General features: G+C 61.5%; 4 protein-coding genes across 4 annotated transcripts in view; 2 read left to right on the top strand and 2 right to left on the bottom strand.

The window, feature by feature from the left end:
* The window catches only part of RXRG (retinoid X receptor gamma), a 16,945-nt gene extending 8,674 nt beyond the window's left edge, over nt 1-8,271 (bottom strand). Inside the window, exons 1-2 of the mRNA XM_056109497.1 lie at nt 8,217-8,271; nt 304-551 (exon numbers count right to left, since the gene is read on the bottom strand). Coding sequence (XP_055965472.1) covers nt 304-551; nt 8,217-8,262 — 294 coding nt within the window. The 5' untranslated portion in view covers nt 8,263-8,271. The remainder of the gene's footprint in view (nt 1-303; nt 552-8,216) is intronic.
* Nucleotides 8,272-30,197: 21,926 nt separating this feature from the next.
* On the top strand, nt 30,198-33,864 carry LRRC52 (leucine rich repeat containing 52). Its single transcript, XM_056109502.1, has 2 exons — nt 30,198-30,810; nt 33,551-33,864. Exons 1-2 carry the CDS (start codon nt 30,198-30,200, stop codon nt 33,862-33,864), a joined length of 927 nt encoding a protein of 308 aa, XP_055965477.1.
* A 14,186-nt stretch (nt 33,865-48,050) lies between these two features.
* MGST3 (microsomal glutathione S-transferase 3) lies at nt 48,051-57,425 on the top strand. The gene is made up of 6 exons (XM_056109501.1): nt 48,051-48,156; nt 55,318-55,435; nt 55,769-55,842; nt 56,278-56,335; nt 56,883-56,955; nt 57,188-57,425. The coding sequence occupies exons 2-6, from the start codon at nt 55,319-55,321 to the stop codon at nt 57,319-57,321; spliced, it is 456 nt and encodes a 151-aa protein (XP_055965476.1). The 5' UTR covers nt 48,051-48,156; nt 55,318; the 3' UTR covers nt 57,322-57,425.
* Nucleotides 57,426-59,764: 2,339 nt separating this feature from the next.
* The window catches only part of ALDH9A1 (aldehyde dehydrogenase 9 family member A1), an 11,326-nt gene continuing 2,347 nt past the window's right edge, over nt 59,765-68,743 (bottom strand). The window contains exons 2-11 of the mRNA XM_056109495.1: nt 67,690-67,835; nt 64,847-64,976; nt 64,518-64,652; nt 63,997-64,193; nt 63,186-63,326; nt 62,914-63,102; nt 62,731-62,818; nt 61,615-61,756; nt 60,908-61,020; nt 59,765-60,017 (exon numbers count right to left, since the gene is read on the bottom strand). Of these exons, the coding sequence (XP_055965470.1) occupies nt 59,923-60,017; nt 60,908-61,020; nt 61,615-61,756; nt 62,731-62,818; nt 62,914-63,102; nt 63,186-63,326; nt 63,997-64,193; nt 64,518-64,652; nt 64,847-64,976; nt 67,690-67,835 (1,376 nt within the window). The 3' untranslated portion in view covers nt 59,765-59,922. The remainder of the gene's footprint in view (nt 60,018-60,907; nt 61,021-61,614; nt 61,757-62,730; nt 62,819-62,913; nt 63,103-63,185; nt 63,327-63,996; nt 64,194-64,517; nt 64,653-64,846; nt 64,977-67,689; nt 67,836-68,743) is intronic.

Genomic DNA, 68,743 nt, shown 5'->3' on the forward strand with positions numbered 1-68,743 from the left:
GGGATGTTCTGGAATCATCCCTCACCTCCCTGCCTGGCTGGGAGCACACGGTGTTGCTGGGTCCTCAGGAGGAGGAGCGAGAGCAGCTCATGAGGTCAGGAAACACCACGGAACATGGGGTTCGGGAGAAGGAGATCCAAGGGGTCCTGTTGGTGCCAGAGGGCCCACAAAGGGGGATGCCGGGCATGGGGTCCCGGTCAAGCCACCAGCGCCCGGTCACTCTCTCTGCCCCCTCCAGCTGAGGGACCCAGACGCAGACGGGAGCCCCGGCCACCTTGCCCCCCACTGCCCACCAGGCCCTACCTGTGAGCCAGGAGGTGCCACCAGGTTCACTCCAGGGGGTGCGGGCAGGGCCCCCGAGGGCGGGCCCATGGCGGAGGTGATGACCCGGTACGGAGAGCCCAGGGCATTGAGCGGGGTGCCCCCTGCACTCAGGGCCCGCGGGGCGCTCACGGGGGCGTCCGTGTAACTGGGGGGCTTCCCCGCTGGCTTCCCGGGGGGCAGAGCGGCCGACGGGCTCATGGACGTGGCGCCGGCGTGGCTGGGGGGGCCTGCGGGGGGGAGGAGCAGAGAGATGAAGATGGGGAGCACGGGGACCCCTCCCCGAACAAGCATCTAGAAAGTGGGGAGCCCCCCGGGGTCACTGACTCGGGGTAAACGTGACACAGTCTGGATCCCTGTCCCCCTGACGGACCCCAAACCCCTCAGAGCCGGGGATGGGGGAGGGTCTCTCCTTCTCACACCCACCCCTGACACAGCCCACCCCACAGACCCCTGATGGACACGAGGCCTAGAAGTGGCTCCTGGTCTCAGGCGTGACCGGTCGGGGGTCCTCGCTGGGTCCTTCCCCTCCTCCTCCCCCAGGCCTGGAAAGGGAGTTAGGAGCCCCTCAAGGGGGGGCTCAGCAGTGAATCCCAGAAGGCAGCAGCCCGCCTGAGATCTCTCGGACCCCGTACCGAGCCAATTCCAAGATGGAATGGGTGTCCCCTCTCTGCTGCCTCCGGATGAGGATGAAACCCCGGTGGCCACGACCTTCCAGAAGCAAAGCCCGGGTACGCGGGATCTGGGACTGAGACTCCAGGTCACGTGGCAGCAAGCAGGACTGGTCGTCCCTTCTGGGGTCCCCGCCCGCCTGGGGTCCTGGCTGTCACGCCCACGAACTGCCCCCAGGACTCATTTAAGCGCCAACAACGGCCTTGACCCAGAGGCTCCCAAATAAATCTCAAAACGGATCAGCTCCCTACAGAGACGTCCCTGGACCCCAGTCATTTAGAATTTTAGAAGTCCAGAAGTGCGCGGCCGCAAAAGACCTCTCAGGATAGTCGTAAAACGCAGCAGGAAATAAATGATCTAGCATCTGCCCCTGGGCTGGAGCGATAGCACAGCGGGTAGGGCGTTTGCCTTGCAAGCGGCCTACCCGGGTTCGATTCCTCTGCCCCTCTCGGAGAGCCCGGCCAGCTACCGAGAGGATCTCGCCTGCACGGCAGAGCCTGGCAAGCTCCCCGTGGCGTATTCGAGATGCCAAACACAGTTACAACAGGTCTCACAATGGAGACGTCACTGGGCCCGCTCGAGCAAATCGATGAACAACGGGAGGACCGTGACTGTGAGTTGTTAGGTTAAAAAAAAAAAAAAAAAGAATCCCTTAAGGGGAGCTGGAGTCCTAGCCTAGCAGGGAGGGTGGGGGCCTTGCACACCAGCACCCCACAGGGTCCCCGGACCCCGCCAGGAGGCAGCCCTGAGCATCTCTGGGTATGGCCCCAAAATCACACGAAACAAAACAAAACATAGAAACTGCACACCAACTCTTAAACTCAATGATACATTGAGTTAATGCCCTCGATGGGACCTTCAGGAGCCAGACCCGGGACACACAGGCCCGAGGGACCCTGGCTTGCAGCTGGGGCTCCAATGGGCCTGCGGGAACTTTTGGCTACAGGTTCGTGGACTGAGGTTGGTGGTTACCAGTACTTGCCTTGCAAAATAAATAACTATATATCTATATTTTTTTTGCTTTTTGGGTCACACCCGGCGATGCACAGGGCTTACTCCTGGCTCTGCACTCAGGAGTCACTCCTGGCAGTGCTCAGGGGACCATATGGGATGCTGGGAATCGAACCCGGGTCGGCCGCGTGCAAGGCAAACGCCCTCCCCGCTGTGCTATCTCTCCAGCCCCTAAATAACTATATATTATATATATATAAATAAATATATATAAAACATCTATTCAATTTGGGTTTTTTTTTTTTTGCTTCCTTCTGTTTATATCAGGTATGTGAATTTCACTTATTATCAAATCCTCTCCCTAAAAAGAAGCTAAGGGGGCTGGAGCGATAGCACAGCGGGTAGGGCGTTTGCCTTGCACGCGGCCAACCCAGGTTCGATTCCCAGCATCCCATAGGGTCCCCCTGAGCACCGCCAGGAGTAACTCCTGAGTGCAGAGCCAGGAGTAACCCCTGTGCATTGCCGGTTGTGACCCAAAAAGCAAAAAAAAAAAAAAAGTAGCTAAGAACTGGAGCCAGAGAGAGAGTAGGGTTTAAGGTGACGGTCATGCTCGTGGTCAATCCCAGTTCCATTCCCAGCGCCCCAGAGGGTCCCCGAAGCACCACTAAGAGTGATTCCTGAGCACTGCACACTGCCTAATTGACTGAGTATCATTGGGAAATGCACCTCCCCCAGATGTCTTGAGCTCTGCTTGGGAGCCCCTCGCGCGCTCACACACACACACACACACACACACACACACACACACTGACTGGAACTCTACACTGAATCCATCCACAGAAAGGACCAGTGACATTCATCCACGTGTCCAAAGTTGGCTTAAGTAGCATCTTCCACGGCTCTGAAGGAAGCGTTTCCTGTGCACGTGTGTGCGTTTGGGGTGGGATGGGGTGTGTGTGGGGGGGGGGTGTAGGACCGGGGTTCGGTTCTCAGCGTCTGAGATGCAGGCACCGCTCTCGGGATGGAGAGAAGCCTTACCTGGAGGGGGCGTTGCTTAGCAACATCCCCCTCGGCCAATAAGAGGGCCGCATCCAGGAGGAGCCTTTCTGATTGGTCGGCTGTGAGCAAATAGCCGGGCACTTCCTCCCGGAGCTCCTTCAGGCTGGAGGGTTCGTGGTCCCTCAGTACCGCTTGAGATGGGGCGATGATGTGTGTGTGTGTGTGTGCGTGTGTGTGTGCGTGTGTGTGTGTGTGTTCATGTGCCCGTGCTGAAGACATATCAGGAGGTCGAGCTGGGACTGGAGCAATAGCACAGCGGGTAGGGCATTTGCCTTGCATGCAGCTGACCCGGGTTCGATTCCCAGCATCCCATATGGTCCCCCGAGCACCACCAGGAGTAATTCCTGAGTGCATGAACCAGGAGTAACCCCTGAACATCGCCGGGTGGGACCCAAAATGCAAAAAAAAAAAAAAAGGTCGAGCTGAAGTCAGGGGCTATCATGGGACTTTGGGCCCCTCGAGGTTTTCCCCAGGGGGCTGCACCCCACATTCCTCCTGCAGCCCTCCAGTGACGTTTATTTAGGGGGCCTCTGTCTGAGGCCGGCCGTGCAGCTAAGCCCAGAGGGACCAGCCCTGGGAAGGCGGTGGGGGGTGGGGGTGGGGGTCTCCACTCTAGTCTCTCTCTAGCTCCTGCCCACAGACAAAACTGGGGTGGGGCAGGGAGGGGCACCGAGCGATGGATGGATTCCGGAGGTCTGGGGACACTCATCCCGCACCCCGCCTCTCGACCCTTCTGGTCCCGCCTCCCATCCCCGACCCACCCTCTGTGGGCTCTCTCTGCACCCAATCCTGGGTGGGCACCCCGGGCCCCTCACTCACCCACCGCCACACCCCCTGCCCTGCCCCCAGCTCCATAGGCTCTTCCCACCTTCCACAGACGGGGCACCGGGCCCCCAGGGGCTGCTCAGATGTGCTTCCGTCTGGGCTTGGGCGATACTTTCTTTTGTCGTCACAACAATGGTGTGTGTGTGCATATGTGTGTGTGCACATGTATGCTTGTGTGCATACATGTGCGTGTATGCATATATGTGCACGTGTACACACGTGCATGTGTGTGCATGTGTGCGTGCATATGTGCACACACGTGAACGTGTGTACACATGCGCGTGTGTATGCATGTGCGTGTGTGCACATGTATGCTTGTGTGCATACATGTGCGTGTATGCATGTATGTGCACGTGTACACACCTGCATGCGTGTATGCATGTATGCGTGCTTATGTGCGCACGCGTGTACATGTGTGCGTGTGTGTACACGTGCACGTGTGTGCGCGTGTGTATGCACGCATGTGTGTGCATGTGAGTGTGCGCATGTGAGTGTGCACATGTACACCCATGTGGGCATGTGCACGTGTGCGCACACATGTACATGTGTGTGCATGTGCGTGTGTGTACACGTGTGCATGTGTGTGTGCACCCTTTAGAGGTAGTGCTTGCAGGCACTGGGTCGGAATCATTAGACTTTTGTGGCATCCATGATGCCACTGGGCAGTGCCTCGGGGATAGACCTCAGCACGGGGTGGGGGGTGGGGGTGATGGGGATTGAACACGTGACCTTGCCCAGCGAGGAGCGGTCACTGGCCACCCGGGGCAGGCAGAGGGCAGTTTACTGGCCCTGGGCATTCTCTTCTGACAGGCAGGTAAGGTTCTGGGTCAGGCACCCCTAGCAGCGGGAGAATAGAGGCTGATGGGAATGAAGACCAGGGAGGGGTGGGGGTTGGGGGCACAGGGGACACCCCTCCTTCAGCAGCCCCCCACAAACCTCTGGGAAGGAACGGCAAGATGAAGGGCACACCAGCCGGTCAGCATCCCCCGAGCATCGCTGGGGGCCAAAGAACCCCAAAGGAGGCATGTGACTGAAATGGGGGTCCCGGGGAACACTGAACGGACCCTAGGGACAGGCAGGGGGTGTCCTGTGCAGTTTGGGGTTTTTTTCTCACTCAGGGAGATTTCAGAGCACTGGGAGAGAGTGTGGAAGTCAGGGTCCTGCCCCCATGTGGTCCCCGAGCATCGCCAAGTGCAGCCCTGAAGACCCCAGTATTGAGCTGGGACCCAGACACCAGGACCTCCTTAGAACTCTGGAAGCCCCCCAAAGGAAAAATTCAATTAAGAGCTGATACAGGGGCTGGAGCGATAGCACAGCGGGGAGGGCGTTGGCTTGCATGCTGGATCGACCCAGGTTCGATCCCCGGCATCCCATAGGGTCCCCCGAGCACTGTCAGGAGTAATTCCTGAATGCAGAGCCAGGAGGAACCCCTGAGCATCGCCGGGTGGGACCCAAAAAGCAAAAAGAAAAATAAATCAATCAAAAACAAAAAATTAAAAGTTGGTACATTTCAGGGGGTGGATCGCCGAGTTGATTTTCTTCCCCCCTGAAAACAAGGTGGGGTCCCGCACCCTCGAGCTGGGCTGGGGGGAGGCAGAGCAGGTAACACGCCCCTCCCCCTCCCCGCACCCCCTCCCCTCCCCTCCAGCCCGCCCCGCGGAGGGGAAGAGAGGCGGGCGAGGCTTATAATCAGCCTTATTATTCCTAGCATCCCGTGTAATTATGGCAAAAACCTCACTCACTTGGCTCAACGGAGAGAAAAAAAATCCGTCTAAATCCGTGACAGGTTGGCAGATCACTTCTAAATGACGATTTTATTACCCCGAAGTCGCGCGGGCTCTGCCGTTTCCGAGTGGGTCCCGCTGACGGTTCTGGGGGGGGGGTGGATTCTGGAACCCTTGCTTTGCGAGGCTGTCTGGTAATTAACCCCCGTTAATATGCTAATGCTGCCCCAGCTCCTTCCTCTTTTCAAAGCTTGGAGACAGGTTCCCCCCTTCGACAATCACATCTGCTTGAACTAATTTTTTGAGGGGGGACAGATTTTTGGAGGGAGGTTCGGGGCCACACCCGGCGATGCTCAGGGCTGACGCCTGGCTCTGCACTCAAGGGATCTCTCCTGGCGGGTCTCTGGAGACCAGGTGGGAGGCCGAGGATCGAACCCGGGTCAGTAACGTGCCAGGCAAACGCCCTCCCCGCTGTACTATGGCTTCAGCCCTGAGTTTCGCTTTGTTTTGTTTTGTTTTGATGAATAAGCCAAAAAAAGAGTAACCATCACGGGCCTCATTCCCCTGACCCGGAAAGAGCCCCCAATACGGCAGCGTTGGGAAGGACGAGTAAGGAGAGGCTGCGAAAATCCCAGGGCTGGGACGAATGGAGACGCTACTGGCGCCCGCTCGAGTAACTCGATGAACAACGGGATGACAGTGACAGTGACGAATAAGCCGACATGCCGATGAGGCCAGACTATGAACCATTCACAGCCTAATGTCCCAACGGATCCGTCCAGGCTGGATCTGAAATTCCAGGACCCCCCAGAGTCAGAGGTTACAGGCAAGGGTCCCAGGCTGCTGGGTTACAGGGCAGGGGGCAAAGTGCTCTTGGCCCTGCATGCTGGATGTGACTGAGGCATGTGACTGAAATGGGGGTCCCGGGGAACACTGAACGGACCCTAGGGACGGGACCCTAGGGCAGGAAACAGCTTCCCCTCTGTTCCTCCCCAAAACTCCTCCCTCAGGGACCCCCACTCACGCCCCGGGGGCTCCCACAGACGGGCCACACATCAGGAAGAGGGAAAAACACACACACACTCACACTCGCATACAAGACACACTCATCTATACACACACACTCACACACATACACACACTCACATACACATACTCACATACACACACTCACACTCACATACACACATACACACACATATACACTCACACACATACACACACCCACACACACTCACATACACACACTCACACACACTCGCATACACACACTCACATACACACACTCATCTATACACACACTCACACTCACATACACACACTCATCTATACACACTCACATACACACATATACACTCACACACATACACTCACACACTCACTCATATACACACTCACACACATACACACACCCACACACACTCACATACACATACTCACATACACACACTCACACTCACATACACACACTCATCTATACACACTCACATACACACTCATCCTCATCTTCACATACACACATATACACACATACATACACATATACACTCACACACATGCACTCACAAACTCACTCATATACACACTCACACATACACACACTCACGCACACTCATACACACACCAGATAAAACCTCAGTCAAGGGCACACACCAACATCCTCATCCATACACACTCAGAGACACAACCTCTTACAAATGCGCACACACACACACAGACACAGCCTTGTACAGAGCACACACTCCCCGCAACGCGCTCACACTCAGACACACACACACGCACACCACACACAAAGAACATCATCTCACACGCGCACACGCACACACCCCGGGGCTGCCTCGCTGGGCCCCTCTGGGTGCCCCGTCCTGGTCCGAGTGTCCCCACGGCCACAAGCATGCACCCAGGGGGCCGGGCACCACCCAGCTGGACCGGATGGGGTGTCCAGGCTGCTGGGGTCACAGTGCACGAGAGACTGGGACAAACACAGTATTTCCACTCCCTCCCTCCCTCCCTCCCTCCCCCTCCCTCCCCCTCCCCTCTCTCTCCCTCCCTGTCCCCACCCCTCATCCCTCTCAAGTCCACAGGACACTCTGGTTAAGTTTCTGCCGGGAAGTGGACTTTTCCGGAAGGTTCCGGCGCCTACCAGGCGGTGTCACAGGGCCCTGCCTCCGTGACTTGGTTTCCCCATCTGCGACAGGACAGTGAGATGCTCCCTGGGGTGGCTTCTTCTGCTCCCCGCTTCCTCCATCCTGGGCTCTCCTGTACCCCCCCCCACGTTACTTACTCCCCCCAGATGAGGGGGGGGTCCCAGAGCTGCAGGAGCCGGGGGTGGGGTGGGGTCCCCCCAAAGCAGCAGCTGTGAGCAGAGGCCCCGCTCCCCGGCCAGGCCGGCTGGTCACCGCCCGAGGGGGCTGTGGGCCTGGCACCCAGGGGTGGGCTGGGCGCCGGGCGAGCTCGGGAAGGGGGGTGCCTGTGTCCCAGCGCCCGAGGATGCCCCGAGTCTCTCCTGGGACAGGAAGCGGCACAAGCAGACAGGTCCTCGGCTCTAAGGACCACCCTGGCCGGCTCTCCCCTCCCCTCCCCTCTCCCTGCCCTGCACCCCCCGCCAACTCCCGGACCCTGCAAGCCCCGATGCCCCCCCCCGGCCCCCACACACACACTCACCGAAGCCTGTGGGAAACTTCACAAAGTGGGAGTAATTTCCATACATGCTGCCCACGGCCACGGCCACGACAGAGGCAGCTGCCGCGTCCTGCCGCCCGCTGGGGGTGGGGGGCCCCGGCCTGGACCGGCTCGAGGGTTCACCTCATGCCTCCCCCCTGCCGCCCGCCCCGGGAGCCCAGCAGGGCCAGCCCTGGGGGTGAGCCGGGAAGGTGGCCGAGGCCGGCTGGCAGCTGGTGACGGTCGTCCTGCCGCTGGCACCCGGCACCCGCCCGCCCGCCCGCCGCGATCCTGTTGCTAGTTTGATGAACTCGGGCGGGCGGGTGGCTGTGAGCGGCGCCTCCCGCTTTCCCAGGGGGCTCTGCCGGTGGCGGCTATTATCTCGGGAGCCAATCGATGTGACCGCCCGGCCCTGGGTGGGGGCCGCGGGGAGGGGGGGTGCCTGGGTGGGGGGGGCTGCCCTCGATGGGGGCTGATGGAAACCCATTGTCTGGTGCCCCGCCCACGCGGGGGTCCCCCCTCTTCCCCCGATGCACTTGAGATTGAATCTGAGAAGGGGAGGTGGAGGGCGGCTGAACGGGGCTTGTCCCCAGCGACCAGAGGGGACAAGTGTCTGTCTGTCTGTCTGTGTGTGGGGGGGGTGGGGGGCTGGGCACAGACGCAGAGCGGCAGAAACGGCCCTCCTGGGAGTTCTGGTGCGCGGACCCCCACTCCCAACTCCGCTGTGGTACCGAGAAGCCCCCGTCCCCCCCAGGAGAGAGTTCTGTGGGCAGTGCAGGACCTGGCCGAGACCGTGAGGGCTGATAGACATCCCCGCCCGCCCCCGACCCCCTGGCCCCGTCGCCACCAAGTTCTCAGCGGCTCTTCAAAGGAAGTGACCACAGAACCAGCCTGCCACGATCCAAGGTCCATCCCCACCCGATGGACCCCGTCTGCTCGGTGGGGAGCTGTTTCAGGCCCCCCACCACTCTGAGCACTTTCTGAGGGAGCCCAGGTGGCGTCTGTCCCAGTTGGCGTCTGTCCCCGGGAGCCCGGGGCGAGGGTCTTCCTGGGATGCCCCCAGCCCACCTTCTCCACGCACCCCGGGGTCCGACTTCTCACCCGCTGCCAGTTCCCTGCAGGTCCTGAATTCATGACCCTCGAAGGGGACTGGACGGGGCGGCCCTGGGGGGTGCAAGACGCCACTGAGGGTCCCAACCGGACCTCCTCCTCGTGGGGGGCGGGAGGCGGCGCAGCCCAGCTAGGGCCCCTGTCGGGGGTGGGTGCGCCGCGAGGGGCCCGCTGGGAGGGCCACGGGGGACTGTGGCGATATTCAAGCAGAGGAACAGAGACGGACGGTTGGATGAGAAAGAGGGTAGGGGTGAGGGGGAGCCCCCTCCTCAGTGGACACGGATGTGGCCGCCCCAGCTGAGGGTGGGCACGGCCGTGAGGGGTCCAGCGTGAACCCCAACACGCGCTGCTGAGACGGGCTGTCACCCCATGCTCGGGCCACCCCTGGAAATGAGCCCCCCAGAATGCACCCATTCCAGGAGGAAGCGGGGGAGGGGTGGGGGAGGGGAGGAGGGGCAGGAGAGAGGGGGAGGAGGGAGGAGGGAGAGAGAGGGAGGAGGGGAGGGGAGGAGGGGGGGAGAAGAGAATGGGGAGAAGGGGAGGAGAGGGAAGAAGGAGGGGAGGAGGAGGAGAGATGGAGGGAGGGGAGGACGGAGAGGAGGAGGGAGGGGAGGACGGAGAGGAGGAGGAGGGTTGGGAGGAGAGAAGAAGGAGGAAGAGGAGGGGTGGGGGAGGGAGGAGGGTGAGGAGAGATGGGGAGGAGGAGGAGGAGGGGAGGAGGGGAGGGGAGGACCGTCCAGCCGTCCAGGAAGGGCCTGCAGGGCCAGCCCAGGCTGCTGTCCGGGTGGGTCCAGGCTGGGGTGGGGGTCCATCAGCTCCACAGACCAGACGGGCCTGCCCAGCGCGGTGGCCCCAAGCTTGGCCGCTGCCCCCCTGGGACCCCACAGGACACGCCATGTGTGTCCAGCTGCCACTGACCTCAGGGTGTGAGGGGGGACGTCAGGACGCCAGGGCAGCGAGCAGGGGCTGACAGGCGCCGGCAGCTGAGTGGGCGGCGCCAGGGGACCCCCCCCCACCCCCGCCCGTGCCCTTGGAGGCCTGGAAGGTTCTAGTTACAGGGCCTGGCGGGCAGCTGCCCGGCTGGTTCACAGTGATGGCCCTGGGGGAGGGGGGTGGCGGGGGGCACCTGATCCCTGGGGACGCCTGGAGGGTCTGGCCAGGAGTGAGTCCTGGGAGCACGGAGCGGGGCCGAGTGCGGGCGGGAGGGCCGTGGCAGGGTGCTGGGGGTCTTCAGACAGGTTGCCCCCAGCACCCCCGGACCCCCAGCATCAGTCTGGGCGTCATCATCTCGTGCGGCCCCCAAACCTGTGCTTCGGTGGTCCCACGCGACGTCCGCAGCCCCGGGTACCGACGCGGGGCGCAGGGGGCCGCCAGGAGGGAGGCAGGGTGGGGGTCTCCGCTGCAGGGGCCCTGGGGCGCTGCCACCCACCCCCACACCAGGGGGCGGCCCCCGCGGGAGGGAGCTGCCTACAGGCTCCATCAGGAGGAGAGCCCAGGGGCAGGCGCGCTCTGAGGGTCCCCGCAAGGGGGACGTCCCCTCCCCCGCCCATCCATCCCGCGCCCTGACAGATTAATCCCGCTAATGCACGGCGCCCGAGCGCAGAGCACAGACCGTCCCCCGCCCCACACCCCTCGGCCCACGTCCCCCCCTCCAGGACTGGCCAGCGAGCCCCCACCCGTGTGTGTGTGTGTGTGTGTGTGTGTGTGTGTGTGTGTGTGTCTCTCTCTCTCTTCCTGCCTGGAAGCAGCCCCCCCCACCCACCCACCTCCTGCTCCCTCACCCAGAGCGACGGGCCAGTGGCTCCTACGGCATCTGCAGCCAGGCCTGGGTGGGCTCGTGGCCAGGGACGAGGACCCCGGTGCCCACGCACTGCAGGAGCCAGTGGGCAGCAGAGAGGAAGGAGGGGAGGGAGGGAGAGGGGGAGGGAGGGAAGAAGGAGGGAAGGAAGGAAGGAAGAGAACAGAGAGGAGGAATAAAGGAGGAAGGAAGGAAGGAAGAAGGGAGAGAGGGAGGGAGGGAGGGAAGGAAGGAAAGAAGGAAGTAGGAAGGAAGGAAAGAGAAAAAGAGGAAGGAAGGAAGGAAGGAAGGAAGGAAGGAAGGAAGGAAGGAAGAGAAGAGAGAGGGAGGAAGGAAAGAAGGAAGGAAGAAAGGAAGGAGGGAGGGAGGGAGAGAGGGAAGGAGGAAGGAAGGAAGGAAGGAAGGAAGGAAGGAAGGAAGGAGAAGGAAGGAAGGAAGGAAGGAAGGAAGGAAGGAGAAGGAAGGAAGGAAGGAAGGAAGGAAGGAAGGAGAAGGAAGGAAGGAAGGAAGGAAGGAAGGAAGGAAGGAAGGAGGAAGGAAGGTCGGAAGAGAAGAGAGAGGGAGGAAGGAAGAAGGAAGGAAAGAAGGAAGGAAGGAGGAGAGAGAAAGAACTTTCCACGCCAGGAGAAAGAACGAAAGAAAGAAAGAAAGAGAGAGAGAGAGAGAGGAAGGAAGGAAGGAAGGAAGGAAGGAAGGAAGGAAGGAAGGAAGGAGAGAGAAAGAACTTTCCACGCCAGGAGAAAGAAAGAAAGAGAGAGAGAGAGAGGAAGGAAGGAAGGAGGGAAGGAGGGAAGGAAGAAGGAGGGAAGGGAGGAAGGAGGATGGGAAGGAGAGAAGGAAGGAGGAAGGAAAAGAGGAGGGGAAGGAGGGAGGAGGGCAGAGGGAGGAAGGGAGGAAGGACGGCCAGACAGACCAGCGGTCCGCCCTCCTCTCTGCCACCCTAAGTCCCCCGTGCTGACAGGGACCCTCCTCTCACCCTCATAGGGTCCCGCCTGGCGCCCACCCAGAGCCCCTCTCCCTCCGCTCGGGCAGTGCCTGGAGGGTCCCCTTCGGGTGTGGCTGTTGGGAGCACGGGAGGCCCCGGGGTTCAGGGTCTCCCGGCTGAGACAGCCCCCCTCCCCGTAGCTGGGCATCTGGAGGCTTCTGCAAGGCCGCGAGCGCCTGTGGGGGCGTCGGGGCCTCGGGTGCTGCCCCCGACTGTGCCCTGGCCGCGGGGACTCAAGTGGCTTCCGGGAAAGGGAGCCGGGTTGGCCGTGCCGAGTGCCCGGCTGCTATGGAAACGGGCATTAGGGGATCCAGGCGAGTTGCCGGGGCTGAGAGGAACACGGGGGGGATGGGGTGGGCGCCACAGGTGTGGAGGGGGCCGGGGGGGTTGGGGGAGGCGGTGGGAGGGGGGCCCTGGCCAGGGAGGCCAAGGCACGGGACCCTGAGCGCCCACCAGGAGCGACCCCCACACACCCTGAGCCCCGAGCCCTGAGCCCCGCCGGGTGCGGCCCCAAAATCCAAATAAATAAAGGCAGGGGCCAAACAGGAGAATTCTAGAAAGGAACCAAGCCCGCGGGATGTTTTCAAAGGACTGAGCAATGCAAGAGGGTACTAGGGGGGCGCCCGCCAACCCCCCAGGTGGGACCCCCCGCCCTCCGACATCAAGACCCTGTTCTGTCTGCTGCCCCCAATAGGATGATGTGGATGCCCGCAGAGGTGCCTCTGGGGGGCAGGAGGGACCCCCAGTCCTTCCGCACAGCAGACGCTGGAGCGGGGGGTGGCTTCTTCTCTGGGGACCCCACAGGGCACTGAGGGCTGGGTGGGCCTTGGGCGTCTTTGAGGGGGTCTGGAGGGTGCTGGTGCCCGCTGGAGCCTCCCCACGCTTCCATTTTGCCAGGGTGAAAAATAAAAAAAAACACCGCCAAAAAGTCGTTTAAATACTCAGAAATATTGCAGACACACACACACACACACACACAAAACTTTTTTAAAAAATGAAATATTGCACAATGCCCCAGCTTGGGGCCGGAGCGATAGCACAGCCCGCAGCCAACCTGGGTTTAATCCCCAGCATCCCATCGGGTCCCCTGAGCACTGCTAGGGGGTAATCCCTGAGTGCAGAGCCAGGAGTCAGCCCTGAGCATCACCCCATAACTCAAATTGTAACACAGTAACACTGTCCTCCCTTGTTCATGGATTTGCTGGAGTGAGCGGGTACCAGTAACGTCTCCACGGTGAGACTTGTTGTGACTGTGTTTGGCATCTCGAAGACGCCACGGGGAGCTTGCCAGGCTCTGCCGTGCGGGCGGGATGCTCTTGGGAGCTTGCCGGGTGCTCCGAGAGGGGCGGAGGAATCGAACCCGGGTCGGCTGCGTGCAAGGCAAACGCCCTCCCCGCTGTGCTATCGCTCCAGCCCATAACCCAAACCAACCAATTAAAAAAAAAAAAACGGACTGACAGAAACGTGATGTCTCTGTCCCAGGAGTGCCACAGAGGCTACAGAGGGGCAGAGCCCGGGCACAGGAGTACCCAGGGGTGGGGGCAGGGGGAGATTAGACACAGGGGACGCTCTGGGCCAGGAGCGTTCGGCCAGGAGACGGGCGAGTTCCGAGCAGCTGGAGCGCGGAGAGGAGGCGGCTGGCCCTTCTCACCCTCTGTCCCCGGGCACTGCTCAGCCCCTGGCCCCCTGGAGGGCCCTGCTCAGACTCTGAGCCCTTAATGAACTGCAGGAGGCAGCGAGCTCGCCTCCACCACGGTTTCTGCAACCCGCGAGGATGGGTCTGCAGGACGAGCTGGGCGTCTTGGCAGAGGGGAAGGGAGGGGAAAGGAGGGGAGGGGAGGGGAGGGTCCGAGCAAGCCACTGGCCCCCTGGTCCGTGAGGAGACACAAGGCTGCCTGGTTGCAGACCCCACGAGGCGGGTGGGGGGAACAGGGTACCTGGAGCCCTCTGGGAGACGCCTCAGGCCACTGAGCAAGGACGGTGCCCAGGGCCAGGGCTGACAGAGCTGCCGGCTGCCAGCAGTGTCCCCGCCCCCGGGAGGACCCTCTGAGCAGTGGACACCCAGCGATGCGGTCACAGGGGCCATAGTGTCACCCACGGGGGGAATCAGTGGCGTCTCCTCGCTCTGTCCAGTGTTGGCAGCAGACCCCCTGGGGCGAACATCAGGGGCGACCCCCAAGCGGGGACCCCGTGCTCGCTGCAGGAAGGGACCCCCAAAGCAGAGACCCCATGCTCAATGCAGGAAGGGACCCCCAACGCGGGTGCTAAGACGACATCTAGGAACAGAAAAATCCAGAAGCCCCTGGGATGGGGGGGACACGGGCCGAGGCATGTGGCTGCAGGGAGCCGGGGGCCTGGGGACCCCGAGACCAGGGGCCCACAGGTGAGGGGCCCTTCCTGAGGGCGGTCGCTCCGGTGGACTCTCTGGCCCCCCCATGCCATCCCCAAGTGGCAGCCCCCACCCCAACTAACAGAGACCCAGCGGGCGGGTTTTTCTCAGCAGGTGGGAAAGGTCATGGGTCAGAGGTCAGAGGTCACAGGGCCTCGGAGATGAGAAGCTCTGCACCTCTTGGAGTTAAGGGGGGCTTTCCCACGTGGGAGGACCCCCCAGCTCCCTCGGAGCCTCCCTCCCCTGCCCGCCTCCCCCCCTCCCCGCCTCTGTGCCCGCCCACCGTCTCAGCCGCAGAAACTGGGGGGCGGGAGCCGTCGCTGAGACGGTTTGGAGAGGAGACGCTATTTTCAGCTGAGACGCAGGGTGGGAGGGGGCTCGGCGCCCCCAGCAGGGGTCAAAGGTCTCCCAGAGGTTTCCCCCTGCACTCCCAGACCTGGGCAGCCCCAGTACCAGGACTGGCCACGTGTCCCCAGAGCCAGCGTCCCTGAGGGCTCAGGCCACCAAGGAAAGGGGCTCGCGGACATGAAGACAGGGTGACGGGGACAGAGTGAATGACAGAGATGGAGACACTGACAGGGATGATGGGGACACAGTGAGTGACAGGGACATTGGGGACAGTGACAGGGATGGAGACATGGTGAGTGACAGGAATGGACACAGTGACAGGAATGATGGGGACAGTGACAGGGATGACGAGGACATGGTGACAGGGATAATGGGGACAGTGACAGGGATGACGGGGACATGGTGAGTGACAGGAATGGACACAGTGATAGGGATGACAGTCACAGTGACAGAGATGATGGGGACACAGTGACAGGGATGATGGGGACATGGTGACAGTGACAGGGATGATGGGGACATGGTGACAGGGATGAAGGGGACAGTGACAGAGATGATAAGGACACAGTGACAGGGATGAAGGGGACACAGTGACAGGGGTAATGGGGACGTGGTGAGTGACAGGAATGGACACAGTGACAGGGATGACAGGCACAGTGACAGGGATGATGGGGACACAGTGACAGGGATGCTGGGGACAGTGACAGGGATGACGGGGACAGTGAGAGACACGCCAACGGGCACAGTAAGTGACAGGCCAGTGTGGCCAGGGGTCAGCAGAGCTGAGCAGCAGCTGGAGCAGGCAGTGGGGGCCGTGGGAGGAGGGAGGGGTGCAGGGAGACGGACACCACCTCCCTGCCCATGTCTCCCCACGGTGCTGTGAACGGCCCAACTCTCAGCCCCGGTCCAGAATCGGGGTGACACCAACCACATCTGCCTCTGAGCCCCCACGACCTCGGCCCCGTGGCCCCGAGGCCACTGAGAACCCCCTCCCTGGGCTGCGGAACCCCCGGAAAGACAGCAGCCCCGGGGACATGTGGGCAGACGTGTGTCCCCCTCTGAGCGTCCCCCGACACCCAGGACGTCCAGGGCTGTGAGGAGGGGCCTCGGCTCCCTCGGTGACGCCCCCTTGAGTCACACCCCCCCAGACTGGAGCTGGGGCGCGGGAGGGGGGCCCTGCGGCCAGAGGCTTTTCCGTGACTTCACCATCGTGACCTTTGGGGGCCGGCGGGGTGGGGTCTGCGGGGACGGGGACAGGCCACGATTCTTCGGCGGCCACAAAGGTTGGGATTGTGCAGGGCCCAGCGCGGAGGGGGCCGGGCCCAGGGCAGCCGCTATAGTGGCCTCTTGTCTCTGGGGGCGGTGGGGGGCGAGCGTGGGTGAGCGTGTGAGTGTGTGAGTGTGTGTGAGAGCAGGCGAGAGTGCGGGAGTGTGTGAGAGTGTGAGGGTGGGTGAGGGGGCCGGAGCCATAGCACAGCGGGGAGGGCGTTGGCCCGGCACGCGGCCGATCTGGGTTCGATTCCCAGCATCCCATAGGGTCCCCCGAGCACTGCCAGGAGTCATTCCTGAGCACAGAGCCAGGAGTCAGCCCTGAGCATCGCTGGGTGGGACCCAAAAAGCGAAAACAACAACAACGCAAACACAAAAGAGTGGGTGAGGGTGTGCAGGGGTGTGAGAGAGCAGGGGAGAATGTTCGAGAGGGCGGGGTGGGGGCTGCGTGCCCGACTGCGTGACCGCGCGTGTGCTCCGTGCAGACACTCGCAGGCCCGCTCTGGCTTCCAGAACGAAGGCACCATGTGCAGAGGGAAACCCAGCCGGGCAGCCCAGCCTGCAAGCAGAAGTGCTCCTCTGCTGTGCTCCTTGGAGCCCTGGGGGTGGAGGAGGGAGCAGGGAGGAGGGGGAGCGAGGAAGAAGGAAATGAAACCGAGAGGGAACTGGGGGACGTGGAGGGAGGAGGGAGGGGGAGGAGGGAAAGCAAATGAGGAGGAGGAGGAGGAGGGGAGAGACAGGCGGGAGGAGTGGGAGCAGGGATGGAGGAGGGAGCAGAGAGGAGGGGCAGTAGGTGAGGAAGGGAGGAGGGAAGTGGGGAGGGAGCAGGGAGGGAGAGCAGGGAGGAGGGAGCCGGGAAGAAGAGTAGGGGTGGAGGAGGGAACAGGGAGGAGGGAGAGTAGGAGTGGAGGAGGGAAGAAGGAGGAGGGAGAGCAGGCAGGGAGGAGGGAGGGATCAGGGAGGAGGGAGAGCAGGCAGGGAGGAGGGAGCAGGGAGGAAGGAGAGCAGCAGGGAGGAGGGAGCAGGGAAGAAGAGTAGGAGTGGAGGAGGGAACAGGGAGGAGGGAGAGTAGGAGTGGAGGAGGGAAGAAGGAGGAGGGAGAGCAGGGAGGGAGAGCAGGCAGGGAGGAGGGAAGGATCAGGGAGGAGGGAGAGCAGGCAGGGAGGAGGGAGCAGGGAAGAAGAATAGGGGTGGGGGAGGGAGCAGGGAGGAGGGAGCAGGAGGGGGGAGGCAGTGGGGACACTGAGGAACATAGGTGCTGTCTGGGGGTGGGGGAGACGGGCCCAGCATGTGGGGACCAGGATGCCCCCCAGTCTTAGCAGCTGTCACCAGCAGAGTGGGGGAGGGGCAGGCCTCCGGCCCCTGCACAGACAGCCCCCCCCCCCGCCGTCCTCTCCACGACCCCCCAGTTCCCACGTGTCAGGCCTGAACCATCCAGGGGGCCGACCCCACCCGGCCCTCATCAGCCCTGCGTGGCACCGGCGTCCACACGAGACCCAGCACCTGCCTTTGTCCTTGCGAGACCCCCGCCTGCTCCAGGCATGATCCATCCCCCCACCCCCGGGGCCTGCGAAGAGGTGGGGGGAGGGGAGGCAGGGGAGGTGCCCCCCGGGCTGCCCCCTGCCTACCCGGCCCTCGCCTTCTCCACCCCCAGTGACCGTCGCCCCTCCTGCCCGGCCACCTCAGAGCCACAGGCTGATGGGGGCAGGCGGGCAGGGGTGGGGCGCAGGGTCCCCCACGGCCGGGCTCTGTGTTCTGGGGGGGGGCGCAGAGTTGAGCTGAAGAGCCCAGGGGGAGCACTGGGCCCGAAGCTGGGAGCACTGGGCGGCAGCCCGGGGTTTCACTCCCGGACCCCCAAGATGTCAAAGACTCGCTCAGGAAAGTGGCCCCGGGCCGAGCTCTGCAGCCTCACCCAGACCCGGGACCCCAGGCCACAGCCCAGCCCTCCCCGGGGGCGGGGGTGTCTTGCTCTTTCCGCCAGGACCCCCGGGCAGAAGGGGCTGCTAAGCCCCCCACCCCAGACCCGACGCCCCTCCCCTCCTGTTCCGCTCCTATCGGCAGGACCCCCAGAGCAGACCGCCAGCACTGCCCGGACCCCAGGGCCAAGCCCTGGCTGGAGTGACCCCCCCAGGCAGAACAGGAGGAAAAACAAACCAGAAAACGCAGGAGAGGTCCACACGCCGGATTCCTCCTCCCCGGATCCCTCCCGGATTCGCTGGGTCCACAAATTTCCACACGCTCCATCTCTCCGCCTCCAGGCAGCCCTCCCTCCTGCCCCTAATGTCTCTTCCTCCCAAGCTCTGTTCCCAGCTGCCCTGTGGTGGGCACAGGGCAAGTCCAGGCGACGTGTCATGCCAAGCTGACCGTCGCCCATTCCCCTAATCACAGCACTCACCCCTGCTTCCCTTTCCCCCAGGGCCTCGGTGTGTGTGTTGGGGAGGGGGGGAGTCCAGCCCTCAAGACAGCCCCCAAGAAAGGGCCTGACGTGTCCCGGTCAGCGCGTCCCAGCTGCCATCCTGGAGAGGGCTGGCACAGACCGGTCAGCTCACAGGGCCTGATGGCCGCGTGTCCCCACAGCGGAGGGGAAGGTGGGTTTGGGGTTGGGGTCACGGCAGGGCTACCAACACGTGCCAGGGACCAGCCAGGAGCACTGGGGGATGAGAACAGGGTTCAGCGGCCCAAGCTGAGCCAGACCAGGGCAGGGGTGGGCGGGAGAAGGGGGCTGGGAAGGGCTGCAGGACCCCCAGAGCAGACCGCCAGCGGCAGGCGGGGCGCTGGTTGCCGTGGTTACGGGGTGGCATCAGCCTCCCCCCAAGTCCAGGCACTGGGGGTCTCAACCCGGCTCACCCCGCGGGAGCCTGGGGTGCTCGGCCCGTCCCCTGGGTGCCAGCGGCCAAGTGAGGGGCCATGGGGCGGGTGGGGGCCGCAGGGGACGAGGGTAATAAAACAGAACGGGGGCTGGAGCAATAGCACAGTGGGGAGGGCGTTTGCCTTGCACGCAGTCGACCCGGGTTCGATTCCCGGCATCCCATAGGGTCCCCCGAGCACCGCCAGGAGTGATTCCTGAGTGCATGAACCAGGAGTAACTCCTGTACATCGCCGGGTGTGACCCAAAAAGCAAAAAAAAATAAAAAATGGAACAGGGTGATTCATGAGCCCGCCCTTGGCGCAGCCTCCCCCTCCTCAGCCCTCAGGGGCGCCGGCAGGGGTCTCAGAAACGGAGTCCCCACCCCGGTCAGGGCTCTGGACGGCGGCAGGGCCTGGAGACAGGGCGTTGGGCTGGGCATGGGGGCATGGCTGCAGGGCAGACGTGGACGGGCAGTGATGGGGGGCATCGACCATCTGGAGCACATCTGAGTCAGACGTGGAGCGCGGGCCTGATCCACGCGTGGACATCCCCCCCACCCCCAAGAGGTCTGGGACCCTTCTCGGCTCTGGCCCCTGGCAGGGCACCCGCGGGGAGGAAGGAGAGCAGGCAGGGAGGAGGGAGCAGGGAAGAAGAGTAGGAGTGGAGGAGGGAGCAGGGAGGAGGGAGAGCAGGCAAGGAGGAGGGAGCATAGGGGGGAGGCAGTGGGGACACTGAGGAACGTAGGTGCTGTCTGGGGTGGGGGAGACGGGCCCAGCACGTGGGGACCAGGATGCCCCCCCAGTTCTAGCGAGGTTCTGGTTCTGGAGCGAGGGATGATGCCAGGGGTCTGGGGCCCCCAACCCCGAGAGACGGCGGGAAACGGGCCCCCGCAGGCTCCTGCAGGTTTGGGGGGCTGTACTGATGGGCTTTGCGGCCTGGCGTCAGCAGCCAGGCAAACGTACCGCACCCGCCCATCGCCGAAGTTTCCAGACCCTCGTCCACTGACACCAGGAACTCCCCGCCTGCCTCTTCCTCCCCAGCGCTGGAGAACCGTCACCTCGATCCTGCGGCCAGAGATGCTGCCCACCGCCCGCTTTCTCTGCACCCAAGATGAGACCCCCGCTCTGGCTCACTCTCGCTCTCCACGTTGTGGCCGAGTGCCGGGTCCAGGAGGATCACGGTTTCCGTGGCACCGTCCTCTGTCCCCGGACGCCGGGGCAGCTTCCAGACTGTGACAGCGAACACTGGCTTGGGGCGGGGGGAGCTCGGATGAAACCAACGTCCGCATTCCACTCTTGGTTGTTTTTTTTTATTTGGGGGTCCCACCCGGCGATGCTCAGGGGTTCCTCCTGGCTCTGCACGCAGGAATCACTCCTGGCAGTGCTCGGGGGACCCTATGGGGGTGCCGGGGATCGAATCCAGGTCGGCCGCGTGTGAGACTAACACCCAGCCCAGCACCGCCCCCAAAAATGAAAAAAACACGCGCTAGATCATCAGGCCTATGACTGGATGCGAAAGGGGACCCCCCAGAAGGTGGAGCCCCAATACCCAGAGACACGCTGTCTAGCTCCCTCAGACCCTTCGGCCACATGGAGGGGCCAAGCGCCTCTTTCCTAGAAGAACTGAGTCACTCAGGGACGCCCTGGCGACCACAGAGTAGGACCACCTCCCCGTATCCTTCCAGAGACCCCCCAGGAGGTGGCGTGACCCACCTTGGCTGGAGAACCTGCTCCCCACTGCACCCCAGCACCAGCCCTCAGCGTGGGGAGGGCAGGACCCCTGCACGGTCCCCACCCCCAAGAGGCGCACACACACGCACACACGCATGCACACATGCATACACAGCACACACACACGTGCACACGCACACGCGTGCATGCACACACGTACACACATGCAGTCACACACACGCACACACATGCACACCTGTTCACACAGCGCACACACATGCACATACACACACTCATGTGCACACGCACACGCGTGCATGCACACACGTACACACATGCAGTCACACACACAAACATGCACAGATGTTCACACAGCGCACACACATGCACATACACACACTCATGCGCACGAACACATGCACACACGTGTGCACACATGCATACACAGCACACACCTATGCACATGCACACATGCACACACATATGCACACATGTACACACGTACACACATGAAGTCACACACACGCACACACATGCACACATGTTCACACAGCACACACACATGCACATACACACACTCATGTGCACGCACACATGCACACACATGTGCACACATGCATACACAGCACACACATGCACACATGTACACAGGCGCACACATGCAGGAACACAGATGCACACACATGCACACATGTACATATACGCACACACGCATGCATATGCACACATGCACACACATCCTCATACATGCCCCCACGCATATATACACCCACACACATGCATGTATGTGTGCACACGCACACAGCACACACACATGCATGCACATATACATACATGCCGCCATGCATATACACACATGCATGTATGCGTGCACATGCACACAGCACACAGCACACATACACTTTGACATGTGTATACAAGCACACACATGCATGCACACACGCACACACATGTGCATACGCACATGCAGGCATGCAGCACACACATGCACACACGTGACACACATACACGTCCATGCACACACACATGTGTGTGCACACGCATGCAGGGGCAGGAATCTGAGACCCGTGTGTACTGGAAGTCACCATGGCAACCACCACCAGCCCCGGCGCCAGCTCCACTCCCGAGGCGGCTGCATTAGCATCTTCCGCCCACGGGCAGTGCTAAGAATAAGGAGAGGCATGGCCGTGCCCGAGCCGAGGGTGCCAGCCGCTGCGCCCGGCCCCATCCTGCACGGGCTCCCCGCTCCCCTGGGGCACCAGGCCCGGACCCTGGACCCACACGGCGGGGCAGCAAAAGCCCGTCAGGAGACACCGCGCCAACAGAACCAGACTGGGCGATGAGTGGCCGCAGGGCACGCCAGTGGGTGCTCGCCGGGTGCGGGCCGACCACAGCCTGACAGAGCGCGGGAGGGACTGCAGCCTCCTGGGTGCCGGGGACAGGGGCACACCGTGACCACGAGGCGCCAAGGAGGAGGAGACCCAGCGCCAACTCTGCTCCGAGGTGACTCCACCAGAGCAGCTGACAGGCCCCCACCCGCCCCCCGAACCCGGGAGAGGCAGAGGCAGAGGCTGAGAGTGACAGATCAGACACGACACAGCCCGTCACTCCCGTCCCGCTTCTCCTGCAGCTCGGCGGAGCAATTAAGGCTTCCGTGAGCCTCCCACGCCCTTCAGCGCAGCCGGGAGACGGCTCCCGTCACAGCCTGGCGTCCCGGCGCTGCTCGCTGGCAGTGCGCTTGACCTGAGCAAAGTCCCTTCCCCCGCCTGTGTCTCTCCTGCTGGGGGCCCCCACAGTCCACACAGGTTTTCCCCTCCCTCTCCTCTGGGTCTAAATTCGGAGCCTGCACTGCCTTCCTCCAGGACGTCCGCCCTGACTTCCTGGCCCAGCCTTTGGGAGCCCACAGATCTGACCACGCTGTCCCGCAGTTGTCCTGGCTCTGTGCTCAGGGCTCACTTCTGAGTCGAACATCACTCCACACACAGTTACACAGTGTCACCTGCTCAGAGTCACAAAGCACACACTCGTGCACATGCACACAGATGCAGGCACACACACGCACACATGTTCACACAGCACACACATGCACACATGTTCACCCGCTCACAGTCACACACCATCACCCGCTCAGTCACACACCGTCACCCGCTCACAGTTATAGTCACCCACCATCACCCACTTGTCACACACTGTCATCTCCTCCACAGTCACAGTCACCCACCATCACCCGCTTGTCACACAGTTACCCGCTCCACAGTCACACACCGTCACCTGCTCACAGTCACACAGTCACACACAGTTACCCCGTCCAGTCACACACCATCACCCACACACAGTCATACACCGTCACCCCCTACACAGCCACACACTGTCACCCACTCCAGTCACACAGCCACCTGCTCACAGTCACGCACTGTCACCCCTCCTCAGTCACACACAGTCACCCGCTCACAGTCACACACAGTCACCCGCCATCACCCGCTTGTCACACACGCTCATCCTCTCCACAGTCACACACCATCACCCGCTCACAGTCACACACTGTCACCCATTCTGTCACATTGTCACCCACTCCACAGTCACACCCGCATTGTCAGACAGGGTCACCGATGTGCTTCAGCGCCGGGCCACTCTCTGCCGGCCGGCTGCCTGACCGGCTCAGTGACACCCCGTCTCCTAGTGGGCCCCACGAGCTGAGGGAGTCAGCCTGTCCTCGGCCCTTCGCAGCACCCCCAAGGGCCCCACTGGTCTTGGGGGCGGGGGTAGCGGGAGGAAGCCCACTCCTGGCCTTGGGGATCCCGACTCCTGGTGCTTGGACATGGGCTGCTGGCACCGACTCAGGGCTCAGGCGGGCAGCCGGGATGTCCCTGCTGACACTGGTCGTGGCACTGACACTGGGCGGGTCTGCGGGCGGCGGGGTCCGTGTGCAGGAGCTCAGAATGGGGAAACGGCCGAGTCGGAACCAGCTCCTGACCCATACTGGGGGGCTTAAAGACAACACGAAAGAGGCCAGAGCAAGAGGACAGCGGGGCACTGGATGGGCCTGGCTGTCATCGCTGGCACCCCATAGGATCCCCTGGGCCCCGTCAGAAGTGAGCCTTGAGCACAGAGCCAGGAGTGAGGACCGAGCACAGAACCGGGAGTCAGCCCTGAGCACAGAATTGGGAGTCAGCCCTGAGCACAGAGTTGGGAGTCAGCCCTGAGCACAGAGTTGGAAGTGAGCCCTGAGCACAGAGTCGGGAGTCAGCCCCGAGCACAGAGCCAGGAGTCAGCCCTTAGCAAGAGCCGGGAGTCAGCCCTGAGCACAGAACTGGGAGTGAGCCCTGAGCAGGGAGTGAGCCCTGAGAGTCTGCCCTGAGCACTGAGCCGGGAGTGAGCCCTGAGCATCATCAGATGTGACCCAAAGCCAAAAACCCCAAAAAAGACTGAGTGTGAGAGGGCAAAGGCCGAGGGTGAAAGTTCAGGCGGGCAGGAGCCCCGAGTGCCTGGGTGGGCGGGTGACACCCAGGCTGAGCAGGGCACGGGGGCGTCAGAAAACGTCTCCCCGGACGCAAGAATAGGTCCGGGAGGATCATCTCAGCGAGCTCCTGAAACCCGAACGGCCTGATCCATTTTAACGCGTCCCGTCTCTCTCTCCATGGCGACTATCTCTGCGCGGCCCGGAACATCTCTCTGACCCATTTATCCCCGCGTCCTCGCACTCAGGGACATCTCCTGGCCCCGTTTATCCCGTGTCCCTCGCAAACGGTCACTCCGAGCGTCAGCCTGACGGCAGAGCCCCAAATCTGGGGCACGGAAACGGGTGGACCCTCCTCAGAGCTGACACACGGGGTGTCACAGTTAAGACGGGACTTTCCTACCCACCAGGAGGACAGGGAGCCCGGGGGCCTCTGTGGGCCTCAACGCGGGGTCCCTCCCTGGACAGAGGGGCCTGTCCTGTCTGGAAACTCATTCATAAAACATCGCTTCCAGGGGCTGGAGCGATAGCACAGCGGGGAGGGCGCTTGCCCTGCACGCGGCCGACCCGGGTTCGATTCTCAGCATCCCATATGGTCCCCCGAGCACCGCCAGGGGTGATTCCTGAGTGCAGAGCCAGGAGTCAGCCCTGAGCATCGCTGGGTGGGACCCAAAAAGAAAAAAAAAAAGAAATCTCTTTAAACTGTTTTGCTGGGGCTGGAGCGATAGCACAGTGGTAGGGCATTTGCCCTGCATGCGGCCAACCCGGGTTCGATTCCCAGCATCCCCTAGGGTCCCCCGAGCACTGCCAGGGGTAGTTCCTGAGTGCAGAGCCAGGAGTCAGCCCTGAGCATCAGCGGGCGTGACTCAAAAAACAAAACAATTTTTTAAAACGTCACTTCCAGAAACCGCCCCCCCAAACAAAGGTCCCTTCCTGCATCACCCCATGGGCCTCTGGTTTAATATCTGAAGGGGACGGGGGGGGTGCAAACACTCAGAGTAGAACTCGGACCCTGGGCCCAGGCAAAGTCAGCCCTGGAGGACACCCCCAAGACCAAGTCTCTCCGGGGACCCCAACATTTGCAGCCACCCCCAAAGCAGAATCCAGAACCCTCCAGCGCAGGCCCAGAGGGACAGGGGGCAGGTGGGAGCCATGCCCCACCATCCTGACCCTGCACTCATGCACACACATGCACACACACATACACATACACACACTTTTACCCGCAAACATGCGCATGGTCCTCCACGCTCATGAAGATACTCACTGCACACTGACACACAGACACGCACAGACAACACGTAAACATTCACATGGACACACTCACGCATGCACAGATGAACTCACAGGCACACGCACGCACACTCATAGGTGCTCACCTGCACACACACACGTTCATACGTGTGCACACGCCCCACACATACACAACTCTCCTACATACACCGACACTCATGCACGCAGTGCAGACACATACATACACACGCATGCGCGCAAACACTTTCATATGCTCAAATACTCCTAGACGCACACGCACATACACGCATCAGACACACACACCCACATACCCTCTCTCTCTCACACCCCCTTTGGCCCTGAGGCGACCCTGTGGACAGAGTTTGTCCCTTTTCCAGGTGGACCCTCTGGCTCATGCCAGGTCGCAGGGAGCAGATGCCGGCCCGGAAGCCCCTGGGCCCCTCACAACGCGACAGGCCAGTGACAACGGGAGCCTCCCTCCGGGGGCCGTCCTGGGCGCCGGCACGGGCAGCAGGCAGAGATCGAGTGTCTGCCAACCCCGCCAGTGTCGCCAGGTCACTAAAAATAGTTGCTACGCCAAACCAGGGCGTGACTCCGAAGCAGCCGGCCACATGCGGGCCTCCCCCCTGCACCCCGGAACCCTCCCCACAGGCCCCCGCCTGGAACCACCCAGCACAGAAGGATCTGGAAGGGGGAGGGAGAGGCTGCAGATGCCTCCCACAGCCACACATACAGACACACACACACACACACACACAGAGACACAGAGACAGAGACAGACACACACAGAGACACAGAGACAGAGACAGAGACAGAGACAGACATACACAGAGACACAGACACACACACAGAGACACACACAGAGACACAGAGACAGAGACAGACACGCACACAGAGACACACACAGACACACACAGAGATACAGAGACAGAGACAGACACACACACAGAGACACAGACAGAGACAGACACACACAGAGACACAGACAGAGACAGACACACACAGAGACACAGACAGAGACTGACACACACAGAGACACACACAGAGACACAGATAGAGACAGACACACACAGACACACACACAGAGACACAGAGACAGAGACAGACATGCACACAGAGACACACACAGACACACACAGAGATACAGGGACAGAGACAGACACACACAGAGAGAGACAGACAGAGACAGACACACACAGAGACACAGACAGAGACCGACACACACAGACACACACAGAGATACAGAGACAGAGACAGACACACACACAGAGACACAGAGACAGAGACAGAGACAGAGACACACAGACACACACAGACACTCAGACACATATACACACAGAGACAGACAGAGACAGACACACACAGAGACACACAGAGACACACACAGAGACACAGACACACACACACAGAGACACACACGGAGACACAGAGACAGACATGCACACAGAGACACACACAGACACACACAGAAATACAGACAGAGACAGACACACACAGAGACACAGAGACAGAGACAGAGACAGACACACACAGACACACACAGACACACACAGACACTCAGACACATATACACACAGAGACAGAGACAGACACACACAGAGACACACAGAGACACACACAGAGACACAGACACACACACAGAGACACAGAGACAGAGACAGACATGCACACAGAGACACACACAGACACACACAGAGATACAGGGACAGAGACAGACACACACAGAGACACAGACAGAGACAGACACACACAGAGACACACAGAGACACAGAGATAGAGACAGACACACACACAGAGACACAGAGACAGAGACAGAGACAGAGACACACAGACACACACAGAGACACAGAGACAGACATACACAGACACACACAGACACACACAGAGACAGAGACAGACACACACAGAGACACAGAGACAGAGACAGGTACACACACAGAGACACAGAGACAGAGACACACAGACACACAGAGACAAAGACAGAGACACAGACAGAAGACACACACACATAGAGACACACAGACACACACACACAGACAGACAGACACACACACACACCCAGGCCAGCAGCCCAGACTCCACAGGTGCAAAGCGGGCCCCTGGGTGATGGGGTCCTGGGAAACAGGCCACCCCCACACCCTCGCTTCTGAGACAGCAGCAAGAGAATCTCTGTGTGAGCCCCGTCCCCACCCGCCGGGACCCCGGGTCCATCCCAGACACCCTTTAGGGTCCCCGAGTCCTGCCGGAGTCATTCCTGGGTGCAGAGCCAGGAGTCGGCTCTGAGAGCCGTGGACGTGGCCCAGAAACAAAATATCCCGGCAAAACACAGTGAACGCTCCCGGGATGGGCCGCCCTTTAAGGGGCCTCTGGGGGACACAGAACTCAGGGTCCGGACACTGACGGTCTCCGAACGTCACCAGGAGAAGCTCCGAGCCCCCCAGCACTGCTTGGGAGGGCCCCCCAAAAGGAAACACCCTCCAAGAATAAAATTCTGCTTCCCCCTGGGAAGTCCTGGGACAGGGCCACTGAGGAACGGGATTCGTCCCCTTGCATATTAACCCCACGTGCTTTTGGCTTCTTCAGTGAATGGTCCCTTGTCCTCCCCTCAGAGAAACTTACAGTGCTCCTGCGAGCACCCCTAATCCCCTGAGTTTATCCTTAACCTTCCCTTTGTGCTAGTTACGAAGTCAGAATCTTCTGGTGACTCTGGGCTTTGCATTTGCAGTGAATTACTTGCTTTTTGGGCTGGAGCGATAGCACAGCGGGACGGCCTTTGCCTTGCACGCAGCCAGCCCGGCCGAGCCGGGTTCGATTCCTCCGCCCATCTTGGAGAGCCCGGCAAGCTACCGAGAGGATCTCGCCCGCACGGCAGAGCCTGGCAAGCTCCCCGTGACGCATTCGAGATGCCAAACACAGTCACAAGTCTCAAAATGGAGACGTTACTGGGCCCACTCAAGCAAATCAATGAACAACAGCAAAGTTCTTCTTCACTTAAACACAGAAAGACGGTTAAGGTTGTGTTCCTAATACATCCGTCATAATTACTAGACTCAGGCTTTGATTGTCGTAGTTTCTAAAGGTAAAGGTAAAGGTCCTCCCGTTGATCGTCGATTTGCTCGAGCGGGCCCAGTAACGTCTCCATTGGAGACTTTGTTGTTACTGTGTCTGGCATATCCAATACTCTCAGTAGCTTGCCGGTCGTAGTTCATAACACTCCAAAAATGGGGTCCAGACGTGGGGTTGGGATGGACCAGGGCAAGTGACAGCAAGTGACAAAGCTACCCCGGCATCAAAATGGGACAGTCTGGAAAGCCTAGATGCACAGTCTTGATGCAAGCTGTTATGACTTAAGAGTCAGGACCCCCGGGGGGAAGGACAAGCTGGATCAGGCTGAGGAATCTAGTCTGGGATTTACGGTAAAGGCCTAGCTTGCCCTCAGAGCCCAGAGAACTAAGTTTTGGAACTTACGTCTCTCTTACTGTGTCTATCCAAAATAACTGCAAGTATTGTCACTGTCACTGTCCTCCCGTTGTTCATCGATTTGCTCGAGCGGGCCCAGTAACGTCTCCGTCGTGAGACTTCGTTGTGACTGTGTCTGGCATCTCGAATACGTCACGGGGAGCTTGCCAGGCTCTGCCGTGCGGGCGAGATACTCTCGGTAGCTTGCCGGGCTGGAGACGTTACTGGGTCCGCTCGAACAAATCGACGAACAACGGGAGGGCCAATTGTTTAATATGTACAACTGAAGGGAAAGAGAAAAACAATATAGATGTCCCTGGAAGACGGAGCGTCTCCTTGAGTTAATCCCGAGAGAACTGCCTCTGCTCACACGCTTTTCTGTGAATGATCAGCCTCACCTAAGGGTGGGCCCATCCCTCGAACCCCGCCAGGTGTGCTCTAAGGATGCTGGCAGCACTCAATGGGGCTCTGTGACCCTCAGTCGCTGTTCCCTCGGGGAGGCGGCTCTCGGCCACCAAACGCGTCACACACCCACCCGTGAACTCACAGCCCCCTTAGGCTCGAAGCAGCCGGGAATTTCTGCCCCCTTAATTCTAAGGAAAGGGGCCGCCCCGTCTGTGAAACCCGGACACCCGGATCTTTATTCTACGGTGGACATGCCCACGTCACCCTCCTCATTCCGGGTGGCCCCAGAGGGGTGCAGAGCAGGTCACTTTAATGTGGCAGGTCCCTGGAGAAGGTCACAATAACGGTGTCCTGACCCCCAGATGCGGGGAGGGGAGAGGGATGTTTCCCTAGAGGGGGAGAACCCAGCACACACACACACACACACACACACACACACACACGCACGCACGCACACACGCACTCACATGTCTGCGTTGTGGGTGCTTTCACAGTGACTCTCTGCGGAGTGTGGGGGTCCCCACCTGCACCCATGGTCCACACCCGCCTCTCCCAAAGCACCCTAGACCCAGTCTGGGCAGGGTGACCGGAAGTGCTGGACTCAGGAGCCGTGGGAATCGGCTGCTGTGACCCTCCGTTGCCCCGTGGGTTCCTCTAACTATGCAGTGGGAAGAGGGGGGTCCGCTCGCACCCCCTGCCCCCACCCTGAGGACCCACGCAGCCCGGCCACCAATAGCCGCTCACCCCCCCAGAGCCGGCCAGGGTGGGGCCACTCCGAGACGGCTCCGTTGCTGATGTCACAAAGGTGTCGGCTGGCGACGTCCCGTCATGTGCCCTGGTTCCCCCTCACTCCATTCTGCAGGGACCAGGGAGGACGGCGGGCAGCGGGGGCCAGCATCGTCCCTCCCGCCGGGCACTCAGGAGCCGGCCCAACGCCTCCTCGCGTTTCAGCGTCCAGCCGGAGTGGACTGGCCGAGGCTGAGTGGCCGCCAGCCATGGTCCCCGGGCACCCGTGGCTGCTCCTGGCCTGGGCAGCGCTGGGGCTGGCATCCGGGCAGGACTGCCCGTCGCCCTGCGAGTGTCAGGCCCAGGAGGTGACCTGCTCGGACCGGAACCTGAGCCGGTACCCGGAGGGCATCCCGCTGGGCACCCGGCGGCTTCGGCTGGCCGGCAACCAGCTGACCTACCTGCCGGCACTGAGTCTGGGTCTGCTCAGTGACCTGGTGGACCTGGACTGCTCGCACAACCAGCTCCTCGAGGTGCTGGACTACACCTTCCTGGGCGTCTACCGGCTGCTGTCCCTGGACCTGAGTGTCAACCGGCTGCGTCACATCTCGCCGCACGGCTTCTCCACGCTTGGTGCCCTTCTCAGCCTCAACCTCTCGCACAACCCGGGCCTGGGTGGCCTGCACGAGCTCACGTTCGCCAACACCACGGCCTTGCGCTACCTGGACCTGCGGCACACGGGGCTGGCCACGCTGGACGACACCGTGCTGGGCCACCTGCAAGGGCTTGACACCCTCTACCTCAGCGGCAACCCCTGGCACTGCAACTGCTCCCTCATGGACTTCACCCTCTACCTGCTCGTCGCGCACCTGCAGCACCCAGGTGAGGGACCCCCCACCGGACAGCCGCGCCCCGCCCACCCCTCGCCCCCCGCCCCTGGGCAGAGACGCGCCTCCGCGGAGCCTCTCGCCGGGTCGACCCCCAAAAGGGACTCGAGGGGCCGGAGCGAGGGCACAGCGGGGCGGGGGTGTTGACCTGGCGTGTGGCAGACCTGGGTTCGATGCCCGGCATCCCGTAGGGTCCCCTGAGCACGGCCAGGAGTGATCCCTGAGCATCACTGGGGGTGGAGAGAGAGAGAGAGAGAGAGATGGGTCAGAGTGATAGCACACAGCGGGAAGGGTGTTTGCCTGGCACATGGCCAACCCGGGTTCGACCCCCGGCATCCCATAGGGTCCCCCGAGCACAGCCAGGAGTGATTCCTGAGCGCAGAGCCAGAAGGAACTCTGAGCATCGCCGGGTGTGACAGAGAGAGAGACACAGACAGACAGACAGTCATGGGCAGGAGAGATAGTACAGTGCGGAGGGCGTTTGCCTTGCACACAGTGGGCACGGGTTCGAGCCCCGGCATCCCATAGGGTCCCCCGAGCACCGCCAGGAGTGATTCCTGAGTGCATGAGCCAGGGGTCAGCCCTATGCATTGCCGGGTGTGACCCAAAAAGGAAAAAAAAAAGGACGTGGACGTGACAAGCTTCCACTGCGGCCCGCCGAGCAGCGTCCTGGAGAAGAGGCTGGAGGGGCAGCGGCAAGGGTGGTGGACCCCCGACCCTCGGGGCTGCCCGCTCCTCTCTCCAGCCCTCCCCGCCCCGCAGACCCCCACACAGGTCATCTCCGTCCCTGTTGTTCCTTTTGGGGGCCGCACCCGGCGGTGCTCAGGGCTGGCCGTGCTCCCCGGCTGTGCTCCCCAAACGTTCCCGACCTCACTTTGCTTCGGAGGAGAGAACAGGCCCGATGAGGGCGCGGGGGGCTTGGGGTGCACTGCATGCTGGGACCCCGTCTCTGCCCTCCCAGGGGGCTGGCCCGGCGGGGGGGGGGGGGTCCTGGCAGGGCAGGTCAGGAACCAAGCCAGGGACAGGGGAAGGGAAGGGGGAGCAGGACAGTGAGGGAGCGTCAGTCGCTGGGCCAGGTCAGAGTGTGTGTGTGTGTGTGTGTGTGTGTGTGTGTGTGTGTGGTGGCTTTCTGTACGTGTGTGTCTGTGAGTGTGTGTTGTGTGGTGGCTTTCTGTGTATATCTGTGAGTGTGTGTTTGTGTGCTGTGTGGTGACTTTCTGTATGTCTGTGTGTATCTGTATGTCTGTGTGAGTGTGTGTGTATGTGGTGGTCTTATGTGTACGTCTGTGTGTGTGGTGGCTTTATGTGTATGTCTGTGAGTGTGTGTGTGTGGTAGCTTTCTGTATGTCTGTGTATATGTGCATATCTGTGTGAGTGTGTGTGTGTTGTGTGGTGGCTTTCTGTATGCCTGTGTGTATGTGCATGTCTGTGTGAGTGTGTGTGTGTGGTGGCATTATGTGTATGTCTGTGTAGTTTAATATGTGTGTGGTGATTTTCTACATGTGTATATCTGTGTGTGTTTGTGTGTTGTGTGGTGGCTTTCTGTATGTGTATGTCTGTGTGAGTGTGTGAGTGTATGTGTGTGTGGTGACTTTCTGTATGTCTGTGTGTGTCTGTGTGAGTGTGTGTGGTGGCTTTCTGTGTATATCTGTGTGTGTTTGTGTGTTGTGTGGTGGCTTTCTGCATGTGTATGGCTGTGTGTGTGGTGGTGCTGTGGATGAGGGTGTATGACTATGAGTATGTGAGTGTATATCACTGTGTGTGAGTGTGTGTGTGTGATATGACTGTATGCCAGTGTGTATGTGAATGCGTGTGTGTGTGTGTGCGCGTGCACTGAACCCTTGCCCCATGCATCCTGTCATTTTTCACACTTGGAAGCAAGTAAGATTCTGAGCGCCAGCAAGTCACAGAATCGGGATCTGAACTGGGTCCAACTGGCCCCAAGACCCACCACGCTCGCTCCCCAGGGCCGGGTCCCGAGAAGTGGGTCGGGGTCACTGCCGAAAGTCACGCTGCAGCTGGAGCGATAGCACAACGGGGAGGGCATTGGCCTGGCACGTGGCTGACCCGGGTTCGATTCCCAGCATCCCACAGGGTCCCCCGAGCACCGCCAGGGGTAATTCCTGAGTGCAGAGCCAGGAATCAGCCCTGAGCATCGCCGGGTGGGACCCAAAAAGAAAAAAAAAAAAGATTAAAGCTACTACTGACAGTGGGTAGGGAGACTGGACCTACAGCACAGGGGTCAGGGCCCTTTCCCTGCACCCGGCAGACCCGGGTTCGATCCCCGGCATCCCTTAGGGTCCCCCGAGCACCGCCAGGAGTGATCCCTGAGTGCAGAGCCGGGAGTCAGCCCTGAGCATCGCGGGAGGTGGGACCCAAAAATGCAAACCAAACCAAAAGTCGCACTGCCTTGCAACATTGTTTCTGGTCCTGGCCTCCGGGGGTGCCTTTCCTGTCCCCAGTGCCCTCCCCCCAGCAGAGCCAGGTGACGTCCTGGGGGGAGGGGAGCAGCGGAGAGGACAGAGGGCAGAGGTTGGGGGCCAAAGGGCACTGCACACTCTGAACCCCCGTTTTATTGGGGGTCCATGCTGGGGATGTCAGGGGTCCCCCCTCCTCGTCTCCCCCGCTCAGGGGTCCCTCTCAGCAAGACCCGTCTCGGGTGAGCCAGGGCGGGGCCAGGCAGCAGCGCACACACCAGCACATCCGCGCTCTCAGCGGCCCCTGTGTCCCCCCAGATGCGGAGAACGCCACGTGCCTGGAGCCGCCCGAGCTGGCGGGGTGGCCGCTGTCCCAGGTGGGGAACCCCCTGCGCTACATGTGCCTGACGCACCTGGACAGCCGCGACTACGTCTTCCTGCTGCTCATCGGCTTCTCCATCTTCCTGGCGGGCACTGTGGCCGCCTGGCTGACGGGCGTGTGCGCGGTGCTCTACCAGGGCATGCAGCGGCGCACCGAGGATGCCGACGACGAGGACGAGCTGGGGCTGCGGCTGGAGGTCAGCCGGCGCATGCTCAAGGTCCGGCCCGAGCAGCACATGTTCTCTGTGTGACGCCCGCGGGTCGGGCGGAACCAGGCACTGTGTTCTGCATGGGCCGGGCGGAACCAAAGCCTTTGCCCCGTGTGGATCAAGTGGAACCAGACTCTGTGTTCTGTATGATGGGCCAGATGGAACCACAGCCTTTGCCCCGTGTGGATCAAGCGGAACCAGACCCTGTGTTCTGCATGGGCCGGGCAGAACCATAGCCTTTGCCCCATTTGGGCTGGGCAGAACCAGGCCCTGTGTTCTGCATGGGCCGGGCGGAACCACAGTCTTTACCCCGTGTGGATCAAGTGGAACCAGACTCTGTGTTCTGTATGATGGGCCAGATGGAACCACAGCCTTTACCCCATGTGGGCTGGGTGGAACCAGACCCTGTGTTCTGCATGGGCCGGGCAGAACCATAGCCTTTGCCCCATTTGGGCTGGGCAGAACCAGGCCCTGTGTTCTGCATGGGCCGGGCGGAACCACAGTCTTTACCCCGTGTGGATCAAGTGGAACCAGACTCTGTGTTCTGTATGATGGGCCAGATGGAATCACAGCCTTTGCCCCATGTGGATCAAGCGGAACCAGAACCTGTGTTCTGTACGATGGGCCAGATGGAACCACAGCCTTTGCCCCATGTGGATCAAGCGGAACCAGAACCTGTGTTCTGTATGGGCCGGGCGGAACCACAGCCTTTGCTCCGTGTGGATCAAGTGGAACCAGACCCTGTGTTCTGCATGGGCCGGGCAGAACCATAGCCTTTGCCCCATTTGGGCTGGGCAGAACCAGACCCTGTGTTCTGTATGGGCCAGACGGAACCACAGCCTTTACCCCATGTGGGCTGGGCAGAACCAGGCCCTGTGTTCTGTATGATGGGCCAGACGGAACCACAGCCTTTGCCCCGTGTGGATCAAGTGGAACCAGACCCTGTGTTCTGCATGGGCCGGGCAGAACCACAGTCTTTACCCCGTGTGGATCAAGCGGAACCAGACCCTGTGTTCTGCATGGGCCGGGCGGAACCACAGCCTTTGCCCCGTGTGGATCAAGCGGAACCAGAACCTGTGTTCTGCATGGGCCGGGCGGAACCACAGTCTTTGCCCTGTGCGGGCCGGGCGGAACCAGGCCCTGTGTTCTGTATGGGCCGGGTGGAACCACAGTCTTTACCCCATGTGGATCAAGCGGAACCAGACCCTGTGTTCTGTATGGGCCAGACAGAACCAGAGTCTTCACCCCGTGCAGGCCAGGCAGAATCATAGCCTTCACCCTGTGTGGGCCGGGCGGAACCAGACCCTGTGTTCTCTATGGGCCAGACGGAACCACAGCCTTTACTCCAAGTGGGTCAAGCGGAACCAGAGTCTGTGTTCTGTACGGAACCGCAGCCTTCACCCCGTGTGGGCCGGGCGGAACCAGCCTGTGTGAGGACTGTGATGGGCCTGGCGCCCCCCCCCCCCCCCACCACCCCAGCCACTGCCTTACCGCAGAAGGTCTTTCAGAAGAGAAATAAAATGTTTGCTGGCCACTTCCAGGGGGCAGTCTCCCTCTGACCTCAGGCACCCGCTGATGAGAACAGCAAGCCCCACACTTCCCAGGGGACCCAGAAATTTCCATGGGACCCGGAAACTCCCACAGGGACCCAGAACTTCCCACCAGACCCAGAAGTTTCCAGGGGACCCAACACTTCCCACCGGGATCCAGAATTTCTCATGGAACCCAGGAATTCCCACAGGGACCCAGAACTTCCCACAGAACCTGGAAATTCTGCCAGGGATGCAGAGAGGCAGGCGGGTTAAAGGTCGAAGCTTCTGGGGTCAGGGCTATATACTGCACAGCGGGGAGGGCGTTGGCCTTGCACGCGGCCGACCCGGGTTCGATCCCCGGCATCCCCTAGGGTCCCTTGAGCCCCTCCAGGCGTGATTCCTGAATGCAGAGCCGGGAGGAACTCCTGTGCATCGCTGGGTGTGACCCAAAAAGCCCCCTGAAAAATAAGTTAAGTAAGTAAGCACCGTCCTCCCGTTGTTCATCGATTTCTCAAGCGGGCCCAGTAACGTCTCCATCGTGAGACTTGTTGTGACTGTGTCTGGCATATCGAAGACGTCACGGGTAGCTGGCCAGGCTTTGTCATGCGGGGGTCGTGATACTCTCGGTAGCTTGCCGGGTTCTCCGTGAGGGAAGGAGGAATCGAACCAGGCTGGCCTCACACAAGGCAAACGCCCTACTGCTATGCTATTGCTCCAGCCTCAAAAAAAAAAAAAGTCAAAACACCTTCCTGGTGTGACCGATGGCTGACGGTCAGGGATTAGTAAGGGGCTGCCAGCTGCTTTCTTAACCAGGTCAGTGATTCAGACCAGAGATTAGCCGGGCTCAGATTCTCCCTGCGCCCCGAGGTGCTGCGGGGGTCCCCACCCGGCTTGCCGTGCGTTCTCCAAAGCCCAGGCAGCGGCTCTGAATGTCTCAGGCCTGGGGTCTGGTGGGGGTCAACACAGGCTGGCAGATCTCCACCTCCTGCCCCTGCCTTTCCCAGGCCCACTCCTGCTGGATGTGCCCCCACCAAACTCCTTTAGGGGGCTGGAGCGACAGCATAGCGGGGAGGGTGTTTGCCTTGCACACAGCTGACCCGGGTTCGATTCCCAGCATCCCACAGGGTCCCCCGAGCACCGCCAGGAGTGATTCCTGAGTGCAGAGCCAGGAGCAACCCCTGAGCATTGCCGGGTGTGAACCAAAAAGAAAAAGAAGGAAAAAAAAAAACTCCTTCAGGCTGGTGATGCGCTCAGCCCCTGGCAGCGGAGACCATGCTTCATCCTGGGTGCCACAGCTGGGGCACGAACGGGTGCCTGGGGGTGTCGCTATGAGAATGTCCCCCTGTGCTATGTGACAGAAATCAGACAGACACTGGAGCAGGGCTCTTTCATGGTGACGTGGCAGGAGAAGAGAAGGGGGGACCTGGCAGTGCTCCCTGGTTCCAGGGCGCAGGCCATCCCAAGAACAGGCCTCCGATCGGCCAGACGTGCCCACCCCCATCCAGCCCCCGCCCTGAGCCCCCGCAGCAGCTGGGCCGGGCCTTTGGCGGGACCCAGGCGCTTGGCCGTGAGCTCACCTTGCAGAAATCCTATAAGCGTCATAAATACTTTAGGTCCTCGGGGAAGCCGACAGCCACTGACGCGGCCCCAGCGGCCCAGCAAGGAAAACCTACCCTTGGGCAGGGCCAGAGCTGCCCCACGGCACGGCCGGAAGCGGGTTCTTGCACCCAAATGACAGCCGAGGCCCCGAGATCCCAGGGCAGGCAGGGGGCCGGGCCCGAAGCCCACTCCCCAGCCAGAGGGGCTGGGAAGAGCATGGCAGTGCCCCTCTGAGTCCCGGCACGGCACCCCCAGGGGGCTCGTCTGGGGCGAAGGATCCCCCAACTCTGGAAGCAAATGAAAATCCCCACAGGGAACTTCCCAACTCACACACACACGCACATACACACAGACACACGCACACACATACACGCACACGTGCACGCACACACATACATGCATACACACACGCACACACAAACAGACACAAACACACACACACACACACACACACACACACACACCCGCCCAAGGGTGATGCCCAAGGGTCCAGGTCAGCTGGAGGCGGCTGTGGGCAACAGACCGGCCGCACCCCCTTCCTCTCTGTCAGTCCCAAACTCCTTCCCTCAAATTCCTCCAGCCCCGGGCCTAATCCCTGCAAGAGGAGCTGCCGGGACGGGGGGCCACAGGGGGAGAGGGAAGGGGGCTCCCCTCGGGACTGCAGGAATTCTCTCCGCAGGATTCCACGGAGGGGCCCGGGAGTAACCCGATATTCCAGAGTCAGGGTGAGAACCACAGCCACAGAAGGGGGGGGTCAAAGGGACTGGCTGTATGTGCCAGAAATAGCCCCGGGGTGGGGGGAGGCGGGGGCTAATTCGGGGTGGGGGGGACAGATGGGAACCCCCCTGAGAGGGCTGGGGGCGTCACTCCACAGGGGAGCACTGCCCGTATGGCGGAGGCCCCTGGGAGCAATCCCAGGCACTGCCAAGCAGTGGGGATGGGGAGGGTGAGAAGGGGAGCACGGACAGGGAGTGAGCTCAGGGGCGTACGGGGCCACCCCCAGCTCCGTCCCTGGCACCGCAGGGTCCCCCCCCCCCCCCCCGAGCATCGCCGGGTGCAGCCCTTGGAGGGCCCCAGCACCGCAGGGCTCGGACCCCTGGGAGACTCTGCCCATTTCTCCTGAGGCATCTCCCCTCCCTTCGGCCGCCTGCACCCCCCAGCTCCCCCCGAGATGCCCCTCCCCCCTGCCCGCCTGCCCCCCAAAGGCCCCTCACGCCCAGCCCCCGGCTTGCTCTGGTGCCTCTCTCCTTCCTCTCCACTCTTCGTGGCCCTGGAGAAGGCGACAGGACCCCGGTTGGATGTGCGGCCCCCATGTAAGCCCCCCACAACCTCCCCCAAGCAGCAAGGGGAGAGACCAGAAGGTTAACTAGCAACGGCCGCAGGCAGGCTGGAGCCCAGGCCTTGAACCCTTGAACCCGGGCAGCGCTAAGAGGCTGCTCTCTCCCTGACCTCCACAAAGCTCAGCTTCTTCCGGGAGGGCTCAGCTGCAGCCTGGGACCCCCACCCGCCCTCCCACTCCCGCCACTGAAACTTGGACCCCAGCCCCCAATACTGAGGCTGGCAGAGCAGTCCCCAGGGAGTCCAGTCTGACGGCGGAGGCAGCAGCATTTTGGGGGTGGTTAAAAGTTCTCTCCCGAAACCACCCAAGGCTGGGAAGGAAGGGGTGGGGGGTCGGGGGCGTTGGTCGGGGCGATGGCGCCACCTATGGGTGAAATTTGGAAGTGCAGCGGGTCCGACCCGCCCCGCTCTCACCCCCCAGGTCAAGGGCAAGTGCAGGGGGTATAGCTCAGTGGCTGTCCCTTTGACGCCGCCTTGACCACCGGGACCCCCTGGACAGGAGGCTTGGGGGGCTCCCTGGAGGAGGTGTGCAGCCAGCAGAGAGAACTTCCTGCCCCTGGAGGTCACGGGCAGTACGCCACCTCACTACTAAGTGACAAGAATTTGGAGACCACCGCCCCAGTGCGGAGGCCCGTGCCTATACTTTGGGGATTAAGGATGAAAATAAGGGGTCGATCTGGAAAGGCTTCCTAAAGAGTTGGGACTTGGGGCCCAAGAGAGAGGGCAGCGGGCAGGGTGTTTGTCTTGTACGCGGCCGACCCGGGTTCGATCCCCGGCATCCCATAAGGTCCCCCGAGCACCGCCAGGAGTGATTCCTGAGTGCAGAGCCAGGAGCAACCCCTGAGCATCGCCAGGTGTGGTCCAGAAAGCAAAAAATAAATAAAAATTTAAAAATCCTTACAGCGGGAAGGGCATTTGCCTTGCACGCGGCCAACCTGGGTTCGATCCCCGACATCCCCTAGGGTCCCCCGAGCACTGCCAGGAGTGATTCCTGAGTGCAGAGTCAGGAGTCAGCCCTGAGTCCTGCTGGGTGTGACCCCCAAACTAGAAAAAATAAGCAGAATGGGCATTTGGGTTACCGGTAGCTCTGCCCTACTTGGCTCTCACTGGGCCAGACAGTCAGACATCAGACAGTGACACAGTGCACTGGGCCAGACAGTCAGACATCAGATAGTGACACAGTGCACGGAGAGGGTGGCGGTGGAGCAGGGATGTGCCTAAGCACTTGTGCACACACACACGCACACACTTCCATATACACATGCACACCCATGCACACACCCATTCACACACCCACATATGCATACACACATACACACACACACACACACACACACTTCACCAGAAAGCTGCCCTGAGCCTGGCACTTCCGGCCTCGCAGAGGAGACTGTCTAGTTCTCCACTCACACTTGTACTCGCCCAGGAGCTGCCGAGAACGCAGGAGGCGGGAGGCCGGACTCAGCACAGCCGGGCTCTCGGGGGAAACTGGCATAACAAGGCAGCAGCCTGGCCTTGGCCGGGAAGACTCACCCAATCCCGGGGAAGCTGGGAGGCAGCGGGCGTCTAATGACCCTCGTGGGGGTCTGGTCGCCTGGACCACCAACCTGGGACAGGAAACAAAGTGACGGGCATCAGTCCTCATGACAGTGACCTGCAGTGGGCCTGGTGGGGTGCAGGGGGTCACGTGGGGTCTGAGGCCTCGGACTGAGCTGACGGCCAGGGCATGGCCAGGGCACACCTCAGCGGGCACCAGCAGCCCACAGAAACACAAGTTTTTTGTTTTTTTTGCTATTTTGGGGGGTCATACCTAGTGATGCACAGGGGTTACTCCTGTCTCGGCACTTAGGAATCACTCCTGGTGGTGCTCAGGGGACCATATGGGATGCTGGGAATCGAACCCAGGTCAGCCACATGCAAGGCAAACGCCCTCCCTGCTGTGCTATTGCTCCAGCCGCCCCAGGTTTTTTTTTCTTTTTGGGTCACACCCAGTGATGCTCAGGGGTTCCTCCCGGCTCTGCACTCAGGAATCACTCCTGGCGGTGCTCGGGGGACCCTATGGGATGCTGGGGATCGAACCCGGGTCGGCCGCATGCCAGGCCAACGCCCTCCCGGCTGTGCCATCGCTCCATCCCCAGAAACACACGTTCTTAGGGCATCAGGAAAGACAGAAGCAGGGACACGGGAAAGATGGGGGCCAGGGAGAGGCGCCAGGAGCCCCTTCCCAGCACTGCAGCCCCCGCGTGCTGCCAGGAGAGACCCCCACCAAGCACGAGGGGCCAAACCAAACCACAACCAAACGGGGCCACAGAACGGGGCAGGTGGTCGTGTCCAGCACAGAACCGGGACTCAGAGCGTCCGGACCCACAGCCAGCACTGACCAACCAGGCCCCCGAGAGCCACTTCTGGCAAGCACTGACGCTCTCCCGACTCGCTGACGGGGGAGGCAGGCACGTCGGGTGAGTCACGGCCCTTCTCACACCCCTGCCCGGTCCCCACCCTCCCCGCCGGCTTCGAATTTGGATCCAAGAGGCCGTGGGACGGGCTTGGCCCAGACCCCGTGCTCCTGTGCCAGGGACTGAGGGGAGAGAATGTGTCACCGGCCGTTTCGGGCTGGGAAGGCGGGTGCCCCTGGCAGCGGCCCGGGATCGGGGCAGAGGGAGGGGAAGAACTCAGTGCCCACCGGAGGCAGGAAGCGGGTGAGGCCCCCCACTCACAGACCCCCCAGGCAAGTCACGCAGCTCAGATTTCTGGGACGCCCCACCCACTTCGGGAGAAGTCTGTGCAGAGATGTGACCGTGCCCGCAAGGGAGAGGGACGGAGAGCATCTGGGCTGGGTGGAGAGCGCAGGGCAGAGGACAGAGCGAATGGGGAAACTGAGGCTTCCGGCAGGCTGGTCCCGACAGGCTCTGGGCCCTGGACCTTGCCAGCACTGTAGCATATAGCCGCACTGTCCTCCTGTTGTTCATCGATTTGCTCGAGCAGGTGCCAGTAACGTCTCCGTTGTGAGACTTGTTGTGACTGTGTTTGGCATCTCGAAGACGCCACGGGGAGCTTGCCAGGCTCTGCCGTGCTGGTGGGATGCTCTCAGTAGCTTGCCGGGTTCTCTGAGAGGGGCAGAGGACTCGAACCCGGGTCAGCCGCGTGCAAGGCAAACGCCCAACCCGCTGGCTGTGCTATTGCTCAGACCTTGCTGGCACAAGACAAAAAAAAAGAACAGAGATGGGGGTGCTGGAGAGATAGCACAGCGGGGAGGGCATTTGCCTTGCACGCGGCCGATCCGGGTTCGATTCCCAGCATCCCATAGGCTCCCCCGAGCACTACCAGGGGCTGGAGGAACAGGGCACACGGCTTGCATGTGGCGGACCCGGGTTCGAGCCCTGGCAGCCCCTATATGGAACTGCAAGACTGCCAAGGAGGGAGCCCAGAAACCAAAACAAAGAAATAGGGGCTAGAGCCATAGCCCAGCAGGGAGGGCGTTGGCCTGGCATGCGGTCGACCCGGGTTCGATCCCCGGCATCCCCTAGGGTCCCCCAAGCACCACCAGGAGTGATTCCTGAGTGCAGAGCCAGGAAGAAGCCCTGAGCATGGCTGGGTGGGACCCCTCCCCCCCAAAAAAGACAGAGGGGCTGGAGCGATAGCACAGTGGGTAGGGTGTTTGCCTTGCACGCAGCCGACCCGGGTTCGATTCCCAGCACCCCATAGGGTCCCCCGAGCACCGCCAGGAGTGATTCCTGAGTGCATGAGCCAGGAGGAAGCCCTGAGCATCGCCGGGTGCTGCAGAGGGGAGGCTCACCGGGTTATTTGGAGAAAGGGAACAAGCTAACTGGCAGGGCCCGTCCTGCGGGAGGGGGAGGGGTTAGGGTTAGGGTTGCGCCTGCCGAGACAAACCGATCTTGGCTGATGTTTGTTTGGTGCAGCGTCCTAACTGCTCAGGGCTGACTCCCGGCTCTGTGCTCGGGGCTGACTCCCGGCTCTGTGCTCGGGGCTGACTCCCGGCTCTGTGCTCGGGGCTGACTCCTGGCTCTGTGCTCGGGGCTGACTCCTGGCTCTGTGCTCGGGGCTGACTCCTGGCTCTGTGCTCGGGGCTGACTCCCGGCTCTCTGCTCGGGGCTGACTCCCGGCTCTGTGCTCGGGGCTGACTCCCGGCTCTCTGCTCGGGGCTGACTCCCGGCTCTGTGCTCGGGGCTGACTCCCGGCTCTGTGCTCAGGGCTGACTCCCGGCTCTCTGCTCAGGGCTGACTCCTGGCTCTGTGCTCGGGGCTGACTCCCGGCTCTCTGCTCGGGGCTGACTCCTGCCTCTGTGCTCAGGGCTGACTCTTGGCTCTGTGCTCAGGGCTGACTCCCGGCTCTGTGCTCAGGGCTGACTCCTGGCTCTGTGCTCAGGGCTGACTCCTGGCTCTGCACTCAGGGCTGACTCCTCACTCTGTGCTCAGGGCTGATTCCTGACTCTGTGCTCAGGGCTGACTCCCAACTCTGTGCTCAGGGCTGACTCCTGGCTCTGTGCTCAGGGCTGACTCCTGGCTCTGTGCTCAGAGTTCACTCCCGGCTCTGTGCTCAGGACTGACTCCCGGCTCTGTGCTCAGGGTTCACTCCTGGCTCTGCGCTCAGGGCTGACTCCTCACTCTGTGCTCAGGGCTGATTCCTGACTCTCTGTGCTCAGGGCTGATTCCCAACTCTGTGCTCAGGGCTCACTCCTGGCTCTGTGCTCAGGGATGACGCCTGACTCTGTGTTTAGGACTGACTCCCGAATCTGTGCTCAGGGCTCACTCCCAATTCTGTGCTCAGGGCTCACTCCTGACTCTGTGCTCAAGAATGACTTCTGACTCTGTGCTCAGGACTGACTCCCGGCTCTGTGCTCAGAGCTGACTCCTGGCAGTGCCCAGGGCAAATTCTGCGGTGCCAGGGATGGAGGCCCGGTCAGCCACATGCCTTAACATTCACTTTTAAGGGGAAGAAAGAGGGTTGGGGCAAGCTGACAGGGAAACGTGTGATCTGCGGATGGGCCCTGGGTTCCATCTCGGCACTATCAGGGAAGCCGCCCAGGAGTGGACTCACTCCTGGGAGTCCCCCGTGCTCCCTCCACTCCCCGCTCCTTGACCGTGCTCCCCTGGCCGTGCTCAGACCTCCAGAAGAACAGCAAGTAATTCTGCGGCTTCACCCCCACTGTCCACTCACAGTCTCCCTGGCCCACTGGACTACGAGGGTCCGGGAGCCACTGAACGACCCTGAGGCAGCAGAGCTGTCCGCAGTGACCAGGCTGCAACAGGCCCGTCCACTGTGCCAAAGGCCCCTGGAAGGAGCACGAGGGGAGCCCAAGCAACGGCTCCGGTCCAACAAGCGTCTGGTCCCGAGTTCAAATCCCTGGTGCCCCACATAGGTCAGGCACAACCCTGGCTGCTCGGTGGTCTGAGATCCCAAGGCCCACATGAGGGGACACAGTGAGGAGTGAGGAAGAACCAGAGTAGCCTCGACTCCTGCACTCTGACCCGGCCCTTCTGGCCCTTTCTTGCTCGAAGACAGGCCCCTCCTCATACTGCCAAGGGGCTGGAGCGAGAGCACAGAGAGGAAGGAGGGCGACTGCCTGGCACGCGGCTGACCCGGGTTCGATCCCCGGCATTTCACAGGGTCCCCTGAGCATGCTAGGAATGACTTCTGAGCACCGAGGCAGGAGCAACCTGAGTACTGATCGGTGTGACCCAAGAACAAAAAAAAGAAAAGAAAAGAAAGAAAAGGAAGGTAGGAAGGAAGAAAGGGAGGGAGGGAGGGAGGGAGGAAAAAAGGGAGGGAAGAAGGGAGGGAGGAAGGAAGGAAGGGAGGGAGGGAGGGAAGGGGGGAGGAAGGAAGGGAGGGAGGGAGGGAGGGAGGGAGGAAGGAAGGAAGGAAGGAAGGAAGGAGAGGAGAGAAGGAAGGGAGGAAGGAAGGGAGGGAGGGAGAGAAGGAGGGAGGGAGGGAGGGAGGGAGGGATGAAGGAAAGAAGGGAGGGAAGAAGGGAGGGAGGGAGGAAGGAAGGAAGGAAGGAAGGAAGGAGGGAGGGAGGGAGGGAGGGAGGGAGGAAGGAAGGAGGAAAGAAGGAAGGAAGGAAGGAGGGAGGGAGGGAGGGAGGGAGGGAAGGAAGGAAGGAAGGAAGGAAGGAAGAAGGGGAGGGAGGAATCAAAGCCTGGCCAAGTTCCGCTAGGGCATCCGTGGCTGCAGTCCCTGGAATAAGCCTCTGCCCGTGTCCTGCTCCGCTGGGTCGCTGAGTGCTTTCTTTTCCTCCTCCGGTTTTCGGGCCAGGCCCGCTGGCCTCTGCAGGACAGTCATTGTGCTCAAGAACAAACGCATCCATCCCGACTCGCACGCAGTTCCGAGAGGTGGCAAGGGCTTGTCCCTGGCTCGCTGACTGGCGACTCGGCTAGGCTTCCTTTCAGATGTTCAGCAAGTTCAGGGTGTGCGTGACTTGTTCTGGCACGGAGCAAAGCAGAAGCCGTCCCCTCAGAAGAAGCTGTGGGAGCAGCATCGGGCAGAAATCCCAGAGAGGGGCGACGCCCCCTGCCTCGCCAGGCCCCGGCTGGAAATCTTAGCTTCTCCTATTCAGCCTCCGCGCCTGGCTGTCCTCACCGGGGGGCCCCTTGGAGGAGGGTGGGTTGAGTTTCCCTCCCCACCTCGAGCAGAGCCCCGGCAGCTGAAGACCTCCGGTTCCAGCCACATCCATGCTTAAGACCACTCTCCACATGTTCGGACGAGCCTCACGCATGAAGGAACCGGCAGAGGAACTCAGGTGTGCAGGATCCGGGGCTGAGATCTCCAAGCCTGCTCGGATTGGGACTGGGGCCTCCCCGACCCAGATCCCCCCACTTTCCAGTATGTAGGCGTTACACCCACCAACTGCCCCCGGCGCCGTGTAATCCCATCAACGGCCAAGACCCAGAGACTGTAAAACCCAGCTCCCGGAAGTGCGCGGCCGCATTTACGGCCGCATAACATCTTCTTATCTAGTTCTGACTCTGGAGAATCTGGCAGGCTACCACAAGTATCCTGCCCGCACGGCAGAGTCTGGCAAACTCCCCGTGGCGTATTCAATATGCCAAAAACCAGTAACCATGATGGGTCTCATTCTCCTGACCCTGAAAGAGCCTCGAGTGTGGCACTTTTTAAAATCTCAGGGTTAGGACGAAGGAGATGTTACTGGGGCCTGCTCGGGGCAATCGACGAAGAACAGGATAACAGTGATCACAGTGATCCTATTCAATGGAAAGTCAGTTACCGCCTTCGGTTACTGCCTGGCACCTCACGGGCACTTAACCAGTGAGGGGATTTCAGACGAGTGGTTCGAGGCGAAGGCATCTCAGGGTCCTGAAAGGCAGCGATGTTGTACAGCTACAGCATGAACAGAAACGTCCGCACTATTGTAACCACGCTTCACAACGCATGTGCATGTAAATATCTCAAGCCCTTGACATGCAACAGGCCAGGAACCCTAACCTGTGAGGCCTTCCTGGGCCTGCAGAGGCGGGAGCATGAGAAGGGGCTAGAGGGTGCTCCAACAGCCCCAGTGGTGATTTGAGTCCCCTAAATCGAGCTGGGTACCCGGGCAACACAACAAAGGGGGCTCTGGGCAGGAGCGATAGCACAGCGGGGAGGGCGTTTGCCTTGAATGCAGCCGACCCAGGTTCGATCCCCGATCCCGGCATCCCAAAATCGCACCCCGGGGAGTGATTCCTGAGTGCAGAGCCAGGAGTCAGCCCTGAGCATCCCCGGGTGTGACCCACAAGCAAAAAAAAAAGGAAAACAAATTAAACAGGGTTCAAAGTCCACCCTGGAGCTTCCAGGTCTGGGCTCCACCCGCTGCCCAACCCTCCTGGATGGACTTTTATCCCCACATCAGCACACGCTCACAGTAGAGGAGACCCCAGTGGGTGGCAGCGAGGGGTGAGGGTGGTGTTGATAGGTTGCACCTAAGCCCACCGGGCCCGTCCACTTTGGGGCTCAGTGCAGGGCCTGGGGGGAAGCACGTCTCGCCCGAGGGTCAGCGCTGACCCCTGGGGGTGGGGGCACTGCAGAGTGGACGGGCCTGGGGGGCCACTGCGCAGGGATCCGCTCTGGCTCTGCACCTGGGGGTGTGTGTGTGGGGGGAAGAACGGGCCTGGGGGGCCACTGCCCAGGGGTCCACTTTGGCTCTGCACCTGCACCTGGGGGCACCGCGGGGTGGACGGGCCTGGGGGGCTACTGCCCAGGGATCCGCTCTGGCTCTGCACCTGGGGGTGTGTGGGGGGGGGAGAACGGGCCTGGGGGCCACTGCCCAGGAGTCCACTTTGGCTCTGCACCTGGGGGTGTGTGTGTGGGGGGAAGAACGGGCCTGGGGGCCACTGCCCAGGGGTCCACTTTGGCTCTGCACCTGCACCTGGGGGCACCGCGGGGTGGACGGGCCTGGGGGCCACTGCCCAGGGGTCTGCCCTAGCTCTGCACCTGAGGGTTTGGGCGGGAAGAACGGGCCTGGGGGTCACTGCCCTGGGGTCCACTTGGGCTCTGCACCTGGGGGTGGGGGCACTGCGGGGTGGACGGGCCTGGGGGTCACTGCCCAGGGGTCCCTCTGGCTCAGCACCTGGGGGTGAAACCACTGCCCAGGGGTCCGTGAGCACCTGGAGTGTGTGTGTGTGTGTGTGTGTGTGTGTGTGTGTGTGTGTGTGTGTGTGTGTGCAGGGACTGCGGGGTGCACGGGCCTGGGGCCACTGCCCGGGGTCCAGCAGGAACTGGCCGCAGACACGGGGCTCAGCTGCAACTTCGCGCCCCGACTGCATCCGCCCTGGCGCTCATCGCGAGACTTTATAACTCCCCGCGCATGCGCCGTCGCTACGAGTCGGCTACGGCAGCCCGGCAGGGGCAAAATTACCAACGCGATTCGTCTTTTTTATTTATTTTTTTGCCCTTTCTCTCTGACCCCTACGAACAAAGTACAAATCCGGCTAAGCCACCCTCGGAAGGCCGCCACGAGGGCATGTGCGGCAGGCGGGCTTGGGGACGGGAGAAGCTGGCCAGCGGGAAAACGAAAAGAGGACGCGGGAGGACGCAGAACTGGGCTGGGGGAGGCGGAGCCCCGCATCAGGGGGCGTGGCATAAATGGGCGTGTCCTCACATGGCCCCGCCCCAGCAGGCGGCAGCCGCAGCCTCACTGCGCAGCTGCTTCAGCTCGGAGGTGGAGCCCGGGTGGGTGGGGGCGTGGTCCAAGAGGGCGTGGCATTGTCTGGCCCCGCCCCGTCAGGCTGCGGCTGCGGCCTCACTGCGTGGTTGTCTCAGCCCGAGAATAGAGCCGGGGGCGGAGCCCCATGCTGGGGGCGTGTTTGATGGGCGTGGTCTACCCTGGCCCCGCCCCGCCCTGCCCCAGCCGCGGCGGCCGCAGCCTCACTGCGCAGCTGCCTCAGCTCGGAGGTGGAGCCCCATGGGGGCGTGGTCCAAGAGGGCGTGGCATTATCTGGCCCCGCCCCGTCAAGCCGCGGCTGCAGCCTCACTGCGTGGTTGTCTCAGGAGACTAGGACCCGGGGGCGGAGCCCCGTGCTGGGGGCGTGGTCTAAAGGGCGTGGCCCACCCTGGCCCCGCCCCGCCCTGCCCCAGCCGCGGCGGCCGCAGCCTCACTGCGCAGCTGCCTCAGCTCGGAGGTGGAGCCCGGTGGGGGCGTGGTCCAAGAGGGCGTGGCATTTTCTGGCCCCGCCCCGCCAAGCCGCAGCTGCAGCCTCACTGCGTGGTTGTCTCAGACCGAGAATAGGACCCGGGGGCGGAGCCCTGATGGGGGCGTGGTCTATCCTGGCCCCGCCCCGCCCTGCCCCAGCCGCGGCGGCCGCAGCCTCACTGCGCAGCTGCCTCCTGCACCAGCCGCGCCGAGGGCATCCAGGTAGGTCCCCGCACCTGCCCCTGCGCCCGGCGGGCACCTGCCTCGCCCTGCGGCAGGCACCGGCCGCCCGACGTCCGCCGGGAGCTGCGGGGCCCCCGCTGGCCCTGGCCCGCCCGTCTGGGGGCTCGGCCCGGCGCCCTGCGGCCCCCGCAGCCCCTGCAAGCCGCTCTGCAGCTGCACCCCGGGCCCGGTGCATCCGAGCGCGGGCCCCGATCGGGCTGCCGCGGGGGCGACTGCTCAAGGTCAGCCGCGCCCTGGCCGCGCGTCTGCCCGGGTGCAGGACGGGTGTCGCCGCCCGGGGCCCTGCGAGGGACAGTGTCCCCCGGGGGGACCGCGTTGTTTTCCCTCCCGCCTCTTGGAAACGCGCGGCCCCCCCGCTGGCGCCCCCCAGAAGCCGATCTGGGGCTTGGAGGGCTCCTCTCTTTTATCCCCCTCCCCAGGGCGGCTGCAGGGGTGCAGGGAGGGCGCGGGTGCCGGGTGGGGCCCGCCGGGGGCCCCCTCCGTGCCCTGCGGTGACTCATCCCCTTGGAGCTGTGGCTCGTGTTAATAGTTTCCTTGGGAGTCACGAGGTGACGAGCTACAATGTAGCCCCGGGGACTGGCAGGGGCAAAGGCGGCACCGGAAGCGCGGGGACCGGAGGGTGGGGACCTAATCCCCCAGCAGGGGACAGGGAGTCCCGGCAGCAGGGGGACACCTAACCCCGCAGCAGACGAGTGCCCCGAGCAGGGGGCAGTGGCCAGCAGGGCCGAGTGCCATTGCACGGGGCAGATCTTGGGGTCCCCTGGGTACCTGCCCGGGACAGATTCTGGGACACCTCCCTAATATTCCCTGGGTCGCCTGAGAGTGTCGCTCCCAAGGGCTCCAACGTGCTTTCCCTGCGGGGAAACAGGCTGTTAAGCTGCCCTTAAGGACACAGTTACAGAAATAGAAAACTTTGTCAAGCAGTTTTTTTTTTTTTAAGCGGTTACTATATATAAAACCGCAGAGATACAGTGACCAGCCCTGAAACCCTACGCCAGGGGCTTCCTGAAACTAAGGCAGGGGGGCGGGTGGGGGGGGCAGGGCAGCGCTGGGGGTCAGTGCCCCTCATCCAGATGTGGACCGGACAGCATGCCCCTGGTCTCATGAGAGCCAGCGGTCATCCAGAAGGTGATCTAGCACCTGATGGGCTGTATTTAACTGGACACCCCAACACACACACACACACACACAGTTTTATACTTGCATAATCAGTATTGGCCAACCACAAAGGACCCCAGAGGAGCTAGGACTTCGGGTATGTACTTGAGCATTTTTTTAAATCTGATTTAATTTTTTGGAGGGTGGGGGGGTCACGCCCGGCAATGCTCAGGGGCTACTCCTGGCTCTGCACTGAGGAATTATCCCTGGCAGTGCTCGGGGGACCCTATGGGATCCGAGGAATTCAACCTGGGTCAGCCGTGTGCAAGGCAAAAGCCTGTTTTTCTTTTTGGTTCACACCTGGCGATGCACAGGGGTTCCTCCTGGCTCTGCACTCAGGAATTCCTCCTGGCGGTGCTCCGGGGACCCTATGGGATGCCGGGGATCGAACCCGGGTCGGCGGCGTGCAAGGGAAATGCCCTCCCCGATGTGCTATTGCTTCAGCCCCGACTTGAGCATTTTAAATTTATTTTTATTTTATGTTGCTTTTGGGGTCACACCCAGCGTTGCGCAGGGGTCACTCCTGGCGGTGCTTGGGGGACCATCTGGGATGCTGGGAGTCGAACCTGGGTCGGCCGCGTGCAAGGCAAACCCCCTACCCACTGTGCTCATTCCAGCCCCTACTTGAGCAATTCTAAAGCAATATTTATTTCCAAGAATACAGTGATTTTGGCCACAGAATCCCCTAATGCTGCAGGTGAATCAGTCACATCCTCCCGAAGAACAATCTAGCAGGTAGCTCCTGGCTGTGCGGGATGAAATTCCCGTTGCTTCCCTCCTGTCCTGTAGACCACCTTCCCGCCTCAGGCTGCAGGGAGAAGCGCCAGAGAGAAATTAGCCAAGACCACAAGGCCTGGCCAAAGGTATTTCCAAACCCCTTCAAGCATCTCGTCCCAGGGGCTGGAGCAATAGCACAACAGGGAGAGCATTTGCCTTGCACGTGGCTGACCCGGGTTCGATCCCTGGCATCCCATAGGGTCCCCTAAGCACCTCCTGGAGTAATTCCTTGTTGTGCCCGAGTTTCAGATTTCCAGTTGCAGAGAGACCCAGTTCCCCACACGATAATGCGAAAGCAACTTTATTACTAGCCCGAGCTAGGGTCCGAGTCTCATCCAACACAGTGGAATCTTGACAAGGAGCCCGACTCCAAATCACAAGCGGTTTCAGAACTCAGAAGCGGGGCTGGAGCGATAGCACAGCAGGGAGGGCGTTTGCCTTGCGCGCGGCCAACCCGGGTTCGATTCCCAGCATCCCATATGGTCCCCTGAGCACCGCCAGGAGTGATTCCTGAGTGCGTGAGCCAGGACTAAGCCCTGTGCATCGCTGGGTGGGACCCAAAAAGAAAAGAAAAAAAAAAAAACTAAGAAGCAATTTATATACTGGTCTATTTTTAGCATCGGCCCTATTACATTGGTGGTCAGCAATTAGACAGTGGTCGGTAACGGTTTCTAAGGAAGGGACAGTGACCCCTCATGACCAGCCAGACCCAACTGCCCAATTCCAAGTTACTCAAGTGGGACTTTACCAGAAACTGCAAGTCCCGCCCTGGGAAACAGAAACTGAGACCTAATTGAGACTTAATGTTAACTGCAGCTTGTCATGGGTTCTGAGGAACTTCCTTGGGGCCTCACGTCCTGAGTGCAGAGTCAGGAGTCAGCCCTGAGCATCGCCAGGTGTGACCCAAAAAGAAAGGGCCAGCGTCCATCCCTCTCTTAACACCGTCCTCCCACTGTTCATCGATTTGCTCGAGCGGGCACCAGTAACGTCTCCACGGTGAGACTTGTTGTGACTGTGTTTGGCATCTCGAAGACGCCACGGGGAGCTTGCCAGGCTCTGCCGTTGCGGACGGGATACTCTCGGGAGCTTGCCGGGCTCTCCGGGAGGGACGGAGGAATCGAACCCGGGTCGGCCGCATGCAAGGCAAACGCCCTACCCGCTGTGCTATCACTCCAGCCTTTATTTTTACTTTGAAATGTACCTAATTTCGTCCGGGGCACATCAGTGCTCAGCCTTTTAAAATACCTTCTCCCCACACCCTGCTGGACGGTCCCCGGCCCTGTGGGGGACTCAGGGTTAATGATTAGCTTTCGAGTCTTGTGAATATGTTTTATGGGCAGGAGGGGGTTTGGGAAGGTGCAAACGGTTCCCGAGGAGAGGTCGGGAGTGGACAAACCCGCTCTCCAGCCCCATGGAGAGGCCACGCAGGGGAGAGGGGACAGGCCCAGGCCCAGGCTGGAGCCAGGTGGCCTGACTTTTTGTCTGAGTGCTGTGTGACCTTGGGCGGGTTACCTACCCTCTCTGCTGCCGTTTCCTTATCTGCTAAAAAGAGATTGAGGCTGGAGAGAGTACGGCACATAGGACGCTTGCCTTGCAAACAGCCAACCAGGGTTCAGTTCCCCGGCACCCCATAAGGGATCCCCAAGCCCCATCAGGGTAAGCCCGGGTGAGCACCCCTGGGTTTGGCCCAAAACAAAACAAAAAAAAGTTGAGAGGTTATCGGGATAGGAAAACTTATTCTATGAGGGCGTGAAGGAGTACACGCCCTGGCCGGCTTCTGGGTAACCTGTGACATAGAAAAATCATAGGCACAGCGGGGAGGGCGTTGGCCTTGCACGCGGCCGACCCGGGTTCGATCCCCGGCATCCCCTAGGGTCCCTTGAGCCCCGCCAGGCGTGATTCCTGAATGCAGAGCTGGGAGGAACCCCCCAGGACTGCTGGGTGTGATGCAAAAAAGGGGGGAAAAATAAGCCATAATAATAATTATAATAATGGGACTCTTTTTGTGTGAGTAATCACACATCCTGGTGAGTTGTGGTAGATGATGCCAACTCATGCCTGGGGGTTCAGAGGGTGCCAGGGGTTACCGGCTTCTGGGGCGCCCCGCCCAGCCCTGCCCTGGGAGCTATCTGCAGGCAGCACACACGGGTGTGGCCCAGCCAGGGTGTGGCTGCCGGGAACTGGGCCCCCCCCCCCAGTGGCCCCTAGAACGAGGAGCGGGGTGAGGACAGCCGGCTTTGGGGCCCCCGTCCCTGCAGCCGTTCCTGGCCCAGCGACAAGGGCTCAGGGGACCCCAGGAATTGCCCTGGGGGCACCTCCATCCCCTGCAGGCTCTGAGCAGACGCGGCTCCGGGGGTCTGGGTCCCCCCAACTCCGCTCCCCCCATGTGCCGGCACCCGGGCCCCCTCCAGGTGGGAGATCCTAGAAGGAGGAGCTAGTGGGGTATCAGCTGTTCTGGGGGGCTGGCGAGTGGCCCCTGGACAGTGCCCAGCTGGGACCCCCTGACATTGGTCCTGGGTAACTACCCCTGTGGGCTGACCGGGCTTCCCTGGGCTGTTCCTGCTTTCTGTGACTCAGTGGTGGGCTGGAGAGATTGCGGAGCGGGTAGGGCATTTGCCTTGCACCCAGCCGACCTGGGTTCGATTCCTCCGCCCCTCTCGGAGCACCCGGCAAACTACCGAGAGTATCCCGCCCGCACGGCAGAGCCTGGCAAGCTCCCCATGACGTATTCGAGATGCCAAACACAGTCACAACAAGTCTCACCATGGAGACGTTACTGGTGCCCGCTCGAGCAAATCGATGAACAACGGGAGGACAGTGACAGTGACTTGATGGTGTTCAAGGGCTGCTCCATGCCCAGTGCTCAGAGGACACGCGAAGCCCCCTGCCCTCTAGCTGGGCTGCTACTCCTACCCCCACGACGCGTCTCGTCCTTGGTTCAAACCTTTTTTTTTTTTCTTTTTTGGCTTTTTGCTTTTTGGGTCATACCCAGCAAGGCAAGGCACAGGGGTTGCTCCTGGCTCTGCACTCAGGAATCACTCCTGGCGGTGCTCAGGGGACCCTGTGGGATGCTGAGAATCGAACCCGGGTCGGCCGCGTGCAAGGCAAACACCCTACCCACCGTGTTATCGCTCCAGCCCCGTGGACCAACACCCTTAATCTGCCCTTTTAGTTTTATTTATTTGGCTTTTGGGCCCACACCTGGCGATGCTCAGGGCTGACTCCTGGCTCTGCACGCAGGGATTACTTCCGGCGGGGCTCGGGGGATGCCATGGGATGTCAGTAATCAAACCTGGGTTGGCTGCGTGCCAGGCAGATGCCCTCCCTGCTTGATTTTTTTTACTTGTTTATTGAATCGCTGTGAGATAGACCCTTACAAAGCTGTTCGTGGTTGGGTGTCCGTCACACAGTGTCCCAACACCCGTCCGTCCACCAGGGCACATTCCCCAGCACCAGGGTCCCCAGGGTCCCTCTCATCACCCCCATCCCTAACTCCTGCCTGCCTCTATGACGGGTGCCTCTCTCTCTCTCTCTCTCCCTCTGTCTCTCTCTCTCTCCCTCTCTTTCTCTCTCTCTCTCTCTCTCTCTCTCTCTCTCTCTCCCTCTCTCTCTTCTTTTGGACATTGTGGTTTGCATACAGATGCTGAAAGGTCATCAGGAATCTCCCTTTACCTCCTTTGAACCCTCAGATCTTGTCCGGCGTGACCCTTCCCAGCTATTACTGTCATCCTGGTCCCTTCTCTCTGTGACCCACCCTCCACCCCACACACACTCGTGGTTGATTCCAACCCCTGACCAGTCCTCCTAGCCCAGCATGCCTGGTTGTGGGTATTAGTCTTCTAATATATATATATTTTTTTTCTTTTTGGGTCACACCCGGCAATGCTCAGGGGTTCCTCCTGCTCTGCACTCAGTAATTACTCCTGGCGGTGCTCAGGGGATCATATGGGATGCTGGGAATCGAACCCGGGTCGGCCGCGTGCAAGGCAAACGCCCTACCCGCTGTGCTATCACTCCAGCCCCATATATATTTTTTTTATATCCCACAAATGAATGCCATCATTTTATGTCTGTCCCTCTCCTTCTGACTCATTTCACTCAGCATGATACTCTCTTTTTTCTTTTTTTGCTTTTGGGTCACACCCAGTGGTGCTCAGGAGTTACTCCTGGCTCATGCACTCAGGAATGACTCCTGGCGGTGCTCGGGGGACCCTGTGGGATGCTGGGAATCGAACCTGGCTCGGCCGCGTGCCAGGCCAACGCCCTCCCCGCTGTGCTATCGCTCCATCCCCAGCATGATACTTTCTGTGTCCGTCCATTTATAGGTAGATTTCATGACTTCATCTCTCCTAACAGCTGTATAGTATTCCACCGTATAGAGGTCCTTTATTTTTATTTTTTTTTCCTTTTGGGTCACACCCAGCGATCCTCAGGGCTTCCTCCTGGCTCTGCACTCAGGAATTACTCCTGGCAGTGCTCAGGGGACCATATGGGATGCTGGGAATCGAACCCGGATCGGCCGCGTGCAAGGCAAATGCCCTACCCGCTGTGCTATCGCTCCAGCCCCAAGTATAGAGGTCCTTTAAAAAAAAATCGGGTTATTTTTCTATTGCTAAGGGCTTGTGTTTGGCGGGGGGTGGGGGGAGAACAGGGATTATTTGGGGGTTAGATTCTCTTCATGGAGCTGACTCCTGGCTCTACTCAAGGGTCGCACCTGGTGGTGTATGGGGGATCAGATTCGGGAGGGCCCACCCCCAGCACTGCTCAGGGATCTCTCCAGGGCTGGGATCGAACCTGGGTCAGCTGTGTAGTATAAGGCCTAACCCACTGGACTGTTGCCCCAGCCCATTTTTCCATTTTCAAGCGGGAGATTCACATCTTTCATGCAGTACTGCCTGCAGCAGTGACATCGCTGCTCGATGCAGTGCCAGACTCTCAGACGGTCTCAATCGGGGGCCTGCCCCATGTTGGGGGACCCTCTGCAGTTCTGGGATGGAACTGGAGTTGACCCTGCAAACCTGGTTCCCGGCTTGGGTGGGTCTGCTGTGCCCGGACCCCTACAAGAAGGCTCTGTGTGTGTGTGTGTGTGTGTGTGTGTGTGTGTGTGTGTGTGTGTGTGTGTGTGTGTGTGACATTCCTGGACCCCCCTGCAGGATAGAGGATGGCGTGGGTGGGTGGGTGGGTGTGACATGCCTGTCCCCCCAGGATGGCCGTGCTCTCCAAGGAATATGGCTTTGTGGTGCTCACGGGCGCCGCCAGCTTCGTCCTGGTGCTCCACCTCGCTATGAATGTCTCCAAGGCCCGCAGGAAATACAAAGTGGAGGTGAGGGGTCAGCGGCCGGGGGGGGGGGGGGTGTCTGGGGGGGTGGGTTATTCCCGGAGCTCATGGGAGGTGACAGTCACCGCCTGCCTCTGCTCCTGTGTCCCCACTCTTCTCCCAGGCTAAGTCCTGACCCTGCCCAGGGGCCTTGTAATAGGGTGGGGTGGGGGTGTCCGTCGAGGGGTCTCTGGCAGGCATGGGGACCCCTGGGGAAGGAGGGGGGGAACGGTGCTGGCTCGGGCGCAGGCTGCCTGGTTGCCCCCTCCCCCTGCCAGGAGGGCTCTGGGACGGGGGTCTCGGGCCTCCCCCGGCTGACCCTCGCTCTTTCGTCCTCAGTACCCCACCATGTACAGCACGGACCCCGAGAACGGGCACCTCTTCAACTGCATCCAACGGGCGCACCAGAACACGTGAGTGCCGGCCGGGGTCAAGGGGGTCACCCGCCACTCGCTGTCCCCTGCACGCAGGGCCTGGGAGGGAGGTCGTCCTGGGGTCAGGCCCTTGCCAGTCACAGTTCATGGCCCCCCAGCAGCCAGGAGCGATCCCTGAGCTCGGAGCCAGGCGGCCGCCCTAGCTCACCCCCACCTCCCCGGGTTTCAGCCCGGGCACTTCCGAGAGGGACCCCAAAACCAGACAAAAGCCACGGGTGGCCCAGGACAGCTGAGGTTGGTGCCCTGCCCGCCCCTGACCCAGGCCTGGTCCCTCTGAGCACCTCTGGGTGCGGCCTGGCCCCCTGAACCTGGGATACATCACACACAGAGCTGGAGAGCTCGGAGCTGTGTGCGGGCTCTTGGGGGTCCCGAGTTGGGCCGGAGGGCACCTCCCGGTCTCTGTGTCTCTTCCAGGCTGGAGGTGTACCCGCCCTTCTTGTTCTTCCTGGCTGTCGGAGGTGTTTACCACCCGGTAAGTTCCCCCGAGTCAGCTTGTCAGCGGGCTGAGCTGGCTGGGAGGGAAAGAGGAAGTGGGCATCCATCTGTCCTACCGCTGTTTTGCAGCCAGGCACAGGGACGCAGCACACAGTTCCCTGGGCTGGATCACACCTTTGCACACAGTTCCCCCAGGGCTGGATCTCATCCTCCCACGCAGTTCCCCCAGGGCTGGATCGCACCCTCCCACGCAGTTCCCTGGGGCTGGATCATACCCTGGCATGCAGTTTTCTTGGGCTGGAATTCACCCTGGCACGCAGTTCCCCCAGGGCTGGATCACAACTTTGCATGCAGTTCCCTTGGGCTGGATTGCACCCTTGCATGCAGTTCCCTTGGGCTGGATCATACCCTCGCTCTCACGGCGAGTGTCTGTCCCTGCTGCACTGCGGCTGTGTCGCCCAGGGCTGGAGCACGAGCCCCGGGTTCAACCCCTGATACCGCCTGACTCCCTCAGGGTGGCCGGCTAGGGTCTCTGCCCCCCCAAATAAAGGCTCCCTTGTCCCTCCCCCGCCCCCACCCTCCAGCGCATAGTGTCCGGCCTGGGCTTGGCGTGGATCGTGGGGCGAGTTCTCTACGCTCACGGCTATTACACGGGAGGTAAGAAGGGGCGCCTGGCAAGGCCTGGACACCTGGGGGCTCTTAGGGGGCTTCTTCTCTGCAGGTCGGTGGGGAAATGGGGGTTGGGAGGGTCATGCAGGGTGCAGGTAACCCCAGGGTCTAACCCTGCCACCACATGGTAGATGGCTGCCCTTAACGGATGGGCTGCGGGTGTTGGCGGGTGGAACATTCCAGAACGTGCCAGTCACTTCTGCCCGCTCTTCCATTCCAGAACCCAGCAAGCGCAGCCGGGGCGCGCTGGGCTCCATCGCCCTCCTGGGCCTGATGGGAACGACCGTGTGTTCCGCCTTCCAGCACCTGGGCTGGATCAAGCCCGCCCCAGGCGGGGGCCGGTGCTGCCACTAGGCGGGGCCTGAAGGTGCCTGCCCGGGGCCCGTTTCCTTCCCAGTTACCTTTTTTGTTTTTCTAAGTATAATAAAAAAATGACTTGGCATCTGCCTCATACCTAACCGTGACTCTGGCACCTGCTTCTGGTTGGGGTTTCCTTGGGGGCGGGGCGGGGGTGTGGGGGTGGGGGGCTGAGTCCAGGGCTCCTGCCCCCTAAACTTCCGCTCTGGTTCTCTGGGCTGCGCGAGCCCTTCACTGGTTTCTTGGTGAGTCTGGACCCACACCCAGAGCCCTGGGGCTCCCCCCCACTCCCCACGAGTCTGGAAACAGACTCAGATTGTATATGCACTCAGGGTCAGGGCACTGAGGACTGGGGGATGGGGGGTGTCAGCGGTGTGTCCCCCCCCCAACAACAAAAGTAATTTAAAAAACCCATAATCTGGGGCTGGAGCAATAGCACAGCGGGAAGGGCGTTGGCCTTGCACGCTGGATCGACCCGGGTTCGATCCCCAGCATCCCATAGGGTCCCCTGAGCACCGCCAGGAGTGATTCCTGAGTGCAGAGCCAGGAGGAACCCCTGAGCATTGCCGGGTGGGACCCAGAAAGCAAAAAAAAAAACAAAACAAAAACCCATAATCTTAGTCCTGTACTAAATTCCTCCCCCGCTGGGGAGCTTCTTCTTTCTACCTCCCAGTAAACGGTTTCCACTTTCTAAAAACCAAAAGGAACCCCAAGACCCTTGCATTTGAGTTGGGATGCAAAGAAACCCCAAAACCTTAGCCCTTGAGTTGGGGCCGGGAGCATTTTGTCACCAGCCGGGGTTGGTTGGGGAGCTCTTCAAAGCCTGCTGCAGACCGCGTCTGCCGGTAAGACCTCAAGGATGGGTGGGCAGGGCAGCCCACAGGGTGGGGTGGGGTCCCTGCACCCACCCACACTTGTGCCTGCTTTGCTGCTACTGTGGTTGCCTCTGCTCCTGCCTGCGCCTTGCTTGCTGACTTCCGGGGCCCCCAGAAGTTCTAAAGTCCTCCGGGCTCAGGGAGAGGTGCAGGCTGGGTGCCAAGGGCGGGGTGCGGCCAAGGTCCACTGAGGGTCCGGCCCAAGGCAGGGAGAGGGCGCCACCTGCTGGCGGAACTCGGGCAGCGCTCCCCAAGCAAGCCCTGCCCTTGGCTTGATCTGCAGGGGGCCTGGCCAGGGGCCCCTGCCCGCTGCTCGGGGCTGTTGGTCCTCAAAGTCAGCGACGGGAGCCGCTGGCCGTCCTTGCTTCCAACTCCGGGAGAGCAGCGGGACGTGGCTGGTGCCGGAAGCGCTTTTGAGAAACTGCGGGGAAACTGAGTCTCAACCTGGGCGGTGGGGGAAAATCAGGGGTGCAGAGGGGAGCCAGCCACAGCCCGGGGTCACGACAGCGCAGCCTCGAGCTCCCAGGGTGACTCTCCGCCTGTATTTGAAAGTGAAGAACTGGGGGCTGGAGCGATAGCACAGCGGGGAAGGCGTTTGCCTTGCACGCGGCTGACCTGAGTTCGATTCCCAGCATCCCATAGGGTCCCCCGAGCACCGCCAGGTGTGATTCCTGAGTGCATGAGCCAGGAGGAACCCCTGAGCATTGCTGAATGTGACCCAAAAAGGAAAAAAATAATAAAAAATTAAAAAATCAAGTTCTGGGGTCTGAGTGATAGCACAACGGGAAGGGTGTTTGCCTGGCATGCAGCCGACCCGGGTTCGATCCCCGGCATCCCATAGGGTCCCCCGAGCACCGCCAGGAGGGATCCCTGAGTGCAGAGCCAGGAGGAACCCCTGAGCATTGCCGAGTGCGACCCAAAAAGGAAAAACAAAAAACATGTCTCCAACAAGTTTTGTAAAGAAACGGACTCCAGTGTGGGGTGCTTGTGGGGACACGCACTGATGGGGCCCGGCCAACAGGAGGCGCCAGCGCGCAGCAGTGGTGTTGGGTACAGGGTCGGCTCAGCGGCGCCCGGCTTCTGGGTGGGCCCGTGTCTCTATGTCAGACTGCTGCTGACAGTGAAAGGGGGGAGCTGGGGCTTTGCCGAATCCCCCTCTGGGTTCCTGGTTCTGCGTTTCCCGAGAACCCCATTAGCACAGAGGCGGTGACAAGCGGCTTCCTGCAGGGGGGTTGGGGGGAGGGGTCAGCGGTGCCCGGGCTCTGCATCAAGGCGACTGAGAGGGTGTAAGAGACAGCACAGTGCTCTGCGAGCAGCTGGCCCTACCACAGTGGGTCCCTGAGCCCCTCCACGAGTCAGCCCTGAGGACCACCAGGGTCACCCCTTAAACCCGAACCAGATCAGCGAGGAGGACCTTGAGCCGGGTCTCGGGCCTGCCCTGACCCCTGAGGAGCCGGAGAGGTGAGAGGGCGAGGGGGGCGTCTGTCTGCAGGTGATTTATTGATCCCAGCGTTGGGTAACGGAGATGCCCGCCCAGGCAGCGTCCTGGAAGCTGGGCCCTGCCGGCCTGTCCCTATGTCAGCCGCCTCAAGGGACGACCTGAACTGAAGGCCAGCGGGTGTCCGCGGTCCTGCTGGGCTTCCAGGAGCACCGTGGGGGGCGCTGAGTCCCGGGTGAGCGGCGTCCAAGGCACTGAGGGGCCAGCGGCACCAGGTGGCCCCCATCAGAAGACGGACTCCACGTCCCCCATCTCCACACACACGGTCTTGAGCTGGGAGTAATACTCGATGGTCACCCGGCCGTTCTCTCTGCCGAAGCCTGCGGGGGACAGGGCCGATCAGGGCCACGAAGGGCAGTTCTGGGAGCCGGGACAGTCTGAGGGGCCCCAACCCTCGCCCCACCCCGCAGGACACACTGCGCTCAGAGTGGACGGCAGCTCTAAAGCAGGGCTAGGGGTTGGGGTTGGGATTAGGGTTAGGGTTAGGGGTTAGGGTTGAGGTTAGGGGTTAGGGCAGGGTTAGGGTTAGAATTAGTGTTAGTTTTAGGGCCAGTGTTAGGATTAGGGTCAAGGTTAGGTGTAAGGTCAGGTTCCTCAGAGAGAGGGGTTAGGGACAGGGGTTTGGGTTCAGTCTAGAGTTAAGGGTTAGGTTTAGGGGTTTGGGTTAAGATTAGGCTAGCGTTAGGATTAGGCCAGGGTTAGGGATAAGACCAAGGTTAGGGTTTAGGTTAGGGCTAGAGTTAGGGTTAGGGCTGGGGTTCAAGTCAGGGTTAAGGTTAGGGTTAGAGGTTTGGGTTAAGTCTATGGTTAAGAGTTAGGGTTAGGTTTAAGGCTGGGTTAGGGTTAGGGTTAGGCTAGGGTTAAGGTTAGGCTTAGGGATTAGGGCTAGGGTTCAGGATTAGGGTTAGGGTTAAGTTAGGGTTAGGGGTTTGGGTTAAGTCTATGGTTGAGTTCAGGTGTAGGGGTTAGGGTTATTGCTAGGGTTAGGATATAGGTTGGGGTTAGGGTTAGGGCTTGGATTCAGGATTCAGGATTAGGATTATAGATCAGTTAGGGTTAGGGGTTTGGGTTAAGTGTGGTTAGGGGCCAGGTTAGGGTTCGGGCTGGAGTTAGGGTTAGGGTCCAGCAGCTCTGGGGAAACCCCGAGCCCAAGAGCCGCTGCCAGGGTTGGTGGTCGCGGCCCGAGGGTCCCGCCCTCCAGGGTGCTCACCCGACTTCTTGTAGCCCCCGAAGGGCAGCTCCACGGGGCTGACGTTGTAGTTGTTGATATAACACACGCCCGCCTGCAGCTCAGCCGCCACCCTGTGTGCCCGCTGGATGTCCCTGCAGGGGGACACGCACGGCCCGTCAGCCCGGCCCCGAGCCCCCCTTCCCACCGGCATGCACGCCATGAGCCCCGACAGGTCGGCCGGAAGGAGAAGGGGGTTGGGGGCCTGACACGTCGACCTGGTGCCCCTGTGGCCTCAGACCGAAGTGGGGGTCTCACACGCACAGGACAGACGTCAGCGGGGGCCCTCGGCCGCAGCTGGGTGGCACCGGGCACCAGACCCAGGCCTGATTCTGAATATCATCAGTGGCACTATTTTGGTTCTGGAATCACACCTGGTGATACACAGGGCTGACTCCTGGCTCTGCACTCAAGAGTTACTCCTGGTGGTGCTCAGGAGACCCTATGGGATGCTGGGACTCGAACCCGGGTTGGCCGCATGCCAGGCAAACGCCCTCCCCGCTGTGCTATGGCTCCAGACTCCTGGCCCCTGACTTTAAAATAATGTCGTACATCAACTATATGGGGACAAGACTGGGGAGGAGAGAGGGGACCAGAGGGGAGAGGGCCAGCGGGGCAGAGAGGAATAGAAGGGGAAGGATGGGGCCGTGGGGGGACTCTCCCGAGTGGGAGCAAGGACCCGCCCGCACCTGGTGAAGACGCCCGCGGCCAGCCCGAAGGTGGTGTCGTTGGCTCTGCGTAGCACCTCGTCCTCCGTGTCGAAGGGCAGAATGGACATGACCGGCCCGAAGATCTCCTCCCTCACGCACCTCATGTCATCTGTGCAGCCGGCTGTGGACACCCCCCAGGGACCATCAGAGATCACGGCAGCCATCAGAGGCCATGGCACCATCAGAGACACCACGAAACCGTCAGAGACCATGGAACTGTCAGAGATCACGGAACCGTCAGAGGCACCACAGAACCATCAGAGACCATGGAACCATCAGAGACCACGGAACCGTCAGAGACACCATGGAACCGTCAGAGGCACCACGGAACCATCAGAGACACCACGGAACCGTCAGAGACCATGGAACTGTCAGAGACCACGGAACCGTCAGAGACACCACGGAACCATCAGAGACCATGGAACCATCAGAGGCCGGGAACCGTCAGAGACCATGGAACTGTCAGAGACCACGGAACCGTCAGAGACACCACGGAACCATCAGAGACCATGGAACCATCAGAGACCACGGAACCGTCAGAGACACCATGGAACCGTCAGAGACACCACGGAACCGTTAGAGACCATGGAACCGTCAGAGACCACGGAACCGTCAGAGACCATGGAACCGTCAGAGACCACGGAACTGTCAGAGACCACGGAACCGTCAGAGGCCACGGGCAGCCATCAGAGGCCAGGGGGTCTGTCAAAGGCGGGTCGGGGTTCAAGCTCCCCAGCTGTGCTCCAGGTGAGCACCCAGAGTTCTGGGACAAGGGCTGGAGCGATAACACAGCAGGCAAAGGCGCTGGCCTGGCACGCAGCCGACCCGGGTTCGATCCCCGGCATCCCCTAGGGTCCCCCGAGCACCGCCAGGAGCGATTCCTGAGTGCAGAGCCAGGAGTCGGCCCTGAGCATCGCCGGGTGGGACCCAAAACACAAAACCAAAGAATCCCCGAGTTCAGGACAAGCCCCGTCGCCCCGTCCCAGGGCGTGGCGTCCGCCTCCAGACCGTTCACCCCGACATCGACGTTCCCGCCTCTCGGCTTTGACCCCCAGAGTGTCACCCCCCGAGGGGCAGGGAGGGGGCGGCGCTCACCCAGCACACATGGGGTCATGTAGAAGCCGTCCTTCAGCTTGGGGTCCTCGGGCACGTAGGGGTCCCCGCCACACAGCACCTTGGCGCCCTGCGGGGGGCCGGGAGGAAACGGGCACTGTGGGGGGACGCGGGACCCAAGGGGCTTCCGGAAACAGACGCCGGCCGGCCCGGCCGCCCCCTCACCTGCGCCTTCGCCTCCCGCACGAAGCCCAGCACCAGCTCCAGGTGCGGCCGGTTGATGAGGGGCCCCATGCGCGTGTCCTCCAGGAGGGGGTCCCCGATCTTGATGCGCTGCGTGTGCTTGACCACCTCGGCCGTGAAGCGCTCCACGATGTCCTTCTGCACGAACACCCTCGTGCCGTTACAGCAGACCTGGGGGGGGGGGGCGGGGAGGGCGTGAGCCTGGACGGGGACGGCACACCGGGACCGGGCCGCATGCCGCGGGGGGCACCCACCTCGCCCTGCGTGAGGAAGTTGGCCATCAGCGCGCCCTTGACGGCGTTCTCGAGGTGGCAGTCCGAGAAGATGATGAGCGGGGACTTGCCGCCCAGCTCCAGCGTGACCGGCTTGATGCCCTGAGCGGACAGCTCCATGATCTGCGGGCGGGACGAGCAGGACGGGGCGCTGGACGCCGAAGCCGGACCCGACCTCCGGCGCCAACAGCCAAGGGGGACCTCGTGCGTGTGCGTGTACACACACACACACACACACACACACACAGGCACAGAGCACATGCCTAACCCTCCTCCATTCACACACACACACTCATACACTCACAAGCACACAGACACACAGCGCACACCTGGCCTTCCTCATGCGCACACATGCAGAGTATACACACACAGCACATATCTGGCCACCCTCCACATACACACAGACTCGCACACACACGCACACGCACACCTGGCCTTCCTCCATGCACACACATGCAGATGCGTGCACGCATACCTGACACCCCCATACACACACACACACACGCACACACACGCATACTCACATCCATGCACACGTGCACAGAGCACGCACCCAACCCCGCTCCGTTCGTACACGGGGCCCGGGCTGCCCGCCCTGCCCCTCCCTCCCGCAGGCCTGGCCCGGAGATCAGCGGGCAGAGTCCCCCCGGCGCCCCAGAGAACCCCGAGGCAGGGAGGGAGAAGCCGCCCTTGGCGCTGAGCCTCGAGATTGGGCTGGGGGCGGGATGCCACACCTGGGGGCTCGGCTGACCTTTGGCCCGCGCCCGCCCCGCCCGGCAGCACCCAGACTCACCTTCCTGCCCGTGGGCACGCTCCCCGTGAAGGAGACCTTGGCCACGTCGGGGTGGCGGCACAGCAGCTGCCCGGTGACGGCCCCACCCTGGACCACGTTGAACAGCCCCGGGGGCGCCCCGGCCTGCGTGTAGATCTCGGCCAGCAGTAGGGTGGACACGGGCGTGAACGGCGACGGCTTGAAGACCATGGAGTTACCTGGGTGGGCACCGGGGCCTCAGCGGCGGGGGCCGGGACTGACCGCCCGTCCCAGAGGCAGGTGGATGCGGCCAGTGGGGGCTGAGGCCCACCCCTCGGGCCTCCTCACCCAGGACCCCGAGTCTGCTGGCTTCCCTGGAAGCTTCTAGAACCCGCTTCCTTCTTGTTCTAGAAGTTTCTCCAACAGAGCAGGCCGGAGGCCTCCGGAACGGCCCAGTGGGTGGGGGACGGACCTGCAGCTCCCTGGGTCTCCGCAACACCCCTCCCCAACCTCCGCACCCTTCCTCCACCCCCCGCCTCTGCCGTGGGGGTCGGGGCGCTCACCGCAGGCCAGGGCAGGCGCCGACTTCCAGCACGCGATCTGGAAGGGATAGTTCCAGGCCCCGATGCCCACGCACACCCCGAGGGGCTCCCGCCGGGTGTAGCCGAAGGACCCACCGGGCAGCTGCACGTGCTCGCCTGGAGGGAGGGAGGGAGGGAGGGAAGGGCAGTGAGGGGCCAGGACCCCCAAAAGGGCCCCATCCGCCCACCTCTACCTCCAGATGGGGAAGAAGCCAGAACTCGGGTCTCGCCCCAGCCCCCAAGTCCCGCGGGGCCTCGGGGACCGCTGGGGTCCGGCGCAGGGGCCAGGCCAGGGCTGTCCCCTCGCTCACCCGCCATGGAGCCGGCCAGCCCCGCGTAGTACTCCAGGCACTGCCAGGCCGTGTCCACGTCCAGGCGCGCCTCGAAGACCGACTTGCCGTTGTTAATGGTCTCCATCACGGCGATCTCATCCTTCCGCTCCTGCGGGACGGGGGACCAGCGTCAAGACTCCGTGGAGGGGGGTCAGGCCCGCGCCTGGTGCCGGGCCCAGCTGGCCAAGGCGTGTTGGGGGGAGGACGGAGATCGCATGTGGGCGCGTGGTGAGCACATGGTTCCCGCGGGCGCACGTCTGCAGGGTCGGGGCGACAGCCAGCATCCCCCGGGACTCGGGACCTGACACCAACTTGTCCGATGTGTCGGCTGGGGACCCCGTGAGTCACATCAATGGGGGTTTGGGGGGGCCACGGCATGAGATGGGGGGGTCTGCTCGGCTTCCAGCCCCAGGGGAGGAGTCTCGCGGGGCCGCAGCAGGGAAAGGGGGAAAAAACACGGAGTTCACGCCCTGCTGGCTGGTGACAACGTCCCCTCCCTTTCGCCGGGGACGGCCGATCAGCTCAGGACCCAAGGACGGTTCTCGAATGCAGAGAAGTGGCCTCCAGCTGCGGTCACCAGAGAAAGGAGGGCAGTCGGCCAGCGCTTGCTTTGCATATGGCAGACCCGGGTTTGATCCCTGGCATCATGTGTGATCCTCCCAGGAGTGATCACTGAGCACAGAGGGAGCCCTGAGCACTGCCGGGCGCGGCCCCCAAACTACAGCAGACAGAAGGGGCGACAGCCCAGCAGGGAGGGTGTTTGCCTGGCGCCTGGGTTCGATCCCCAGCATCCTATAGCGTCTGCTGATCGATCACTGCCAGGAGTGATTCCTGAGCACGGAGCCGGGAGTAAGCCCTGAGCATCGCTGGGGTGTGACCCCAAACGACCAGACCAAAAACCAAACCAGAGAAACTGGAAGTGTGAAAATTGCAATAGAAAGTAGGCGGCGGGTCCCGGGGGCCTGACTCTCCGCAGAGGGAGTGTCGAACCGGGTGTCGCGGACACTTGAGAGGGTGCTGAGACGTGTCCGACCGCCAGGGGGGCCCGGGCAGAAAGGGCTGCGGGGCTTACCCCGGGGTCCATGGAGAGCGGGCAGGGGGTCCCTGGGAGAGGCACTGAGTGAGCAGGAAGGAGCAGGTGGCCGACAGGCGCCCGCTGGCCACGGGGCCACGCCCGGTGGGTGCGGCGGCGGGAAGTGACCAGCCGTCCCGTCCCTGCAGAGTCCAGAGAGAAGAGGAAGGAAGCAGGAAAACAGGAAGAGGAGGTTCGGTTTTCAGGTCAGAGGACCAGGGAGCAGCTCTGGGGCCTTTTCCAGCCGAGAACCCGGTTCTGAGACGCGGGGCGGCTGCAGGGAGGGAGGGAGGGAGGGAGGGAGAGGATGGAGTGGGGAGCACTGCAGGCAAAGAGCACCCCGAGAAGCCCTCCCCCACCCCCATCTCCAGCTGAACATAGCCCTCGACAAGGCAGCCGCCACAGGAGGTCGCGGAGGAAGAGGGTGACCCAAACCAGCCTCTCGGGGCTGGAGCGATAGCACAACGAGGAGGGCGTTGGCCTTGCACGCGGCCGACCCGGGTTCGATTCCCAGCATCCCATGCGGTTCCCTGAGCACCGTCAGGAGTGATTCCTGAGTGCAGAGCTAGGAGGAACCCCTGAGCATCGCCGGGTGGGACCCAAGAAGCAAAAAGAAAAAAGAAAAACAGGGTCGAGCGATAGCACAGCGGGGAGGGCGTTGGCCTTGCACGTGGCTGACCCGGGTTCGATCCTCGGCCTCCCACAGGGTCCCCCGGGACACCGCCAGGAGTGATCCCTGAGTGCAGAGCCAGGAGGAACCCCTGAGCATCGACAGGTGGGACCCAGAAAGAAAACAAAATGAAACAAAAACAAAACAGCAGCCTCTCGTGGTGTGCGGGCGAGGACCTACACATGGCAGAGCACCAAAGCGAGACGACCAGTGGCCACGGCCCAGCAGGGCAGGGCAGGGCAGGGCGGGAGGGCGGGGGAAGGGCGCGGGACCCGGCATCCTGCAGTCAGATGTACAGTGTGGCAGATCGAAACATCCCCGGAACCCCAAAGTAGGAAAGGGCCAAAGCTTGGGACGGGGCGGAAACCCTCAGGGGCTGAGGTCCGGGGTCAAGGCCCAGGAGGTGGCCGGAGGGTGTGGGGGCAGCTGCCGGCCTTCTCCTGTCTTATCTGCGGGAGGGACACCACTTTGAACCGGGGTCTTGCAACACTCACTGTGACGCAGCCTCCCGGCTCAGCCAGTGTACGAACGCTCTGACCCCCACTCCAGCCGGAAGCAGCCCTCGGCCACGCCAGATGTGGCCCCAAATCTCATCCCCACCCCCAAACACACACACACACACACACACACACGCACGCACACACGCACGCACACCCTGGCACAAACACCCCCGGCCCCTCTGGGTGGGAAAGGACCAAAGGAAGCCCCCCCGGGGCTCGGGGGGATGCTATGGGACGCCGGGAATCGAACCCGGGTCAGCCGGGAGTCCAGAAAGCGGCTCTGCACAGGGGATAAGACCGTGTGCAGGGCTGGAGTCATAGCACAGCGGGGAGGGCGTTGGCCTTGCACGTGGCCAACCCGGGTTCGATTCCCAGCATCCCATAGGGTCCCCCGAGCATTGCCAGGAGTGATTCCTGAGTGCAGAGTCAGGAGGGACCCCTGAGCATCGCTGGGTGGGACCAAAAAGCAAAAACAAAACAAAAAAAGACCTTGTGTGACGTGGCCAAGGGAATGCCCCCCGCCCCAGCCCCATTCACCCTCGGAGCCGCCTGGCCCCTGCAAACGCGGCCAACAGCTTACCCGGATGATCCTGGCGGCCTCCAGAAGGATCTGGCCGCGCTCCATGCCTGACTTCTGCTTCCAGAGTTTGAAGGCGGCCTGGGCATCCTGCACCGCGAGGTTTACCTCCTTCTCTCCGGAGCAGGGGAAGGTGGCGATCACCCGGCCTGTGGGCGGGATCGGGGTGCCTGTGAGCCTGGTGCTGGTGATGCTACCCTGGCGGTACTCCCAGCTCCCAGCGATTCCGTCCCCACAAATACCAGAAGTTCCCTCCGAAGAGTTTGGGGGTCAGGGGGCAGAGCCATAGCACAGCGTTTGGAAAGGCGTTGGCCTTGCACGCGGCCGACCCGGGTTCGATCCCCGGCATCCCATAGGGTCCCCGAGCACCGCCAGGAGTGATCCCTGAGTGCAGAGCCAGGAGGAACCCCTGAGCATCGCCGGGTGGGACCCAAAAAGGGAAAAAAAAATTGAAAGGCCGGAGAGACAGTACCCGAATGAAGGCACTTGCCTCACGATCCTGCCGACCCAGGTTTGAGAACCCGCGTGACCTAAGTACCACCTGGCCAGAGGCAGAACAGCCCCGGGAGTACTGCGAGGTTTGGCCCAATGCCCAAAAAACAACCCAAAACACCGCTGAATAAATGCCGCGGGCTTCAGTCCAGCAAAAACAAGTGTTTCGACCTCCGACCTGCCCTCACGAGACATGGGTTCGGGGTGTCCGCCCTCCTGTCTTACTTCAAAGGCCACTGAAGGCCACTGACCAGTACTTCCACCAGGAATTCTGTCAAACACCTTAATAGTGTTTGAGGGACCCCGGGTCTTGCAAAACCAAAAGTGAAAGTGGTCAGTCTCTTGGGAGCACTGAAGCACTGTCCTCCCGTTGTTCATCGATTTCCTCGAGCAGACCCAGTAACATCTCGGGGAAAAAAAAATTATTTTTTTAAAAGAAAAGAAAAATAGGAACTTGAGTGACAGCACAGCAGGGAGGGCGTTTGCCCTGCATGTGGCTAACCCGGGTTCGATTCCCAGCATCCCATAGAGTCCCGTGAGCACCGCCAGGAGTGATTCCAGAGCG

The sequence above is a fragment of the Sorex fumeus genome, unplaced genomic scaffold (assembly GCF_029834395.1).
Source record: "Sorex fumeus unplaced genomic scaffold, SorFum_2.1 ptg000272l, whole genome shotgun sequence".
Classification (NCBI taxonomy): domain Eukaryota; kingdom Metazoa; phylum Chordata; class Mammalia; order Eulipotyphla; family Soricidae; genus Sorex; species Sorex fumeus.

Coding starts and splice junctions, on each gene's coding strand:
- LRRC52 (XM_056109502.1), top strand. CDS start 30,198: ATGGTCCCCGGGCACCCGTGGCTGCTCCTGGCCTGGGCAGCGCTGGGG. Junction 30,811..33,550: donor CGCGCACCTGCAGCACCCAG/GTGAGGGACCCC, acceptor GTGTCCCCCCAG/ATGCGGAGAACGCCACGTGC.
- MGST3 (XM_056109501.1), top strand. CDS start 55,319: ATGGCCGTGCTCTCCAAGGAATATGGCTTTGTGGTGCTCACGGGCGCC. Junction 56,336..56,882: donor TCGGAGGTGTTTACCACCCG/GTAAGTTCCCCC, acceptor CCCACCCTCCAG/CGCATAGTGTCCGGCCTGGG. Junction 56,956..57,187: donor TCACGGCTATTACACGGGAG/GTAAGAAGGGGC, acceptor CTTCCATTCCAG/AACCCAGCAAGCGCAGCCGG.